Source organism: Gopherus evgoodei, chromosome 11, assembly GCF_007399415.2.
Source record: "Gopherus evgoodei ecotype Sinaloan lineage chromosome 11, rGopEvg1_v1.p, whole genome shotgun sequence".
Lineage (NCBI taxonomy): Eukaryota > Metazoa > Chordata > Testudines > Testudinidae > Gopherus > Gopherus evgoodei.
This window is the reverse complement of record NC_044332.1, coordinates 79,921,866-79,991,613: the sequence shown is the minus strand read 5'-3', so window position 1 is coordinate 79,991,613 and position 69,748 is coordinate 79,921,866. Positions and strand designations below refer to the sequence as shown.

Sequence of the window (69,748 nt, the reverse complement as noted above, 5' to 3'; positions counted from 1 at the left end):
ACCCTGGCCAGCCTCCGGCACTGGGGCGGTGATGAGGGGCAAGGGGTCCCTGCTAGAACCCGCTCTGCAGCCGGGGGGGAGGGCACTGCCAGTGTCAACCAATATCAGGCAGCCCAGGACCACCCTCCCCATGCACCTGGGCAGTGCCAGCACGACGGGTTCCAGGCGTCACCACCACAAAACACAGCCCCTCGCCAGGGGCCTGCCCAGCTCCCGAGGGGCTGAGCACCCCCAGCCCCCATCACTCCCTGCTTCTGCCTAGGTGGGAGGCTCTGTGACCCTTAGGGGCACTGCAGAAGCCCTCACAGCTGGACGGGGTCGTTGAGGGGGCAGTGGGGGGACAGCGAGCAGGGGCCAGAGACCAGAGAGTCTCACCCTGGGACAGATGGGGCCGGGCCCGGCTCCCGGCCCCTCCCTAGTCAGTCAGTCAGTATTGAGGAGCTTAGCAGCTACTATAAACACCTAATCCCGTAACAAGGGAGGAGTAAGAATAGCTCTGCCACCCGTGCTGGGGTCGAGGGCAGCGGAGGGCACCCGGCTGCTGGGAAAATCGGGTCATTGTTTGCATGGGGGCCCTGGCCTCCTCCTGGCCGCCCGCCGCACATCCCAGAATCCATTCGACCTGCAGCTGCTGAGATCGTGGCCCCAGCCTCCGAATCCCTCCACTGTCTCCCCATTTCAGCCACATTACGTCCAGGTGCCTCCTCCTCGCCTTCAGCCCCTCGGCCTTCCCGCAGACCCACTCCCACCTCGGCTCACACAGCCCCGCACCGCCACCATCCCACTACCCCCTGCTCCCGGCGCACTGACTCTGTCCCCCAGCCCCACCCTGCTTGCTGCCCTTCCCTGGGCCCCTCCCATTTCAGTGACCACAGGCCCCCAAAGCGGACGGCAGGGTGGGGCAGACGCCCGCTGCCCCATACAATGCCCTCCTTCTGTTTCCTTCATCCGTGGACCCTCCCTTCCCCTGCACATTCAGCACGGGCCTTAAACTAATTCACTCTCCCCTCCCCTCCCTCCCTGTCAGCAGTTCCCAGGGTGGGTGGGGCCCCAGCTCGGTTCTGTTGGTAAATAAGGGATTTTGCAAACCCAGCATTTAATTTTGTGCCTTAAAAACAAAACGTCAATTCTCACTTTTCCTGAGGTGCCCGGGGGGCTCTGAGCCCGGCCCAACGGCGGTGCAGGCAGAGATGCAGAGCGACCCCGAGAGGGGCAAACACCCAGGGCAAGGGAGACCAGCCGGCCTGGCCTTGTGCTCAGATCCCTGCTCCCCAGTGAGCAGCCTCACACCTGCTCCGCGTCCCTCGCGCCTGGCCCGGGGTTTGAAGCTGGGTGCCGAGCCAGGTGCCCTGCTGCCCACCCAGGGAGCTCAGCTCTGGCCAGACGCCGGACCCGCCCCCGGTCTGTTCCCATCGGCTGCCTGGCAGCGATTTCAGCAGGCGCTGGAACTGACTGGAACTTTCTCAACCTCCCTCGGGCAGCCTCTTCCCTTCGCCACCAAGACAAGGCAGCTCCAGAACATGGATGCCAGGCCCCAGCCCAGTGCCAGAGGACCTGCCGCAGGGCCCGCAGGTGTCGGCAGCGCCAGGCTCCATGGGCACCGGCTGGCAGCCCCTCCTCGGCACAGAGCAGCCGGGCACGTAGGGGGAACCAGCTGGCAGCCCCTCCTCGGCACAGAGCGGCCAGGCACGGAGCGGGCACCGGCTGGCAGCCCCTCCTCAGCACAGAGCGGCCAGGCACGGAGTGGGCACCGGCTGGCAGCCCCTCCTCGGCACAGAGCAGCCGGGCACGGAGCGGGCACCGGCTGGCAGTCCCTCCTCGGCACAGAGCGACCAGGCACGGAGGGGGAACCGGCTGGCAGCCCCTCCTCGGCACAGAGCGACCAGGCACGGAGGGGGAACCGGCTGGCGTCCCCTCCTCGGCACAGAGCGACCGGGCACGGAGCGGGCACCGGCTGGCGTCCCCTCCTCGGCACAGAGCGACCGGGCACGGAGTGGGCACCGGCTGGCAGCCCCTCCTCGGCACAGAGCAGCCGGGCACGGAGCGGGCACCGGCTGGCAGCCCCTCCTCGGCACAGAGCGACCAGGCACGGAGGGGGAACCGGCTGGCGTCCCCTCCTCGGCACAGAGCGACCGGGCACGGAGCAGGCACCGGCTAGCAGCCCCTCCTCAGCACAGAGCGTCCGGGCATGGAGTGGGCACTGGCTGGCGTCCCCTCCTCGGCACAGAGCAGCCAGGCACGGAGCGGGCACCGGCTGACGTCCCCTCCTCGGCACAGACCGGGCACAGAGCGGGCACCGCTGGCGTCCCCTCCTCGGCACAGAGCGGCCGGGCACAGAGCGGGCACCGGCTGGCGTCCCCTCCTCGGCACAGAGCGGCCGGGCACGGAGCGGGAACCGGCTTGACATCTCCTCCTCGGCACAGAGCGGGCCGGGCACGGAGCGGCACCGGCTGGCGGCCCTCCTCGGCACAGAGCGGCCGGGCACGGAGCGGGCACCGGCTGGCGGCCCCGTCCTCGCACAGAGCGGCCGGGGCACGGAGCGGGCACCGGCTGGCGGCCCCTCCTCGGCACAGAGCGGCCGGGCACGGAGCGGGCACCGGCTGGCGGCCCCCTCCTCGGCACAGAGCGGCCGGGCACGGAGCGGGCACCGGCTGGCGGCCCCTCCTCGGCACAGAGCGGCCGGGCACGGAGCGGGCACCGGCTGGCGGCCCTCCTCGGCACAGAGCGGCCGGGCACGGAGCGGGCACCGGCTGGCGGCCCTCCTCGGCACAGAGCGGCCGGGCACGGAGCGGGCACCGGCTGAGCGGCCCCTCCTGGCACAGAGCGGCCGGGCACGGAGCGGGCACCGGCTGGCGGCCCCTCCTCGGCACAGAGCGGCCGGGCACGGAGCGGGCACCGGCTGGCGGCCCCTCCTCGGCACAGAGCGGCCGGGCACGGAGCGGGCACCGGCTGGCGGCCCCTCCTCGGCACAGAGCGGCCGGGCACGGAGCGGGCACCGGCTGGCGGCCCCATCCTCGGCACAGAGCGGCCGGGCACGGAGCGGGCACCGGCTGGCGGCCCCTCCTCGGCACAGAGCGGCCGGGCACGGAGCGGGCACCGGCTGGCGGCCCCTCCTCGGCACAGAGCGGCCGGGCACGGAGCGGGCACCGGCTGGCAGCCCCTCCTCGGCACAGAGCGGCCGGGCCCGGAGCGGGCACCGGCTGGCAGCCCCTCCTCGGCACAGAGCGACCGGGCACGGAGCGGGCACCGGCTGACATCTCCTCCTCGGCACAGACCGGGCACAGAGCGGGCACCGGCTGGCGTCCCCTCCTCGGCACAGAGCGGCCGGGCACGGAGCGGGCACCGGCTGGCGTCCCCTCCTCGGCACAGAGCGGCCGGGCACGGAGCGGGCACCGGCTGGCGGCCCCTCCTCGGCACAGAGCGGCCGGGCACGGAGCGGGCACCGGCTGGCGTCCCCTCCTCGGCACAGAGCGGCCGGGCACGGAGCGGGCACCGGCTGGCGTCCCCTCCTCGGCACAGAGCGGCCGGGCACGGAGCGGGCACCGGCTGGCGTCCCCCTCCTCGGCACAGAGCGGCCGGGCACGGAGCGGGCACCGGCTGGCGTCCCCTCCTCGGCACAGAGCGGCCGGGCACGGAGCGGGCACCGGCTGGCGGCCCCTCCTCGGCACAGAGCTGGCCGGGCACGGAGCGGGCACCGGCTGGCGGCCCCTCCTCGGCACAGAGCGGCCGGGCACGGAGCGGGCACCGGCTGGCGGCCCCTCCTCGGCACAGAGCGGCCGGGCACGGAGCGGGCACCGGCTGGCGGCCCCTCCTCGGCACAGAGCGACCGGGCACGGAGCGGGCACCGGCTGACATCTCCTCCTCGGCACAGAGCGACCGGGCACGGAGCGGGCACCGGCTGGCGGCCCCTCCTCGGCACAGAGCGGCCGGGCACGGAGCGGGCACCGGCTGGCGGCCCCTCCTCGGCACAGAGCGGCCGGGCACGGAGCGGGCACCGGCTGGCGGCCCCTCCTCGGCACAGAGCGGCCGGGCACGGAGCGGGCACCGGCTGGCAGCCCCTCCTCGGCACAGAGCGGCCGGGCACGGAGCGGGCACCGGCTGGCAGCCCCTCCTCGGCACAGAGCGGCCGGGCACGGAGCGGGCACCGGCTGGCAGCCCCTCCTCGGCACAGAGCGACCGGGCACGGAGCGGGCACCGGCTGGCAGCCCCTCCTCGGCACAGAGCGGCCAGGCATGGAGCGGGCACCGGCTGGCAGCCCCTCCTCGGCACAGAGCGGCCAGGCACGGAGCGGGCACCGGCTGGCAGCCCCTCCTCGGCACAGAGTGGGCACCGGGCAGGCTGGGCACTCAGACACCAGCCACCAGCGCCACCACCGCGCCCATCTTTGGCCACAAAGCACAACGGCCCACCGGCAGCCAGGCGTGGGGGGCGGGGGTCCGATCCCTGCAACAGCCGCTCCACAACCTCCTGACCCCAGGAGTCTCCCCAGGCCCGGCACCCCCGCAGGAACAGCCGGGGACTCCCCAACCCCACCCCCCGTGCCAGGGTCAGCTAGTTACAGGCGCTGCCCCAACCTCTCATTTCAATTCCTTGGGAAAACACCGGGAGCAGCACCAGGGCCCCCTGCCCCACTGCCCCCCGGGGACCCCCAGCACCCCCCCACTGTCCCCCCGCGGGCACTGCCCACCTCTGCACCCCCCACCCCACTGCCCCCCGGGGACCCCCAGCCCCCCCCGCGGGCACTGCCCACCTCTGCACCCTCCCCACTGACCCCCCCGCCCCCCTGCACCCCGGGGACCCCCAGCACCCCCCCACTGTCCCCCCACGGGCACTGCCCCCCTCTGCACCCCCCACACACTGAGCCCCCGCCCCACTGCCCCCCGGGGACCCCCAGCAACCCCCCACAGCTCCCCCGGGAGCACTGCCCACCTCTGCAACCCCCCCACTGACCCCCCGCCCCACTGCCCCCCGGGGACCCCCAGCACCCCCCCACTGCCCCCCCGCCGGCACTGCCCCCCTCTGCACCCCCCATACACTGAGCCCCCGCCCCACTGCCCCCCGGGGACCCCCAGCACCCCCCCACTGCCCCCCCCGGGGCCCTGCCCAGCTCTGCACCCCCCCACTGTCCCCCGGGGACCCCCAGCACCCCCCCCACTGCCTCCCCCCCGGTACCTCCCCGCGGCGCAGCGGCCCCGGCTCCCCACGCTCCGAGTCCGGCCGCAGCTGCAGGCCTGGGGCGGGACATGAGCTCGGTGTGACGAGACAGCGCCTGCAGCCAATGGCGAGCCCGGGCCGATTGTGACGTCAGGGCTCTGCACTCTGAACTGATGAGATCATGAAAAACAAGCTCAGAGCCCCGCCCCCATTGGCCCCGCCCTCTGCACCCCCCCCCGGGGCTCCCCTCGCGTGAACAAGGCGCTGCGTGGGCCCGGGACTGCCAGGGCACTGCTGCGAGGAAGCTCACAGCGCTGGTGGGAGGAAGTGGGGGGTTTCCTTGGGGTTGTCTGTGTTTTCCAGGGTAGCATGCAGGGGGGGGGACTCAGTGTCCCCGGGTGTGACTGGTTTAACGAGGGGAGGGGAGAGGGAGTCTGTTGGGACACAGGACCGGAGAGGGAATCGGGACCCCGGCCGGTGGCCTGGAGGATGGAGACCCCAGCGACTGGTGACCTGGGGACCCGGAGACCCAGCTCAGGAGTCACAGCCGGGTCTGGCCAGTGGGGCAATGGGCTGCGGGGAGAGGACCCCAGTGCCCTGACCAGCCGGTTCCAGCCAGAGCGGGGCTGAGAGGAGAGGAGACCCAGGCCCCCCGTTTACAGCCCTGTTTCCCTGGAGAGAAGCCAATGGACAGAGGGGGCTTGGGGCCGGGGGTATCGGAGGCCCAGCTGGGAAGCAGGGGGGCTCGGGGCTGGAGAGGGGGAGCAGGCAGAGCCCCCCTGGCTGCAGGGGGACTGGGATGTGCTGGGCTGAGGGAGGCCAGGCCTGAGGCCAGAGAGTTTCCTGTGCTGGGTTCAACCCCCAATAAACCCTCCTGTGTTACGCTGGCTGAGAGTCGCTCCGGGCTAGAGACAGGGTGGGGGGGGGCATCATTTCCTCAGGGTGTGGAGGCCCCAGGAGCCCAGAGTGAGGGGTCTCCTGGAGGGGGCCCACAGCACAGACAGACGTGCTCAGGCTCAGAGAGGTGGGGCTCCAGGAGGTGGAGGTGTTTAACCCCCGAGAGAGAGTGAACCCCGAGAGGGGCTGGCACACTGAAGGAGGCTTCCCCCACAGACCGCACAGGGCCGAGGGTGGGCACGATCTGTGAGTCCGTGACAGCTGGGGTTCCAGCTGGAGGGCCCGGCTTGGAGGTGTGCACCTCGCCTCCCCCGTATGGCCAGGCCCAGGCACCCAAAGGTGAGGAGCCAGAGGGGGTTGCCAACTTTCTGACCAAACAAAAGTGAACACCCTTGCCCTGCCCCCTCCCTCCCTGGCTCTCTTCCACCCTCACTCCGCTCATTTTCACCTGGCTGGGGAGGGTCCCTTTTCAACAGTTGAAAACTGGACACCTGGCAATCCTCCGGGCCTTCCCACAGCCATTCTGGCTCACTCGGGTCCCCTTTTCCAGCCATTCTCCCCAACCCCAGGGCAAGGAATTGGCTGGTTTTTAAAGGAAAGCTGCAATTCCCACCTAATGCATCACCTGGCTCCAGCAGCTGGGGGCTTAGGAAAAACACCGTATTTCACGAGACTCCTTCTAAAACACTGGCTGGCAGCGTACCACATACCCGAGTCCCTGGGGCCATGGATTAGCAGGCAGGCCTGAGCCGAGGGCCCGGAGTATGGGTCATCGTGTGCCCTCTGGGCCAAGCCAGCAGCTGCTCCTCCCCCTAGAGCTGCTGGGAACGCGGGAGGAAGACTCCCCGGCCCCACCACTCCAGCCAGCCCGCCAGTCAGGCTCTCCAGGGCTGCCCAGAGAGGGGGGCAAACGGGGCAGTTTGCCTCGGGCCCCGCAGGGGCCCCACAAGAATATCAGAGGCTCCCCCCCACCTCCATCTTCCCCCATGCCCCAGCGCCTCAGCATGCCGCATCCCGGAGCCGCCCTGGGCAGAGCTAAAGCGGCCTGAGCTCCTCCCGCTCGGAGCCGCGTGGTAAGGGGGCAGGGCTGCGAGCTGCAGCCGAGCGGCGGGAGCTCAGGTCCCCCCAGAGCTACGCCGCTGCAGTGCTATCCAGGGCCACTCCTGAACGCAGTGCACTGAGGCTCCGGGAGAGGGGGGAGGTGGGGGTAAGCTGGCCAGGGGGGTTGGATAAGGGGCAGGGAGTCCCGAGGACAGTCAGGGGGCAGAGGTTCTTGGGGGCAGGGCGGTCAGGGGATGGGGAATGGGGGGTTGGATCGTGGGCATTCCGAGGGTCTGTCAGGACTTGGCTGGGGGGTCGGGGCAGTCAGGGGACAGGGAGCAGGGGGGGTTCATGGGGAGTGGGGTCCCAGGGTGGTGGTTGGGGGCCATCTCGGGGGGCGGTGAGGGGACAAGGAGCAGGATGGGTCGGAGATTCCGAGGGGGGACGGACAGCCGGGGGGCAGGAAGTGGGTGGGGGTCGATAGGGGGCAGGGCCAGGCTGTTTGGGAGGCACAGCCTTCCCTACCCTAAAGCTCATTCAGCAGTTTGAGGCTTGCAGAAGAGCCAAGCTGTTAGCTTTTCCATTAGGGCTCCCATCCTTTTCACTTCTCTAATGCCAAATCATAGTCTACATTTAATTTCAGTGCCCTAGGGAGATTCATGTCGGGGGAGGGTAGCTTCATTTCAAATTAGCCACTTTAGATTAACAGTAATAGTGCCAGGAGAGCCATGGGGGAGGGATCACATGAGAAGGGCAATATCATACACCACCTGCCTCCTTCCCAACCCTACCAAGGGAGACCCCCCCTCCCCTGCGTTCCCCGAGGCTTCAGAGGGGTTAATTCAGTGATTCTCAAACTTTTGTACTGGTGACCCCTTTCACGTAGCAAACCTCTGAGTGTGACCCCCCCATAAATTAAAACCACTTTTTTTATGTTTAACACTATTATAAATGCTGGAGGCAAAGCGGGGTTTGAGGTGGAGGCTGACAGCTCGCGACCCCCAGTAATAACCTTGTGACCCCCTGAGGGGTCCCGAGCCCCAGTTTGAGACCCTTGGGTTAATTTAATTTCAGCACCCTGTGTCCATTCACATGCAGGTGCTATTTTGAGCATTTCAGTTTTCACTACATAGGCTCATCCCAGATTCTGGAACAAGGTCAAATGCTCAGTTCGTGGAGTACGTACATAAGCTCTACTAAAGACAAACCCACAGTAACCGTCTCCAGTTTGTGAGGGACCCCATGGAGCCAGTCTCTAGGAAACAGATACATTCATGGAGGTTAAGTCCATTAATGGCTATTAGTCAGGATGGGTGAGGAATGGTGTCCCTAGCCTCTGTCCATCAGAGCGTGGAGATGGATGGCAGGGCAGAGATCACTTGATCATTACCTGTTGGGTTCTCTCCCTCTGGGGCACCTGGCATTGGCCACTGTCGGTAGACAGGATACTGGGCTGGATGGACCTTTGGTTTGACCCAGCATGGCCATTCTTATGTTCTAACCTAAATGAACCCAAAGTTATGGAGACAGATACGAGTCAAGGAAACCAGCAGAGTTTCAGAAACCTGGAAAAATCTCTGACTGGATGGGCTCAGGCGTTTGGTCACAAGCTGAGGTGGTTCAAAAGTTTTGGATTTTTTTAAGCAGAATTTTTGTATTGGTTCTTTAAACAATCAAACGCAGCAAGCAGCAAATATTTGACCACACACTTCTGAACTCCCAAACCATGTTCAGGTTTTGGCAGGCTAATTTCAGCTTTTCAATTAAAAAAACCACAACAAATTTTGAAGGAAAGCAGACATTGTCTGTGATTTTTTCTGCTTTTTAAAACCCCTAGTTTTCAATCCAAAAAAAGTTTTTGATGGAAAATATGTGTCCAACCCTTTTAATGAGCTTTAGTGCCTTTTAGCACTAGCTGATGCTGAGAACCTGTGATACCTTGTAAAAGTGACTTGAAAAGAAGTTCTCAAACCTGGGTTTGTGCTGAGATGCGGAAGGTTTTTAAATGTTTATTTTTCCCAGGGCTGCACAGGGGGCAAGTGGGGGGGTCTCCACGAGAATACAGTATTCTATAGCATTGCAACTTTTTTTATGGAAGGGGCCCTGGAAATTGCTTTGCCCCAGATCCCCTAAATCCTCTGGGTGGCCCTGAGGCTCTCTGCATGCCACCCATGGATGGGGAGTGCCTGCCAGCCCACTGCAGCTGGGAGCTGCTGGGCCACTCAGCAGGCAGAGCTGGGCAAGGGACCGACCTTGGCAGCCATTGCTGGGTCTGGCAGCCAGGCTGCCACCAGCGTTGTTGGGTTGGGGAGAGGAAGCCACCCCCCGCATCCCACAGGGCAGGGAGGAGGGGCACCATGACCCACTCCCCCATCTGAGCTCTGCTGGGGCCGCCTCCTGCCAGGAGCCCCAGCCTGCCTGGGAAAGGCCACTGAGCCCACAGGAGGGGTCTAGCCAGCCCAAAGAGGAGCAGTGTGGGCTCTTCCCCAGCCCAGCCTGGCTCCTGGGGGAGGAAACCCTGCCCCCCGCCCAGGGAAGTAGGGGACATGCAGAAGGCTGCCTAGGGGCCAGGGCTGCCCTGATGCAGCACTGGGTTGAGTCCCAAGGGGCTGGGCTGGGCTGGGTGTCCCCTGCCCCCCCACCCCTAGTGCAGCTCAGATCACCTTATGGACCCCACCAAGGCTGATCCGGGCCCACGGAGCCCAAGACAGTTTGCTGCCTGTATGATCCTATCTGGTCTGGGACCACTCTGGCCCTTGGTGGGGAGCTGGGGTTGCTCCACGGCCACATTCCCAGCATCACATACCCAGGGGCAGGGAGGAGGTCGGAGGAGTGGCTCCTGTGTGAGGGCTGGGCCAGACCAGGAGGGCTTTACGCCGGCACAGCCCCACCGAGGGTAAAACCGCGAGGCAGGTGCTCCGGGTTGGGCCAGGCGCGAGATCCTCCCGGAGAAGTGAGCAGCCATGGTGATGAGAGGTCAGGAGAGCTCGTCTGTCCGGCCCTGAACAGGGTTTGCCTCTGCAGGGAGATCAGTAGATTCCAGCTCTGTGTCGCTTTCTTTTCCTCTCCCACCCAGAGGCAGCGTGGCATTTCCCGTGGCACTCAGAGCCTAAGAGCAGGCGCCTTGCACTCCAGATCTAGGGTGTGCATTCTATTGCCCTTCAGAGTCAGGGAGTGTGAGCTCTGCACTAGTGCAACGACGGGCAGGCATGTGAAGGCGGCACTAGTGCATCGAAGGGCCGGCGTGTGAACCCTGCACTAGTGCATCGAAGGGCTGGCGTGTGAACCCTGCACTAGTGCATCGAAGGGCTGGGCTGTGAACCCTGCACTAGTGCATCGAAGGGCCTGCGTGTGAACCCTGCTCTAGTGTATCGAAGGGCCAGCGTGTGAACCCTGCACTAATGCATCGAAGGGCTGGGGTGTGAACCCTGCACTAGTGCATCGAAGGGCCGGCGTGTGAACCCTGCACTAGTGCATCGAAGGGCCGGCGTGTGAACCCTGCACTAGTGCATCGAAGGGCCGGCGTGTGAACCCTGCACTAGTGCATCGAAGGGCTGGGCTGTGAACCCTGCACTAGTGCATCGAAGGGCCGGCGTGTGAACCCTGCACTCGTGCATCAAAGGGCGGCGTGTGAACCCTGCACTAGTGCATCGAAGGGCCGGCGTGTGAACCCTGCTCTAGTGTATCGAAGGGCCGGGGTGTGAACCCTGCACTAGTGCATCGAAGGGCCGGCGTGTGAACCCTGCTCTAGTGTATCGAAGGGCCGGCGTGTGAACTCTGCACTAGTGCATCGAAGGGCCGGGGTGTGAACCCTGCACTAGTGCATCGAAGGGCCGGCGTGTGAACCATGCTCTAGTGCATCGAAGGGCCTGCATGTGAACCCTGCTCTAGTGCATCGAAGGGCTGGCGTGTGAACCCTGCACTAGTGCATCGAAGGGCCAGCGTGTGAACCCTGCACTAGTGCATCGAAGGGCCAGCGTGTGAAGGCGGCACTAGTGCATCGAAGGGCCGGCGTGTGAACACAAGCCCTGTGCAGTTACTGCAGGGTGGATCCTGCAGCACTCAGGGCCTGGGAATTGTGGGAATCACAGTGGGGGGACCTTGATGCTAGGGAGCCCAGGGAGCCTGGGCTCTGAGACAGTGAGTCCTTGCACTGGTGGGCCAGGCCCAGGGCTCCCCAGCCCCAGTGGGTCGGTCTGTGTCCAGGGCTGAGAGCACCAGCGAGGGGAGTTGCAGAGTCAGCAGACCTGCCCCAGGAAATGCTAGAAACCGACTGTCAGGTGGCTGGAGGACCAGCTGCGCTGACTCCGCACTTTCCCACCAGGCTGTGGTTGGTAGCAGGGAGCCGTGGGGGGTGGAAATGAAGCAGGACCCAGAGGGACGAAGGGGGAGGGGAATAAGCCCAGCGCTGTGCTTGGCCCAGCTCCTGGGGTCCTGGCCAGTGGGGAGCAGGCCAGGCTTCCAGCCAGCTCCTCGGCTGGCCCCAGGCAGTGGGCAGGTGGGGTTGGAACAGAACCAGCCCAGGCCCAACCTCCAGCCTAGTGCCCTGTCTCTGACTGTGGCCAGGGCCAGGTGCTTCAGGGGCAATGAACAGAACAGGGCAATTATCATGTGATCCATCCCCTGTCCAGTCCCAGCGTCTGGCAGTCAGAGCTTAGGGACACCCAGAACGGGGGGTTGTGACCCTGCCCATCCTGGCTAACAGCCATTGCTGGACCATCCTCCAGAAACTTCTCTAGTTCTTCTTTGAACCCAGTTATAGTTTTCGCCTTCACAACTTCCTCTGGCAAGGAGTGTGGGGGAGTCAGGTCCTGCACCCTCTTCCTGGGATTCACCGGGACTCTCAGCCAGCCAGTAACACAGAAGGTTTATTGGACAGTAGGAACGCAGGCTACAGCAGAGCTTGTAGACAGAACCAGGACCTCTCAGTCAAGTCCTTTTAGGGGGCCAGGGATCTTAGACCCCAGTCTTGGGGTTCCTGTATTCCACCACCCAGCACAAAACTGAAACCAAAACCCCTCCAGCCGCTTTCCTCCTCTTCCCAGCTCCACCTCTCGCCTTTGTCCAATTTCTCAGACAAAGGTGTCACCTGGGCCCACCTCCTTCCTGGCTCAGGTTACAGGTTCAGGTATCGTCCCTCAAATAAAGTCATCCCCTGCTCTCCCATCCCCGATGCAGACAGTCTCAGTAAACTAGTCAACATTCACTTTACATTTATCAACATGGAATTTCAGTCATCCAGTCACCCAGTTTTGCGAGATCCTTTTGTAGCTCTTCACAGTCTGCCAAGGACTTAACTATCTTGAGCAGTTTTGTATCATCTGCAAATGTTGCGAGCTCCCTGTTTTACCTGTTTCCTATGTGGAATAGGACTGGGCCCAGTACAGACTATGTGGAATAGGATTGGGTCCAGTACAGATCCCTGGGGGACACCACTATTTCCCTCTCTCCAGTCTGAAAACTGACCAGTTATTCCTGCCCTTGTTTCCTGTCATTTACCAGTTACCAATCCCTGAGAGAACCTTCCCTCTTAGCCCATGACTGCTTAGTTTCCTTAAGAGCCATCAGGGACCTTGTCACAGGCTTTCTAAAAGTCCAAGTACCCTTTAGTCACTGGATCCCCCTTGTCCACATTTGTTGAGCCCTCAGAGAATTCGAAGGGCTCGCTAAGGCCTGATCTCCCTTCCAAACGCCGAGTTCATTCTGCCCCGAGGTATGTTTGGGGAGTGGGATGCTCCGCCCACGACCCGCGGCTAGAAGTGGGACCCCCAGTCAGCCAATGAGCGGCTCTACCTGCCTCTCCCTGGGGGATGGGAGGAGGTATTTGAAGCAGACCAGCTCTCCAGCCCCCAACAGAGTCCCCCTCCACGGGAGAGGTCTTCTTCTGCACACACACGGGCTTGCTTCAGCACCTCTTGTGCACAGGGGAGATGGGGCAGCAGGAAACCTTGCCAGGGACTGGCTGCAGCTCTGTGTGCTGCTGGCCAACTCGTGCTTGCAGTTGGATTCATCTCGCATGCAGCAGGTGGGGTCTCGGGCTTCCCGCCCCCCGGGGGAAAGGATCCCCCAGCCTGGTCCATCCGCCTGCCAAGCTGCTTTCCCTGATCTTCAGAAGGAACGTCTCCCTGCTCAGGTTCATGCTGCTACTCCCACTTAGTCCCCTTGTCCCGTGCTAACGCTAGTGGGGTGCAGCCAGCTCTCACCCCCCCCCCCCCCCGTGCTCCTCTGGCCAAGCTGCAGGCTTAGCTCCTTTCGTGTCGCCTCACAAGTCAATTGCTCCAGACCCTCGATCTGACCCCTGCCAGCTGCTCCCTGAGGGGCCCAGGACTAAGACACTGCTAGCCAGGGACCCCCAGCACGCCGTTATGACACTGGTTTCCAGGGAGTAGCTGAGAAAAGCCTCTCGCCTGGGCATGCCGATCACAGATGCCCCGAGCCCCCAGAGGGGACTAACCAGCGCGCCCTCCCCCGCCCCAGGACTATGGGCCTCCCAAAGTGCTGCACCTCCACCCTGGACATATGGTCCCAGAGAAGGAGACGGGGAGCACCAGGCAGCCCCCAGGGCCAGGGGGCCAAAGCCAGTCCTGGGGCGACAGGGCTGGAGGCCAGATAGACCCTGGCCTGGCAGGTTTTGTTCTCGCCTTTGACATTATTGATATAAGCTGGGACCATATAGAACATGGTTGCAATGAAGGTCCTGTAGTGGCACCAAATCCTTATGGAAAAGGGGGTCATATAAGGTGTCTAAGACCAGATTCTGGGTTGCTGGTTATGATTATGCTGTCTGTCTGTATCATTGTGTAGTTGAAGTTACGAGTATTGGCTCTAGACTGTCTGTATTTCAAATTTGTGCTGTGCTTCTGGGAAACATCCCAGACAAGTTGGGGTTAGCTCTGCCTAGCCTGCTTGATGGCCCATTAAGGACCATCAGCTACACAATTAACCCATGGAGAGAAGGCAGATACGCCTTGTGACTCAGCAAAGTGCAGGGACTTGCCCATGTGACTCCAGACTCCATTTTGCTGTAATTTTCCACAGTAAGAACAAAGAAGTGTTCTTACACCTGGAAAAAGCCTATGTAAGCAGAGTCAGGATGAGCTCTACCCTGACATCTGGTGGAAAGAATTTCAGAGAGTGTATTTGCATAGGCACGCCCACCCTATCCCAGACTGCCGAGCTGTGGGACTGCTTGGTGACAGAAATGACTCACCCTCAGTTGGGCGGTACTGGCTAGACAGGGACATGGGTTCCAAAACCCAGTAGAATTGAGAGAGGCTGGGGACAGGTATCTGTGCCTGGTGGGGCAGTTGCCTTGTGGAGCCAGAAGCACCGGTTGCACCCCCTCCTCTCTCCATTGTGGAATGTCAGAGTTGATTTTTTATTCCCTCAAGAATTTAAATACAGGTGACTGAGCTGAGCTCACTTTGGGCTAATGGTGCACTAGCACTGGGGCTCCCCCACTAAGACCTGAGATCACTAAGAGTTGAACTCACTAAAGAGCTGAAATCACTGAGCTGAGAGCACTGAGTATGGTGCTAGCTAGTGGGGGAGCCTGAAGCTACACTGTGGAACAGAGCTGCTGGCGGAGTGGAGCAGTTTCTGAGGATGGCTGGAGGAGCAGAGTGGAGCGGCTGGTAGAGCAGAGCAGTTCGTGGAGAAGGTGGAAGCAGAACCCACGGAGAGGCAGGGCAGTTGGCCCCGGACCACGTAAGGTGCCCCTTTCTACCCAGGCTGGGGGGAGGGACCTCTACAGATAAACTCTTGAACTCTGGGGTGGCATTGACCAGAGACTTTTGGGTTGTTGGACTTTAGGGTGATTGGACTTAAAACCCTAAGGGGAAAAGGAAATTGCCAAACATACCTGGGAGTGGGGTTTTTTTTTTGTTTATGGTTTGTGTTATAACCCTGTTTGTGGTGTTTCTCCCATGGGATGCCGCATTGATTCCTTCCTTTATTAAAAAGATTTTGCTGCACTCAGACTCCATACTTGCGAGAGGGGAAGTATTGCCTCCTAGAGGCGCCCAGGGGGGTGTGGTATGTGAGTGTCCCAGGTCACTGGGTGGGGGCTCGAGCCGGTTATGCATTGTGTTACTGAAACGGAACCCCTGGATACTGAACCCGGCCCTTGTGCTGCCAGCTCAGAGGGCAGAAGGGTTACACCTATATAAGGCAAATGCCTCATCTCCTTCTTGCCTTCAGTCCTGCTTTTTACCTCTGGAGGGACTTTGCTACAAACTGAAGCTCTGCACAAAGGACTGATGACCCATCCCAGCGGGGGATGTTCTCCAGAGACTTGATTTGAACCTGCAGTTTACTCCATCCCTGCTACAAGCCTGAACTAAGAACTTTGCCATCACTGTATGGAATTGATTCCATTTAACCAATTCTAGCTCCCATCTCTATCTTTTTCCTTTTATGAATAAACCTTTAGATTTTAGATTCTAAAGGGCTGGCAACAGTGCGATTTGTAAGATCTGATGTGTATATTGACCTGGCTCTGGGGCTTGGTCCTCTGGGATCGAGAGAACCGTTTTCTTTTACCGGGGTGTTGGTTTTCATAACCATTCATCCCCAGGACAAGTGGCACTGGTAGTGATATTGGGAGAGTGGAGTGTCTAAGGAAATTGCTTGTATGACTTGTGGTTAGCCAGTGGGGTGAAACCAAAGTCCTCTTTGTCTGGCTGGTTTGGTTTGCCTTAGAGGTGGAGAAACCCCAGCCTAGGGCTGTAACTGCCCTGTTTGAGCAATTGGTCCAGAATGGGCACTTTCAGTTGGGCCCCGCCAGAACCACATTGTCACACTGCCCTGCCTGAGTGGCTCCTCACCCAGTGAATGATAAAGACGCAGGCTCGGAGCGCTGACTCTGACCTTTACTAGCCACTGCCTGCCACAGGCCTGGCGGATCCCAGCTTGCTGAGGGCTCCCAGTGGCCACCATCACAGGAGGACACACACGACCGACTCCATCTCGTCAGGAGCAGACTCGATCTCAGCAAGCGCTGACTTGAGGTCGCTGAGCGTGAACTCGCTCTCGTCCGGCACCAACCCGCCCCCCGCAGCTCCAGGATTGCCCCCCATCTTCTGTACCTCGGCCATCCTCTCCTCTCCCTCCTTCGCGTTGTCTCCCCCGCCAGGGCTCTCTGCTCCCTTCGCTCTGCTCTGAGGCGCCAGGGCAGCGCCTGCCTCCTCACTGGCCCCGTTGCGGGCCCTCCGCGCGCTGCCCCGTCTCTTCTTGGAGCCGCGGGCGTCCACTCGGTGCTGCCCCACGTCCTCCAGCTCCGACAGGCTGTAGGCCATGGCCCGGTGCAGATCTTTGTCTTCCTCTTCGGGGAGCACGTAGGAGGAGGCCGTGCTCTGGGGGCGCTGCGGGGTGGGGGAGTCAGATGCAGAGCTCAGGATGTCGTGCTGTTCCTGGCGGTGCAGCCCCACCTGAGGCTCCACGTTTTTGGCTACATCTGTAAGAAAAGCACCCCGAACCAGAGTCATGGGAGAGGGACCCAGCTGGAGCGTCCCTGGGACCCTGGGCCAGCCCCCCAGCCAGGGAAGCAGGGGCCCAGGTTCAGTCTCCAGACGGGCCTCAGCTCCTTGCCCCAGGGTGGCGTTGCAGAGTGTGGTTGGAGGGATCCACAGCCCCGGAGAATGAATTTCTCTGTGCTCAGATGGGCACAGCGTGGGCAAGCAGAGCTCCCCACACACAGCCCCCGCCCAGCACCGCCCACCCACCCTCCAGCTGGGGCTATTCCTTGAGGCCCCTCTGCTGACACTGCCGCTAAGGGCCAGTTAGCCCCAGGAGCGAGGGACCCTGTCCCCCAGGGCCTGACCTGCGGCCCCAGCTCAGCCAGCAGCCGAGGGGAGATTGCCTGTCTGTCAGCATCAGAGTGGGGAGGCAGCGTCAGGGACCGTGTCCCAGGAGTTCTGTCTCTGCGACGGGCTCTCTCCTCTCCCCCAGATGCTCGCAACGCCCGTCTGCTCACCCAGCACTGGGGGGCCAGCCCGGGCTACTTACTGAACTGCTCTGGGTCCCAGTTTTCTGCACCATGCAGTGTCTCCGTTCCAGGCAGACTTCCCCCCAGTCTACCTGGTAATTGCACCGGCTAGGGCAGGCACACAGCGTGGCCTCACAACCTTTACCGGCCCTGCAAACCCCCAGCCAGAGGCCCAGCAGCTCTGCTCCTCACCATTCACCTCTGTCGCTTTCAGCTCTCCATCCTCCTCGATTTCCACCCGCTCCTGGCCGTTCTCGACGACCCTGGGGAACAGAGCGGGGGCTGCTGTTCAAGAGGAGACGAGCATTTCTGTCACTGATATTACCACTGTGATGCAACCGCAACAACTCGCACAAAGTGTCTCATGGCCGGTGTCAATGGAAACGTTAGGATCTATCGAGTGCCATTATCCTGGTGAAATCCACGTATCAGCTTTGTGATGAAAACGGGCTGTGTCTTTGTGTCTCCAGCTGGTGTTCTGTTCCTGGGTGATGCCCCCAGATGGGTTTAGAGCAGGGCCAGACAGCTGTGTGTTCATGGCCCATCAAGGACACTCAGCTCACAACAGGCCATTGAAGAAACTCATCCCGCCCAGCAAGCCTCAGAGGGAAGATGGGCAGTGGTGGCCTCTGGGAGTCAGCAAGCCACGTAAGGGATGTGATCTGCTCATGTGACCCTGGACTCCATCTTGGGCCAGTAACTGGAGTTCTGGGCTTTGTTTGGGACAGTAACTTTCCACCCACACGGCAAAGGATATAAAAGACACCGGAGACATCTCCATGTTGCCTCTTTCCTGCCCATGTTCTCTGGACTGTGGATTTACAGCTCAAAGGAGCATCGTGAACGTGGACCGAGGACCTGCCAATCTTTGGGAAGGTGCCAGAGAGCCTTTGCAGGCCAGCCGTCTGCTCCATCCCTGCTACAGCCTGTCTAAGGACTTTGTCATCATGTGTCCGTATATGATCTATTACCCACTTGTAACTCTCTGCTTTTCTTTCACGACTAAACCGTTTGCTAGCTCCCTAAGGATGGGCTGGCAGGGTGATACGTGGGTAAAAGCGGAGATTCATACTGGCCTGGGGGTAAGTGGCTAGAACCTAATGGGGGAAATGGGTTTTCAGTCACCCCTCAGTGCACGAGACCGGGTTGTCTGGCTGGGGGCCGAGGGCTGGAGTGCCTCGAGGGAACTAGGTCTGGCTTCGGCTGACCAGTGTGGGGCAGCCGAGGCCTTTCCGTTCTGGCCTGGTGCATCTAGTTATAGAGCAAACCACCAGCTCTGGGGAGTGCTTTGTGCAGCCTGCCCTGAGCGTGGCATTGTCAGTGTGGTGCGTCCCACGCACCCGGGCACAGAGTGTTTGGGTCCAGGAGAGAGGAAACTCACTCCTTCTCCCCATTTCCCACACACATGCACCCCCCCCACATGGCCCCTGTGACGTTATTGATATAAACTGAGACCATGTAGAACATGGTTGCAACCAGGGTCCTGTAGTGGCACCAAATCTTATATAAAGGGGGTCATATAAGATGTTTAAGACCAGGTTATGGGTTGCTGGTTATGATTATGCTGTCTGTATTTCAAATTTGTGCTGTGTTTCTGAGAAACATCCCAGACAAGTTGGTGTTAGCTCTGCCTGGCCTGCTTGATGGCCCATTAAGGACCATTAGCTACACAACTGACCCACTGAGAGAAGGCAGATACACCTTATAACTCAGGCCATGTCTACATCTACAATTTTGCAGCGCTGGTTGTTACAGCTGTATTAGTACAGCTGTATAGGGCCAGCGCTGCAGAGTGGCCACACTTACAGCAACCAGCGCTGCAAGTGGTGTTAGATGTGGCCACACTGCAGCGCTGTTGGGCGGCTTCAAGGGGGGTTCAGGGAACGCGAGAGCAAACCGGGAAAGGAGACCAGCTTCGCCGCGGTTTGCTCTCGCGTTCCCGGAACCACCCAGCAAACCTCAGGGAAGGAGACCTGCTTGTTCGGGGAACGCGAGAGCAAACCGGGAAAGGAGACCAGCTTCGCTGCGGTTTGCTCTCGCGTTCCCCGAACCACCCTGCAAACCGCAGGGAAGGAGACCTGCTTGCTCGGGGGTTCGGGGAACAAGAGAGCAAACCGGGAAAGGAGACCAGCTTCGCCGCGAACAAGAGAGCAAACCGGGAAAGGAGACCAGCTTTGCCGCGGTTTGCTCTCGCGTTCCCCGAACCACCCTGCAAACCTCAGGGAAGGAGACCTGCTTGCTCGGGGTTCGGGGAACGCGAGAGCAAGCCGGGGAAGGAGACCAGCTTCGCCGCGGTTTGCTCTCGCGTTCCCCGAACCACCCTGCAAACCTCAGGGAAGGAGACCTGCTTGCTCGGGGTTCAGGGAACGCGAGAGCAAGCCGGGGAAGGAGACCAGCTTGATTACCAGAGGCTTCCTCAGGTATGCTGGGATACCTGCTTATTCCACGGAGGTCAAGAAAAGCGCTGGTAAGTGTCTATACTTGATTACCAGCGCTGGTGATCCAGCGCTGGATCCTCTACACCCGAGACAAAACGGGAGTACGGCCAGCGCTGCAAACAGGGAGTTGCAGCGCTGGTGGTGCCCTGCAGATGTGTACACCTCCTAAGTTGCAGCGCTGTAACTCCCTCACCAGCGCTGCAACTTTGTGATGTAGACAAGCCCTCAGCAAAGTATGCAAGGACTTGCCCATGTGACTCCAGACTCCATTTTGCTGTAACTTTCCACAGTAAGAACAAAGAGGTTCTTACATCTGGAAGAGCCTATATAACGCTGATGCCTCATCTCCATCTTGTCTTCAATCCTGCTTCTTACCTCTGGAGGGACTTTGCTACAAACTGAAGCTCTGAACAAAGGACTGAATGACCCATCCCAGCGGGGGATGTTCTCCAGAGACTTGATTTGAACCTGCAGTTTATTCCATCACTGCTACAAGCCTGAACTAAGAACTTTGCCATCACTGTATGGAATTGATTCCATTTAACCAATTCTAGCTCTCATCTCTACCTTTTTCCCTTTATGAATAAACTTTTAGATTTTAGATTCTAAAGGATTGGCAACAGCGAGATTTGTGGGTAAGATCAGATGTGCATATTGACCTGGGTCTGGGGCTTGATTCTTTGGGATTGAGAGAACCGTTTTCTTTTACCGAGGTGTTGGTTTTCATAACCATTCATCCCCAGGACGGGCGGCACTGGTGGTGATACTGGGAGACTGGAGTGTCTAAGGAAATTGCTTGTGTGATTTGTGATTAACCAGTGAGGTGATACCGAAGTCCTTTTTGTCTGGCTGGTTTGGTTTGCCTTAGAGGTGGAAAAACCCCAGCCTAGGGCTGTAACTGCCCTGTTTAAGCAATTGGTCCTGAATTGGCACCTCAGTTGGGTCCCGCCAGAACTGCATCATCACGGCCCTCATTCCGCTCTAAGAGACCCCACGCACCCCCTCCCCTGCCCTGCACACCGTTCACTTGTACCTTGCCACAGGCCCCTGGGATCCCAGCTTCTCTGAGCAAGTTAGCACATTGCTTGGAAGGCTCCCCCGTGCCACAGGCAGTGGGAATCCCAAGGAAAGGAAAACCAGCCATCCCTGCCCACACATTCAGCATGCAGGGATGCTGCTGCCACCCGGGCACCCAGCACTGCCTCCCACCTCCCAGAGTGTGCAGCTGTGAGCAGCCAGTGCCCCATGCCCCAGGGCAGGTCACACGTTCCTTCCCTTCCCCAGCCCTGCTAAGCGTGAGACAATGGCACTGGGAATGGATCCAGAGTTGGGGTCATTTGTGTGACTCCAGGGATTGCTGGGCTCACCCTCGGCCCGCAGGAGCTCAGCTCAGGTGCACTCCTGAGAGGGGGCAGGGAGCCCCTGCTGAAAGCAGGACACCAGTCTGGCTGGCCCCATGGAGGGCTCTGGCATGGGCGGGGAGACACAGGTCTGGCTGGCCCCATGGAGTCAGGCGGGTGGGAGGGACACCAAACTCAGGGGGGCATGAAGGGCTCTGGCATGGCAGGAGGTGGGGCACCCGCCTGGCTTGCCCCATGATATGGTCCCCTGGAGCAGCTGCTGTGTTGCTGGGAGACAGGCTGGTTTGGCCATTGGCCAGTCCACAATGGCCCATCCCTACCTCTTCGTGGTGATGCGTTTGCCATTGACGAAGGTGGTGGAGGTGGAAACCGAGCGGAAGCCGATTCCGGGGCTGGTGCCGGGGCTGAAGGACGAGGAGAAGAAATCTGAAAAACAAGGTGACAACCTCACAGCAGGAGCCCCCAGCCTGGGCCAGGCCCTGGGGAGCCCTGGGGGATCGCAGGGGGTCCCTTGGCCAGGCGTGAGAGGGTGACGGGGCAGTGATGGGGCAGCCAGAGGATACACTGCAGGGCGGGTGTGAAACTCGGATAGGAAATGTCTGTCCAGGATTCGCAGGGCGGGACTGTCCCTGAGTCGCCGGAGTCCAGGGGAGGAGGTTTGGGCCAGGCCGGGCAGGGGAGCCGGAGCCGAGGGGAGGAGGTTTGGGCCGGGCAGGGGAGATGGAGCCGAGGGGAGGAGGTTTGGGCCGGGCCGGACAGGGGAGCTGGAGCCGAGGGGAGGAGGTTTGGGCCGGACAGGGGAGCTGGAGCCGAGGGGAGGAGGTTTGGGCCAAGCCGGGCAGGGGAGATGGAGCCGAGAGGAGGAGGTTTGGGCCGGGCCGGGCAGGGGAGATGGAGCCGAGGGGAGGAGGTTTGGGCCGGGCAGGGGAGCTGGAGCCGAGGGGAGGAGGTTTGGGCCAAGCCGGGCAGGGGAGATGGAGCCGAGAGGAGGAGGTTTGGGCCGGGCCGGGCAGGGGAGATGGAGCCGAGGGGAGGAGGTTTGGGCCGGGCAGGGGAGCTGGAGCTGAGGGGAGGAGGTTTGGGCCAAACCGGGCAGGGGAGCCAGAGCTGGGGCCGAGGGGAGGAGGTTTGGGCTGGGCCGGGCAGGGGAGATGGAGCTGACAGGAGGAGGTTTGGTCCAGGCCGGGCAGGGGAGATGGAGCCGAGGGGAGGAGGTTTGGGCTGGGCCGGGCAGGGGAGATGGAGCTGACAGGAGGAGGTTTGGGCTGGGCCGGGCAAAGGAGATGGAGCTGAGAGGAGGAGGTTTGGGCTGGGCCGGGCAGGGGAGATGGAGCCGAGGGGAGGAGGTTTGGGCCGGGCCGGGCAGGGGAGATGGAGCTGACGGGAGGAGGTTTGGGCCGGGCCGGGCAGGGGAGATGGAGCCGAGGGGAGGAGGTTTGGTCCGGGCCGGGCAGGGGAGATGGAGCCGAGGGGAGGAGGTTTGGGCTGGGCCGGGCAGGGGAGATGGAGCCGAGGGGAGGAGGTTTGGGCTGGGCCGGGCCGGGCAGGGGAGATGGAGCTGACAGGAGGAGGTTTGGGCTGGGCCGGGCAGGGGAGATGGAGCCGAGGGGAGGAGGTTTGGGCTGGGCCGGGCAGGGGAGATGGAGCCGAGGGGAGGAGGTTTGGGCCGGGCCGGGCAGGGGAGATGGAGCCGAGGGGAGGAGGTTTGGGCTGGGCCGGGCAGGGGAGATGGAGCCGAGGGGAGGAGGTTTGGGCTGGGCTGGGCAGGGGAGCTGAAGCCAAGGGGAGGAGGTTTGGGCTGGGCCGGGCAGGGGAGATGGAGCTGACGGGAGGAGGTTTGGGCCGGGCCGGGCAGGGGAGATGGAGCCGAGGGGAGGAGGTTTGGTCCGGGCCGGGCAGGGGAGATGGAGCCGAGGGGAGGAGGTTTGGTCCGGGCCGGGCAGGGGAGATGGAGCCGAGGGGAGAAGGTTTGGGCTGGGCCGGGCAGGGGAGATGGAGCCGAGGGTAGGAGGTTTGGGCTGGGCCGGGCAGGGGAATGGCGCTAGATGTGCAGCGCCCAGACAGGGCCAGGGCTCAGGGGAAGGACGGGGGGAGAAATGGGTGCGACTAGGGACAATGGGGCTGGGTACAATTTGGAGCCAGAGGAAGAATCTGTGGCGACCAGGAGCCCGAAGCTGGTCTGCCGGCAGCCCCCGCACTTACCTGACTGCTCTGGGAAGGCGTAGGAGCAGAAGGAGTAGGCAACAGAGGGGCCCCCCTGCCCGTGGCCCCGCGGGCCTCCAGCGTGCAGATCTGAGAACAGGCCCACGTCATCTGGAAAGCAGGACGTGGGTGGGTAAGTGCAGCCCGGTAGGTAATGGGAAGGGCAGCGGGAGGGGTCACCACCACTTGGGGGCTCTCCGGGGGGGCTGTGATGGGAGCACAGCCTGGAACTCAGCCCCCACCCTGCCAAGGACAGACGCTACAGAGCCACCCAAACCCGTAGCATGCAGCTGCTGGGCCGCCTGCTGCAGGCCACCCGCCAGCCCTGGGGTTCCTGTCCCCCGTCCATGGAGAGCCCAGGCTTTGTGGGGCAGGGGCCTTGCCCCTGCACTCTTGAAGATTTGGGGCTGTATCAGCACTAGCATCACCCTGCAGCAGGGCATGAGCCAGGCAGGGCCGGGAGGTGGCAGCAATGGGGTGAGCGGAGCAGGCTGGTGCAGGGGGTCATTTCATTCTGGGATTGCAAGGCCAGAGGGACCGTCGCCCAACCCCCTGCATAGCCCAGAGATGCCTGTGTCCCACCCACTGCTCCTCACGGGTTACAGCGTCTCCTGGATTGAAGACACTGAGCCAGGCCCCTGGGTGAGCTGGGCCCAGAGCTAATTCCCTGCATGGTTTGCACCTTCCTTGCTAGTCTGAATCTGGCTCGCTTCACCCCCAGCCAGGGGATCTCTCTCTGCCTTCGTGGGCAGGACCACAGCAGCCTCTGATAGCCAGGGTGACCAGATGTCCCGATTTTATAGGGACAGTTCCAATATTTGGGGCTTTTCCTTATATAGGCACCAATTACCCCCTGTCCTGATTCTTCACACTGCTGTCCGGTCACCCTACGATAGCGCAGCTCTTGGTCCCATGTAGGTACTTCTCTTCCAGCCACTCGAGGGGCTGTTCAGAGTCACTGATGGCGTGAAAACTAAGGTCCATTCTGGTCTCCAGGACCATCAGATCTTCTGTCTGGTGCTAATTCACAGGGGAGCTGGGCTCTTCTCCCCTGCCCCCCAGAATCCAAGCCAGCTGGGAGCTGGGTCTGTCAGAGCCCTCCCTGCTCAGCTCCAAGCCCCGCTTGTCCTGCAGCTCTCTGGTCTGTACCGTTCAGGGCTGGCTTGCAGCCACACGGTGTGCCAGCGGGGGCCTGCAGCCCAGAGATAGCCCTCAGCAAGAGGGACTGGTAAGGCAGATGGAGACACACCCTGCACTGTGGGGCCAGGGGCTGATACTGACACTGGCTGAGAGAGAGGGTAAAGCAGCCCTGCCAGGCACAGCCCACACGCACAAGGCTGCGAATGGCTCTGACGCTGCACAGGGCCCCTGGGTTACGTCCTGGAGCCCTTGGCGAGGTTATTCCATGGACGTTCTGAGGGCAGGAGCGGGTACGAAGCTGAGCCTGCTCCAGGAGGACTCTGGGCACAAGGCATGGGCTGAGAACTGGATGCCAAAGCCGTGTTTGTCTGCGTCTCTGGGACGTGGCTGAGGGGCAGGTTCGGGGAGTGCCGAGAGGCGTTACTGCTGGCTTGGGGTGGGGAGAAGGGGCCTGCTCCTGAGAAGGGAATGGGGCAGGGGAAGGAGATGGCCATGGATTGATTTAGTTGGGAATTGGTCCTGCTTTGAGCAGTGGGTTGGACTAGATACCTCCTGAGTCCCTTCTAACCCTGAGATTCTATGATTCTGTGATGTCTCCAGGGTGGGGGGGCGTGTTTAGGAGGGGGCAGGATCTGGCTGCCTGAAATCTCTCAGCTCACAATGATTTGCTGGCTAATTACTTCCCAGCGTGGTGGCATTTATCTAGGATGACGTACAGAACAGCACAGACAGGAACAAAGCAAGGGCCCTGCCTGGAGGCGCTTCTAATGTGATCTGCACAAGGAGGAAAGAGCATCGGCTCAGAGGGGGGACGGGTGGAGGGACCACACTGGGAAGGGGTGAAACAAGGGGAAGTGCTGAATGTTTGTATGGGGCTTTGGGGGGCGATCAGAGGCTGCAAGCATCCCACTGGGGCTACAGGGAACGTACGAGCCCCAGACTGAGCTGTGACCGGGGTCCGGGGCTCTGCGGTGGAGCATGAGCCCTGTCTCCTGTCTCTCTGTACCGGAGCCCGATCTCGCCAATGACCGACAGCAATGGTCCCTGGGGGGCTCTGACACAGGCCCTCAGCACCGAGGGGCGGGAGAGTTCCTGAGCCAGGCCTTTCTGCCTGGTTTGGTGCTGGACCGAAGCCATGAGTCACCGGGAGCCTGGCAGGGTGAAATCTCAGGTGGGAGGGTGTCAAACCCACTTCTGTGGAGAGTCCAGTCACCCCCGGCTCGCCCAAGGGGGCGTGACGCTCGCGGCCGGCCCAAGGCGAGATCCCATCGGGGTGAAGGGAAGAGCTCCCCCTCTTGCTGCTCCAGTCGTGCTCCCAGACCAGGTTGTATTGCAGCTGACTGGACCTGCACAGGCAGGGTGTCAGGCCCCGGCTCACTCTCCCAGGGCCATGGGTCATGGGGACGGCTTGGCCCACCTCACCTCAGGAGGATGCCAGACTGGGCTAATGCTCACCAAAGAAGTCAGCGAAAGGATCTCGTCCCCCAAAGAACTCTCTGAAGACCTCATCTGCGCCGCGGAAGGTGAAGGTGAAGCCCGGAGCTCCGGCACCACCCCGGGGATCCCCAGTCCCTGGGGAAAAAGCAGACGCTGGCCACTACAAACCTGCCTTCCCAGGGAAGGAGAACAGGAGGTCATTGGGGATGGGCAAGGCTGGGATCCCCAGAGCTCTGTAGCCAGAAGGTGTAGCCTAAAGGATTAACCTGCTTGCTTGCATATATAGACCCTTTCTTATCACTTAAGTGTTTGATTTACTGTAATAGGTTTATAGATTTATGTTGAAAATAAGCTTGGCTGTAATGTGAGGGACCTACAGGCCAAACCCTGTATGTTAAGCTAAGGGAAGGTTAGTATATCTGTATCTAGGGCCTCTCCTATCCTGCCTGGCCCCTGAGCTCACGGCTTGCCCCTGCCTTGCTGTCCCCCCTCCCACGCAGCCTCACCTCTCTGCGCCGCCAGCATTCTGGCCCGCCACTGCTGCCGGGCAGCGCAGCAGCGTGGCTGGCTCTGGCATAGTAAGGGGGCAGGGAGCAGGGGTCCCGGGGGGGGCAGTCAGGGGACAGAGAGCAGAGAGGGTGAATAGGCGTAGGAACCCCAGGGGACCTGTCAGGGGGCAGGGATGTGGATAGGGGTCGGGGCAGTCAGGGAGCAGGGGGGTTGGATAGGGGTGGGGTCCCAGAGGGGGCCGTTAGGGGCGAGGGGTCCTGGGAGGAGGCAGTCAGGGGATGAGGAGCAGGGGGGGTGGATGGGTCAGGGGTTCTGAGGGGGGCAGTCAGGGGGCTGGGAGGGGGCAGATAGGGGGCAGGGGCCAGACTTCTCTACCCGGCCCTCCATACAGTTTTGAAACCCTGATGTGACCCTCAGGCCAAAAAGTTTGCCCACCCCTGGTCTAAGACCTTTTATCTAGACAAAAAGACAATGGAAGAATAGGATAGGGTTGCGTTTTTGTTTTCAGTTTTGTACCCACAGACTTAACAGGTGCACCACAAGGAAAGAACCGAAATGACTAAAGAACCAAAATAAACTTGCGTGTGTATGTCCATGTCATCAATGAGCACAAGCTCACTAGTCTGTGGGGTGAGTGTACCCTAACATTTCTGTGGGTGAGAAATGACATTTGGGCAGAGGAGGAAGGATTTCCGGCACTTGTGCCCTATAAAAGAGGTGACCCGTCTCGCTAGAATCTGTCTGTCTATCCCCACACACACCCTCTATCTATCTATCTATCTATCTATCTATCTATCCCCACACACCCCCTCTATCTATCTATCTATCTATCTATCTATCTATCCATCTATCCTCAGACACCCCCTCTATCTATCTATCTATCCATCCTCAGACACCCCCTCTATCTATCTATCTATCTATCTATCCTCAGACACCCCCTCTATCTATCTATCTATCTATCCATCTATCCTCAGACACCCCCTCTATCTATCTATCTATCTATCTATCTATCCCTACACACCCTATCTATCTATCTATCTATCTATCTATCTATCTATCCTCAGACACCCCCTCTATCTATCTATCTATCTATCTATCCTCAGACACCCCCTCTATCTATCTATCTATCTATCCTCAGACACCCCCTCTATCTATCTATCTATCTATCTATCCTCAGACACCCCCTCTATCTATCTATCCCCACACACACCCTCTATCTATCTATCCCTATCCCTCCCATCTATCTATCTCCACACACACCCTCTATCTATCTATCTATCCTCAAGGACTACTAACTACGAGAAGGCCGTACTCATTTTCTTTTCAAACTTTAAGTTCCAAGGGGACTACGCTAAGCTTGGTTTCTCTAAACTTTTTAGTTTTGTATATTAAGTTTTAAGTTTAAGTTAGTTAAGTAAACTGTAAGTTCGCTCCGATAGCTCTTAGCTCCAGTTTCTTCTAAGCTCTGCACCTCTCACTCAAGAACTGAGAAACCTGAGCCACCAGAGGCGAGGCCCTGTGTCTTTCTCCACCAGGTTATCAAGAAAGGGCGTGAGTATATTAACCGGAGCTTTGTAGCACACAATACTGTATTACCATATGTATCTTTTGAACAGCAGTAATGCAATTGTAACTTTGTAACTCTGATTATTTTACCATTTAATTACTATTTCATTGATTTTAATAAAAAGTCTCTACGGCTCTATCTGTCTCAGTGTGAGCTTCCTGGCACACCCCCGAGGGTCTTTTGTAAATTCTGTGGATCCCGATTCGGGACAAGAACTTTTATCTTCTGATCAAACAAATTGGTGAGCCTAGAACCCACACTATCCAAATTAATATTATTAACACCCTAAATCAGGCAACAAAGGAAAGACCTTCACGCGGCACTGTGGCCTCTGGACACTATGGATCTCAGGATGCAATGCATGGGATCCTTCAGTGAGGCGGTTCCCATGGGGATCTCTGGTTGAGAGAGCTTCCCTGACCATAGTTAGGGTCAGCGCAGCCCTTAACGCCCTTGGGGAGAATCCCCCAGGGAGTTTGGAGCCACCCACCCCCACACTCCTCTGTCTGAGCACCAGTGTCTCTGAGGAGGCTGGTGGGGCTGGGCCCAGCTCCAGGAGGAATTAGGTGACTCCTCTAAAGTCGCACCAGGTAAGGGAGAGCTCAGATTTTTTGGGTGTGTCCCACTAAAATGGTCATAGGACCATGCTGTACCTCGGGAGACCTTTTCGGTGGAATGGCTGGGGCAGGGCGTGATGTTACTGACATAACCTGTGACCGTATAGATCATAGTGGCAACCACTGTTATATATTTGCAGCAAATATTGTACAAAGGTTGTCAAGTGAGATGTCTGTGGAAAGGTTATGATCTGCTGATCATGATTATGCTCTCTGTATGTGTGTATCATTTTGTAGCTGAAGTTATTAATATTGGCTATCTACTTATAGCTTAATACACCTGTATCTACCCTGATATAACGTGACCCGATATAACACAGATTCGGATATAACGCGGTAAAGCAGTGCTCGGGGGGTGGGGGGCTGCACGCTCCAGCAGATCAAAGCAAGTTCAATATAACGCGGTTTCACCTATAACATGGTAAGATTTTTTGGCTCCCGAGGACAGTGTTATATTGGGGTAGAGGTGTATGTTTTGATTCTAAGTAGTCTCAGCGAAGCATTTGGTCAGCTTCTTGAGACAGGACTATTCTCAGTAAATGCCCAATCAGGAAACACTTAACGGACTATAAACTTTGGGAGACGCCAGTCCACATCTGAGCTTTCCTGGGAACATTCAAACTAACATGTAAACAATGGTGATGGCCTGTGCAGAACTGAGTCATGCAGGGACATGCGACTTGCCCATGTGACTCCAAACTCCATCTTGTTGCTGTGATTTTCCACAGTAAGAACAAACAGGTGTCCTAACACCTGGAAGAGACTATAAAAGGAAGCTGCCTCATCTCCATCTGGACTTCAATCCTGCTTCTTGCCTCTGGAGGGACTTTGCTGCAAACAAGCTCCGAACAAAGGACTGAATGACCCATCCCAGCAGGGGATGTTCCAGAGACTTGATTTGAACCTGCAGTTTATTCTATCACTGCTACAAGCCTGAACCAAGAACTTTGCCATCACTGTATGGAATTGATTCCATTTAACCAATTCCAGCTCTCATCTAGATCTTTTTCCTTTTATGAATAAATCTTTAGATTCTAAAGGATTGGCAACACAGTGATTTGTGGGTAAGATCTGACTTGTATATTGACCTGGGTCTGGGGCTTGGTCCTTTGGGATCGGGAGAGCCTTTTCTTTTACTGGGGTGTTGGTTTTCATAACCATTCATCCCCACAAGGAGTGGCACTGGTGGTGATACTGGGAGACTGGAGTGTCTAAGGGAATTGCTTGTGTGACTTGTGGTTAGCCAGTGGGGTGAGACCGAAGTCCTCTCCGTTTGGCTGGTTTGGTTTACCTCAGTAGTGAAGGACCCCCAGCCTTGGGCTGTGACTGCCCTGCTCTAAGCAATTTGTCCTGAATTGATACTCTCAGTTCGGTCCCACCAAAGCCAGCATTGTTACACAGGGCACCAAGGGTGCTTCACGCCCAGCTGGGAAGGAGGTCCCCTGGGCCAGGGTGTGCATCCAGACCGGTCCTTGCGAAAGGCCACTTCCCCTGGTGGGTCACTCACCTGCCCCCGTGAGCCCGTCCTTGCCGTAGCAGTCGTAGAGGTCGCGCTTGCTCTCTGGAAGGGAGAAGGAGCGAGAGGTCACCCAGCCCATCTTCAGCTGAGTCTGGGTCTGGTTGCAGACACAGTGGCCCTTTCACCAGGCTGACCCCCACCCCAGTACTGAGCCAGAGGGGGCCTGCCTGCAAATGGGGATGCAGCCGGAGGAACAGACATGGGATTGTCACAGGCTGGCCTATGCCAGGCTCCCTGGCCATCTAGTAAGGGAGAGCAGGTTTCCAGAGGATCCCCAGGGGGCTGCAGAAGCAGTGACCAGTTCTCGACTTCACCCGGGGAGGGCCTGCTCCTCTGACCTGTGTGACCCCAGAGTCTGCGGCTTGGTGGAGCGAGGCAACCTTGGTGTCAACGGAGACATGCAGGCCTGTGAGCCGGCGAGCGCGCCGGGCAGCACCCAGGGCGGCAGCGGAGGGAGCCGGTGAGCACCCCGGGAAGCACCCAGGGAGGCGGCAGATGGAGCCGGTGAGCGCCCCGGGCAGCACTCAGGGTGGCAGCAGAGGGAGCTGGTGAGCACCCCGGGCAGCACCCAGGGCGGTGGCAGATGGAGCCAGCGAGCGACCCGGGCAGCACCCAGGGCGGCAGAGGAAGCCAGCGAGCGCCCCGGGCAGCACCCAGGGTGGCAGAGGGAGCTGGCGAGCGCCCCAGGCAGCACTCAGGGCGGCAGAGGGAGCCAGTGAACGCCCCGGGCAGCACTCAGGGCAGCAGAGGGAGCCAGCGAGCGCCCCGGGCAGCACCCAGGGCAGCAGAAGGAGCCAGTGAGCACGCCGGGCAGCACCCAGAGCAGCGGCGGAGGGAGCCAGCCAGCGCGCCGGGCAGCACCCAGGGCGGTGGCAGATGGAGCCAGCGAGCGACCCGGGCAGCACCCAGGGCGGCAGAGGAAGCCAGTGAGCGCCCTGGGCAGCACTCAGGGCAGCAGAGGGAGCCAGCGAGCACCCCGGGCAGCACTCAGGGCGGCAGAGGGAGCCAGTGAACGCCCCGGGCAGCACTCAGGGCAGCAGAGGGAGCCAGCGAGCGCCCCGGGCAGCACCCAGGGCAGCAGAAGGAGCCAGTGAGCACGCCGGGCAGCACCCAGAGCAGCGGCGGAGGGAGCCAGCCAGCGCGCCGGGCAGCACCCAGGGCGGTGGCAGATGGAGCCGGCGAGCGCCCCGGGCAGCATCCAGGATGGCGGTGGATGGAGCCGGTGAGCGCTCTGGGCAGCACCCTGGGCGGCAGCAGAGGGAGCCGGCGAGAGCCCCGGGCAGCATCCAGGGCGGTGGCGGAGAGAGCCAGCCAGCATGCTGGGCTGCACCCAGGGCGGCGGAGGAGGGAGCCGGTGAGCGCACCAGGCAGCACCCAGGGCAACGGAGGAGGGAGCCGGTGAGCGCGCCGGGCAGCACCCAGGGCGGCGGAGGAGGGACCTGGTGAGCGCGCCAGGCAGCACCCAGGGCAGCGGAGGAGAGAGCCAGCCAGCACACTGGGCAGCACCCAGGGCAGCAGCAGAGGGAGCTGACAGGTTGTTTGGCGAGCAAAAGGCTGGAGAATTTGGGTGGTACCAGGTGCCAGCCAGGGACAAGGCTGGGCTGTGGAGCAGAGAGGCTGGTGATGCTGAGGGAAGATGGCAGCACACACAGGCATGACCAACACAGGGGAAAACACCCACAGGTACACGCTGCCACACTGCAGGACTGGAGGAGAACGAGACCAGCGTCCTGGTCCCAGTGCTCGGTGCATGTGGGCAGTTAAATATCCCGACCTCTGCCGGGGAACAAAATCACCAAACAGCCAAATGATGCCAGTGTTCCTGTGCTTTGGAGACCACCTCCTGGCCTGGAACATGGCAACTGCCACCCGGGCTGTTTTGGCGAGATCCAGGACAATCCCCAGGGGTCTCGGAGTTGTGCGATAGGAACCATTCGGGGACTGGGCTCTGTCTGCACTTAAACCGCTCCAGCGGCACATCTGTCCCATGTCAGCGCAGACACGGGGTGTGAGGGGTCTTCCATCGCCGTCACTAACCCATCGCCCCGGAGGCGGCAGCAAGAACTTCCTTCGGCCTAGTGCTGGCTACCCGGGGGATGAGCTCAGCAGTGACGTCTCTCCGGGAGGTGGATTTTTCACATGCCGACCTCAGTTTTCAGCGGAGATGAGCCCGGGGCTTCTGAAGAAGGGTTAACGGGGCTTCATCCTAGCACAGCCCAAAGACAAGTAACCAGGGACTTGCCCAAAGCTGGCAGCTCTGGAGAGGGTGCGGCTGCTGGGAAGGGACAGGGATTCAGGCTGTGCCAGGGCTGTGAAGAGGAGGAACAAGGGGAGAAGATGGAGGCCGACTATCCGTCCAGAAGGAGCTCTGTCTGAGGGAGGCGCTGGGCTCTGGGACTGTCCCCAGGGTGAGGGGTGGGAGCCCCCACCTTTGGGGCATTACACGTGAGTATGTTCCGAGGGGAGCAGTCCTGCACCTCATGGGTTGTCACAGGGCTCCAGGCTCAGCATGGGATCGGGGCACCACAGGAGCCAGACAGGGGTGCTGATGCACTGAAGGATTCCTGCATGGGACCCTTGTGCCAGGAGCAGAGAGGAGGCAGGAGGTATTGCTCCAGCAGGCTTCCCTTCCACCATCCCAGCCTGGCAAACGGCACCTTGCCACCACATCCTAGAGGCGGCAGCTACGCAGGAGAGGCGATAGCAGAGGGAGAGCCACGAACGGGCTGAGGAGACGCCCTAGAGCCCAGCTGGAGCAGCGGGCGACGGTAGATTATGGAGTCTGTTTAGTGCCTGTATTGAAACATGGGCAGCGTGGCCTCAGGAGCTTGGCCGGCCCAGGGCAGCCCATTGTGCTTCATTCCAGGCAGCTGCCCCACCGGGGCCAGGCAGCGGACACCTTGCTGAAGGACCATCTCAGACAGCCGTCGAGCTGCCATCGACTCTGACTGACTGGTCCACACCCACAGCCTGGGTCGGCCCAGCGAGTCTCAGCCCCAGCGTAGACACTGCTAGGTCAACGGCAGAATGATTCCATTGAGCCAGCTCCTGCCCCTCGGCGGATGGAGGTGGATTTACACAGCGATGAGAAACCCCCTTCTGTGACGGTAGCAAGTGTCCACACTACAGCCACGTTGCGCAGCATTTATAGGGGGACCTGGCCGAACCCCCCAGGACAATGGCCTTTCGATGCAGGCGCCTGGTGGAGTTGGAACTTCGCAGCCTGAGCACATGGTGCAGAGCCCCAGGCCCGTTGTGGCTGCAGGGTCCGGCTCCGTGCAGGGGGTTCACGCCAGCAGCAAAGGGCTTGGAGAGAGAGGGGAGGGGGCACGCTGTCCAGCCGGAACCGCTGATGCACATCATATTAGCTCAGCCCAGGGCAGCGGGTGTCTCACAGCTTTTGTAGTTTTCAGGGATCTGTGACTCTTTAAGACTGAGGTCACTGGGGTTAGGAAAGTCACCTGCACCACCTGGGTTCTTTGCTTTCCTGCCACGTTGTCCCCAAAGAGGCTGAATGGGATGGCCCGAGTGCCCGCAGCCCATGGAGCTCAGCGGGAGGGTGGGTGAGCACTGGGGGGCCCATACATGGGTTCTGAGGTCTGGGACGGCTGGACAGTGGTGGGAAGAAGCCAGGCGAGGGGTCTGGGCCCTGAAGTGTGCCCCATAGACTCACAGCTAGAACTGGTGACTAGACTCTCCCAGGCCCTGCAGGCTGGGAAGTACCTGGCAGCCAGCGACTGGGGTGGCTGGTGAGCGGACAGCGGCACACTGGGCCAGTGAGTGTAACACTCGTCCCGCTGGGAGCAACCCAGCAGGCAACTAGGAGAGCAAACCCCTCTTCCAAGCACAGCAAGAGGACCTGAGAGCCTGCTCTGACCCATGGCCACCTCACCCTGTGCAGGGAGTGTGCCCCCACTGCCAGGACCCACCCTGAGCCTGGAGGGACAGGAGACGCCGGCCCCCACTGCCGGGACCCACACCAAGCCCAGAGGGACAGGAGACGCTGGCCCCTTACTGTCCGACAGCACTTCATAGGCCTCCGCGATTTCTTTGAACTTCCGCTCAGCATGTTCCTTGTTCTCCGGGTTCTTATCCGGGTGCCATTTCAGCGCTGCCCTCCTGTACCTGGACAGTGTCAAGAGAGACAGCAGTAAGCAGCGATCCCTGAGTGTGCCTGTCACCAGGGACTGTGCCCAGTCGAATCATCCCCTTGTCCCCTCATTCCCCAAAGCTCTGCTTCACCAGGAAGCAGGGCTGGATCTTCCTAGAGGTTGGGCTTTGGAGATGCCCCGGCAAGCACAGCAGCACCCCAGTCCCTTAGGCTGTCCCACGTCTCCGGTCAGGGCTTGACCAGTCTGATTCGTGTGTCCAGATCAACTCCATGGACGTCACCTCTGCTACATTGGACATGGGAGCCTGTCTTCCAGCTGTGACCCCTCACGGGATCCAGAGTAGCTCCCCCTTCCCTGCTCAGTGATTATTGCTAGAGTTGCCAATTTTGAAATCACACAAAACTGAACACCCTTGCCCCACCCCTGCCCCGAGGCCCCGCCTCTGCCCTGCCTCTTCCCTGAGGGCTCGCCTCCTGCTCACACCATCCACCTCCCTCAGTCGCTCGCTCTCCCCCACCCTCAACCACTTTCACTGGGCTGGGGCAGGGCTGGGATGTGGGAGGAGGTGAGGACTCCGCCTGGGGGTGCAGGCTCCAGGGTGGGGCCAGGGATGAGGGGTTCAGGCTGTGTGAGGGGAATCCGGACTGGGGCACAGGGTTGGGGTGCGAGCTCTGGGAGGGAGTTTGTGTGTGGGATGGGGCTCAGGGCTGGGGTAGGGGGTTAGGAGTGCAGGCTCTGGTTGGGCAGCGCTTACTTCAGGCGGCTCCCAGAAGCGGCTGACATATCCAGTTCCTAGGTGTAGGGGCGGCCAGGGGGCTCTGTGTGCTTCCCACGCCCGCGGGCATTACCCCCGCAGCTGCCATTGGCCACTGTTCCCAGCCAATGGGAGCTGCAGAGCCGGCGCTCAGGGCTGGGGCAGCGCACAAAGCCTCCCTGGCCACCCCTGCACCTAGGGGCCGCAGGGACATGCCACTGCTTCCAGGAGCTGCATGGAGCCAAGGCAGGCAGGGAGCTGCACCACCGACCGGACTTTTAGCAGCCCAATCAGCAGTGCCGATCAGAGATGCCAGGATCCCTTTTTAACTGGGCATTTCAGTCGAAAACTGGATGCCTGGCAACCCTAGTTATTACCATGGACGAATGCAATTCCATCCCTAGGCAATGACAGACTCTGGGCCCAGGCTGCAGCCTGCATGGGGCACTTCCTGGCTCAGGAGCAGCAGCATCTCCTGGCTATAACTTCCTGCTCTGGGCATGTTTCCTGCCCTGGGGTTTATTGGACAAGTTGCCCTTTGATGGTGGTCGTGGGGTTTTCCCCGAAGTGCCAGGAGGGGCACAAGCACCCTTTAAGGCAGCGGTTCTCAAACTTCTTTGATTGCACCCCCCCTTAGCATCATAGAATATCAGGGTTGGAAGGGACCTCAGGAGGGATCTAGTCCCACCTCCTGCTCGAAGCAGGACCAATCCCCAACTAAATCATCCCAGCCAGGGCTGTGTCAAGCCTGAACTTAAACACTTCTAAGGAAGGAGATTCCACCACCTCCCTAGGGAACCCATTCCAGTGCTTCACCACCCTCCTGGTGAAATAGTGTTTCCTAATATCCAACCTAGACCTCCCCCACTGCAACTTGAGACCATTACTCCTTGTTCTGTCATCTGGTACCACTGAGAACAGTCTAGATCCATCCTCTTTGGAACCCCCTTCAGGTAGTTGAAAGCAGCTATCAAATCCCCCCTCATCTTCTCTTCTGCAAACTAAACAATCCCCGTTCCCTCAGCCTCTCCTTGTAAGTCATGTGCTCCAGCCCCCTAACCATTTTCGTTGCCCTCCGCTGGACTCTCTCCAATTTTTCCACATCCTCCTTGTAGTGCAGGAAATACGCTGCTGGCTTATTGGCGTGCGTGGCGTGTTTGGGCTGCAGATGCCTCTGCAGCTTTACGGGTTTTAAGCTCTCTTGTGCAAACCCTTCTGAGCACAGGACACACTGTGGGTGCGCCACATTTCCAATCAACAAGTAAGTGAAGCCGTATTATGTGTATTCCTCTTGGTATTTCCTCCGTTTGACTTTATGCCATGGGTAGTGGGGCAAATTGGCCACTCACAGACCCGGAGGGGCAGGGGCCCCTCACCGAGCCCTGGTGGGGGAAGCCACATGTTGCTCACCCCACCCGCCAGAAGTCAGTGGGCAGGGCAGGAAGTATAAAAGCTGGGCTGGAGACCTCAGTTGGGAGGCAGCTTCCAGAGGACTGAGAGGCCTCCTGCGAGCTCCCGAGCTGGGAGGCTGCTGCAGACCCCAAGGAAGCTGAGGACTGGCCAGGGCTGTTTACGGACCCGAGCCTGGAGGAGCTGCAAGCACTGACAGAGGCCGTCTTCCCTGGTGACCAGGATGACCCTCTCCCAAGGCAGATATGCCCGAAGGGAGAGCTGGGAAATGGCCCAGGGGTAGCCAACCCCGGTCTGGCTGCAACGATGCCAGCGAGTGAGTCAGCGTGTTGCGGTCAGGACCCTGCTGACCCAGTAGCAGACCGCTCTGCCACTGCTAGGGCCCTGGGCCGGGATGCAGTGGAGTGGGTGGCCCTGGTCCCCACTGCCACTCCAAGCCATGAGTGGCAGCCTCCCCCTCACTTAGGCAAGACGCCTGTTCTTGTCGGCCCTCCGCCAGAGCTAGGAGGCTGTGACGTTATTGATATAATCTGGGACCATATAGAACATGGTTGCAACCAAGGTCCTGTAGAGGCACCAAATCTTATGTAAAGGGGGTCATATAAGGTGTCTAAGACCAGGTTATGGGTTGCTGGTTATGATTATGCTGTCTGTATGCATATGTCATTTTGTAGTTGAAGTTATGAGTATTGGATCTATACTCTGTATTTCAAATTTGTGCTATGTTTCTGGGAAACATCCCAGACAAGTAGGTGTTAGCTCTGCCTAGCCTGCTTGATGGCCCATTAAGGACCATCAGCTACACAATTGACCCATGGAGAGAAGGCAGATACGCCTTGTAACTCAGCAAAGTGCAGGGACTTGCCCATGTGACTCCAGACTCCATTTTGCTGTAAAGCCTATAAAAGGCTGATGCCTCATCTCCATCTTGTCTTCAATCCTGCTTCTTACCTCTGGAGGGACTTTGCTACAAACTGAAGCTCTGAACAAAGGACTGTTGACCCATCCCAGCAGGGGATGTTTTCCAGAGACTTGATTTGAACCTGCAGTTTACTCCATCACTGCTACAAGCCTGAACTAAGAACTTTGCCATTACTGTATGTAATTGATTCCATTTAACCAATTCTAGCTCTCATCTCTACCTTCTTCCCTTTATGAATAAACCTTTAGATTTTAAATTCTAAAGGATTGGCAACAGGGAGATTTGTGGGTAAGATCTGATGTGTATATTGACCTGGGTCTAGGGCTTGATCCTTTGGGATCGAGAGAACCGTTTTCTTTTACCGAGGTGTTGGTTTTCATAACCATTCATCCCCAGGACGAGTGGGACTGGTGGTGATACTGGGAGACTGGAGCGTCTAAGGAAATTGCTTGTGTGACTTGTGGTTAGCCAGTGGGATAAAATCGAAGTCCTCTTTCTCTGGCTGGTTTGGTTTGCCTTAGAGGTGGAAAAACCCCAGCCTTGGGCTGTAACTGCCCTGTTTAAGCAATTGGTCCTGAATTGGCACTCTCAGTTGGGTCCTGCCAGAACCGCATCGTCACAGAGGCCTGACTGTTTGCTGCCCAGCCTGAGGGCAGGCCTGAGCCCTCAAACTCTCTACTGCCCCGCCCCAACCAGGGGCTGGGCCTCCATAACTATTTGTCCTTCAGCCCTGATCACAGACCCGTGCTAACGTCTCCCATGGCCCCGCTGATTCTCCATGCCAGGCAATTCCCGGAGACGTGGTGGGGTGGATTGGCCACCCACAGACCCGAAGGGGGAGGGGCCACTCCCCCCAACAGACTACACAGGTCACAGCCTTATCTGTAGCACTCTTCACTATTTGTGTGGCTTGCTTCTCAATATCTCCACCACGGCAGAGCTTCACTTGGATCTGTTTTCGCTGCTTTATTTTTCACTGGAGTTGGATTTTTTGTTTTGTTATTTTTTGTTGCACGAATGAGCCAACGATCCATTGTAGTAACAGCACAAGTAAAACTGTGCTTGTGGTCCATGCTTACAATTAAACGTGCACACCGCCTCGTAGCAAACAGAATAACATACATATAATGCTATGCAAGCTTAACCAGAGATCCACCAAAGTGAGCAGCTTTTCTCAACCCGGGGGTCCCGACTCAAAAGGGGTCGCAACATAATTGTAGGGAAGTTGTGGTATTGCCACCCTTATTTCTGTGCTGCCTTCAGAGTTGAGCGGCGGGAGAGCGGCGACTGCTGGCCAGGCACTCAGCTCTGAAGGCAGCACTGCCGCCAGCAGCAGCACAGAAGTAAGGGTGACATGGAACATACAACTGTATGAACACATTATGCCCCGAGCAATCTGCAAAAACTGTGTGATTTCTCTGTGATTTAAGTAGACACTTGTTAATTGCTGTGGGCAAAATGTGCACAGTAAGGGGCTTCATTTTTTCCCTAAAGCTTCTCACACAACCCCAGAAAACAGCCCCCCAGTTTGAGAACTTCTGCTTTAAGGAATGACAATAACTTTGCTATGCTATGGCATTCCAGCAGGGACCAGGGATGGTTTGTGCTGGACACCATGGCAGGATCTACCCAGGAAGGAGGGTCCTCTTGCTTTAAATGTGTGTCGGTCCCCTCACCTCCCCCCATGTGGCTTTCTACAACCGCCAGGCCGCGGTAATGGTGGGATCTTAGGGCCCAGCATGGCTGTGAGCAAATGGTGGCTAGGTGGAACCACAGCCCTGCTGCAAACCCTGATTTCAGGAGCAGCAGGCTTGGGGTCAAAGGCAGGGCTCCTAGGGTAACTCCAACTACAGTAGGTCTGGTCACCTTTGCCCTCCCATCGCCCCCCGGTCTCTATCACAACTCAGTGGGTAAAGGGCAGCCCCGAACAGGATACCTATGCACAGCACAGGGTACTATGGGAAGCCAGGTCCCGGCCACCACCCCGCACGTGCCCCAGCTCACACCACAGGCTAGCTCCTGGCAGACAGCCCTTCTCCACCTCCACTGCCCTCCTGGCCCTGCAGCCACCTCAGCATCCATTCCTAGATTCCAAGGCCCATTGGGACCATCTAGGTTGAGCCCTGCAGAGCACAGGCCAAGAATGGCTCCCTTTCCTGAGAGGGCAGCATGGTCCTTGCAGCGAAGAGCGTTTGTCCAAAGTCCTGTTACATGACGGTGGGGACTCAGCGCTGCCTTCTTCCCTTGTGGGCCACAGAGATCGCTAGATGGCCCGTGTCCAGAGCCCCTGGGGGACAGTGCTGGCATGCCCAGAGGGATGGTGTCGTCGGGATGCCTGGGGATGGGGCTGCGGCTGCTCCAAGGGAGCGTGACTTACGCCTTTTTTATGTCGTCAGAGGAGGCGCTGCGGGGAATGCCCAGGGCTTCATAGTACTCCACCATGGCGGGTGTGGGTCCTGTGCCGAGGCCAGCAGGGACTCTAGGGGGGAAAGGCAGTGAACGGCATTGAGGAGAGCGGCCAACCTGCAGGTCCCAGAGGGAGGCACCCCTCACTCACTCCAGCTGCAGCCCATACCTCACTTTGAGCAGACAACCTCAGCCAGATCCCTCTGGCCTCTCTTACCTGCACCAATTACCATCCAAACAGAGCCTGCATGGTCCATCTGTCCAGCTCACACAGGTTCTGACCTCAACCCAACCACTGATCAGAAATCCACCCCGTTTCTCTCACCCCCCTGCCACTCTGTGCAGCCCCCAAATGGCATATCTCACTGATACGCCCCAGCCCGCCCCTCTGCACTGTTCTCGTCCCTCTGCAGCATTATTATAGTATGTTAGAGCAAACCACAGTGTCCTAGACACTGCTACATAAACCCCAGCCACGCTGGCAGTGAGAGGGTTAAAGGGAAAGTCCAATTAGCCCTTAATTATGGGTTTGATCCAGCCTGGGAGAACCAGCCTGACTGGTTCCTATAAAGGAAGGACTGAGGGCTATGGGGGTGGGGAGTCCTAGTTCTTTCTGGGACAGGAATCCAAAGGGGGTGTTTGGGAAAGTGGCTGCACACTAGGACTGTCTCTGCAGGGAGAAGGAGAATCCTGAAGCAGGAGAAAAGACTGTGGGAGAGAAGCCCAAAGTGTCAGTGGCTTGGGAGGTGCTGGGGAGAGAGCTGTGGAGGGCAGGGCTGGGCTGGGTAACAGAGTGAGAAGAAAGTTTGTGGAGCCCAGGAGAGGGTTGGAGGGCTGAGCCCCGGAAGGGAGGAAGTGTTTTCATTCCTTGGTGTTGGGATGTTGTCACCTCAGATGGGCAGGACTCTGAGGGCAGATCTGCACTGCAGCTGGGCCTGGGCTTCCCAGCCTGAGCTAGCATGCTATAAACAGCAGTGTCCTGGGGCAATCCACTGTGGACAAAGTGACATGGACACCCTGGGCATGTATGCAGACAGCTAGCTTGTGCTGCCCCTGGCTAGGCTGCTAGTGTCTGCCTGGGCTGGGATGCACTCCCCCAGCTGCAGTGTCAGCATACCCTGGAGCGGAAATCACTGCAGAGCTGGGAGGAAGAGGCAGAGGGACTGTGATGCTGGCTCTCACCACAAGGAGCTGCTCTACTATGGTGAGTCTATGACCAGTGCCTTACTGGGGATGCAGGCAGCTGTGGATCCTGCCCAAAGGATGGGGGTGCTGAGGGCTGGGGACAAGGACTGATGGGGTTACAGTACTGTAGTCATATGACCACTCTGTTTAGGCATTGGTACAGCTAATAATGCCAACTTGTACCAATGTACCAGTGGCTACTGACCCCTCCTGCAAGCAGCATTAAGGATGCCAGCCTGAAGGAGGGAGCTGGATGAGGAGGCAGGTGGCTTTGGGCCCAGAGCTGGGAGGTCCCTGCCCCAGTTGTGGAGGGAGGCCAGGGAAAGTGGCAGTGACTGTTGTGGATACAGACACACTGCCCCTAAGTTGTCATAAGAATGGCCAGACTGGGTCAGACCAAGGGGCTATCCAGCCTAGTGTCCTGTCTTCTGACAGTGGCCAACGGCAGGTGCCCCAGAAGGAATGAACAGAACAGGGAATCATAAAGTGATCCATCCCCTGTTGGCCATTCCCTGGCAAACACAGGCTAGAGACACCATCCCTGCCCATCCTGGCTAATAGCCACTGATGGATCGATCCTCCATGAATTTATCTAGTTCTTTTTGAACGCTGTTATAGTCTTGGCCTTCACAACATCCTCTGGCAAGGAGTTCCACAGGTTGACTGTGTTGTACTGCCTTTTGTTTGTTTTAAACCTGCTGCCTCTTAATTTCATTTGGTGACCCCTAGTTCTTGTGTTATGAAAAGGAGTAAATAACACTTCCATATCTACTTTCTCCACACCAGTTACACTTTTATAGACCTCTAGCATATCCCCCTTAGTCATCTCATTTCCAGGCTGAACAGTCCCAGTCTTATCAATCTCTCCTCATACAGCAGCCGTTCCACACCCCTAATCGTTTTGGTTGCCCTTTTTTTAACCTTTTTCAAATTCTAATATATCTTTTTTGAGATGGGGTGACCACATCTATATGCAGTGTTCAAGATGTGGGTGTACCATGGATTTATATAGAAGCAATATGATATTTTCTGTCTTATCTACCCCTTCCTCAATGATTTGGGGAAGGGATAGCTCAGTGGTTTGAGCATTGGCCTCCTAAACCCAGGGTTGTGAGTTCAATCCTTGAGGGAACTATCTGGGGCAAAAATCAGTACTTGGTCCTGCTAGTGAAGGAAGGGGGCTGGCCTCAATGACCTTTCAAGGTCCCTTCCAGTTCTAGGAGATTGGTATATCTCCTATTTTTTTATTCCCAAAATTCTGGTCACTTTTTTGACTGACACTGCACATTGAGTGGATGTTTTCAGAGAACTATCCACACTGACTCCAAGATCTTTCTGGAGTGGTAACAGCTCATTTAGACCCATCATGTATATGTAGAGTTGGGATTGTTTTCCAATGTGCATCACTTTGCATTTATCAACATGGAATTTCATCTGCCATTTTGTTGCCCAGTCACCCAGTTCTGTGAGATATGTTTGTAGCTCTTCAGTCTGCCTGGGTGTAGTGGGGCCACTGCCCCACTTCCTGTGCGTGTGGGCTGCAGCAGGTCAGGGTGCCTGCAGACAGGGAGCTAATTAAAGAAGGGCTTATTGTGAGCCAGTCAGGGCCAGTCTCAGCCCTATAAAAAGGCTGCCCAGGAAGGGAGCAGTCAGTCTGTCCCAGGCCTTTGAGAGGGGGTGGTCAGTCTCCAAGGGTGGGAGACTAGCACTGCGGACAGTACAGTGCTGGCCAGGCTCAGGGAGCGAAAGGGAGCTTGAGCCCATAGCTGCCAGGCTGCAGGCCCTGAAGGGAAGGGCCTAGCGGGTGCAAGGGGCCGTAAGGGAAGCAGCCCAGGGAAGCAGACAGACAAGGGGAGACAAGGACAGCAAGGCTGCTGCCAGAGGGTCCCTGGGCTGGGACCCAGAGTAGAGGGCAGGCCTGGGTCGTCGTCTCCCCCCGCCCCCCCCCCCCGCAGTACTTCCAGCCATTGGCTGTAGGGAGTGGCCCGTTATAGACTATGCCAGATCCCTGACAAGAGGGACTAGACCCAGAGGGTGTGGTTGGACATGGTGGCTGGGGTGTAAGACTGCTTATCACCCCCCCAACCCTCAGAAGGGGGTGCAGATGTACTAAGGGGCACTGCCGGAGGGCAGTGGCCTTGAAGAGGATGCCACCGAGCAGGGAGCAATGCTGGTCCAGAGACAGCAACTGAGGGCGGAACGATGGACGGGACACCACCAGGAGGGGGCCCTCCACTCGACAGAGCTAATTCCCAGAGTCACTAGTGGGAGGCACCAGGTGGTGAGTCTCAACCTGTTACAATGGGATTTAACTATCTTGAGTAGTTTTGCAGCATCTGCAAACTTTGCCACCTCACTGTTTATCCCTTTTTCCAGATTATTTATGACTGTGTGGAATAGGACCAGTCCCAGTACAAACCCCTGGGGGTCACCACTATTTACCCCTCTCCATTGAAAACTTTCCATTTATTCCTACCCTTTGTTTCCACTGGATCCCCCTTGTCCACATGATTGTTGACCCCACTCAAAGAATTCTAGTAGATTTGTGAGGCATGATTTCCCTTTACAAAAACCACGTTGACGATTCCCCAACACTCTGTTCATCTATGTTTCGGACAATTTTGTTCTTTACTATAGTTTCAACTAGTTTGCCCAGTACAGAAGTCAGGCTTACCAGCCAATAACTGCTCACCTCTGGAGCTGCTTTTATTCTCCAAGCATTTGCTACAGAAGCTGATGTAAACAAGTTACAGACAACAGCTAGCAGTCCTACAACTTCACATTTGAGTTCCTTCAGAACTCTTGGGTGATACCATCTGGTTCTGGTGACTTATTACTGTTTAGTTTATCAATTTGTTCCAAAACCCCCTCTAATGACACCTCAGTCTAGGACAGTTCCCAAACTAGAGCCATTCTTTTTAGGAATCTGAGGAATTTCCCTCACATCCTCAACTGCAAAGACCAATGCAGAGTATTCATTTAGTTTCTCTGCAATGGTCTTAGTCCTTGAATGATTGTCCAGTGGCCCCACTTATTGTTTAGCAGCTTCCTGCGTCAGATGTACTTAAAATGTTTTTTGCTATTACTTTTTGAGTCTTCGGCCAGCTGTTCTTCAAATTCTTTCTTGGCCTTCCTAATGATATTTTCACACTTCATTTGCCAGGGTTTATGCTCTTTTCTATTTTCCTCATTAGGATTTAACTTCCACTTTTTAAAGGAGGCCTTTTTGCCTCTCACTGCTTCTTTGACTGTTCAGCCACAGTGGCTCATTTTTGGTTCTCTTACTATGTTTTTTAATGTGGGGGATACATTTAAGTTGAGCCTCTATTATGGTCTCTTTACAAAATTTTCCATGCAGCTTGCAAGGATTTTACTTTAGGTGCTGTACCTCTTAACTAACCTAATTTTTGTGGGTTTTTTCTTTTCCCCCAGCAGTGAGGTTGCAAGTGACCATCACAGCCAGATACAGAAGCTGTATGGTCTATCTCTGCTGTTCATTTCCCTTCCCTCTTATGTGTGTGTTGCCTTCTAGGAAACCAAATCAGATTTTAACAGCAGCCCCAGCTGATGCTCATCTCAGGGCTTGTCTACATCAGAAAGTTGCAGCGCTGGTGAGGGAGTTACAGCGCTGCAACTTTGAAGGTGTACACATCTGCAGGGCACCACCAGCGCTGCAACTCCCTGTTTGCAGCGCTGGCTGTACTCCCGTTTTGTCTCGGGTGTAGAGGTGATCCAGCGCTGGTGATCCAATGTAGACACTTACCAGTGCTTTTCTTGACCTCCGTGGAAGGAGGAAGCCTCTGGTAATCAAGCTGGTCTCCTTTCCCGGTTTGCTCTCTCGTTCCCGGAACCCCGAGCAAGCAGGTCTCCTTCCCTGCGGTTTGCTGGGTGGCTCCGGGAACGCGAGAGCAAACCGCGGCGAAGCTGGTCTCCTTTCCCGGTTTGCTCTCGCGTTCCCGGAACCCCGAGCAAGCAGGTCTCCTTCCCTGCGGTTTGCTGGGTGGCTCCGGGAACGCGAGAGCAAACCGCGGCGAAGCTGGTCTCCTTTCCCGGTTTGCTCTCGCGTTCCCGGAACCCCCCTTGAAGCCGCCCAACAGCGCTGCAGTGTGGCCACATCTAACACCACTTGCAGCGCTGGTTGCTGTAAGTGTGGCCACTCTGCAGCGCTGGCCCTATACAGCTGTACTAATACAGCTGTAACAACCAGCGCTGCAAAATTTTAGATGTAGACATGGCCTCAGTGAGCTTCTCCTGCCCAAAGAAGAGTTATTGCTGTCTTTGGTACCATCTAAAAGACAGGCCCCTGTGTTTGACATTCCTCCTACCACCTCTCCCCAGCTATGGGGAAAGAGGGAGGGTGTGAAATAAGGCTTTAATTTTAACATTTGAAATGCTGTTTTTTCTGGATCTTTAATAAAAGGCTCAAGGGATCTTTAGGGATGTGTTGGCCATAGTACTGAGCAGGCTGAAGTCTCTGCATAGAAACCCTGCACCTTACTCGATGGTGGACAGTGACTGGGTAATGTTAACCCCTTTAGCCCATATGTTCCATCTACACTGCTACAACAGTCCCCTTCTCAGCCCTGGAGCTATTGCAGGGCTGCTGCTGAGCACTGAGCTCCTCTGAGGGCCTGTGACATTATGAGTATAATATAACAACTCATTGAAAGATGACAGGGCCAGAGTTAATTAACTCATCTCACCGACTGACCTGACCCGTGGGTGAACCTTAAGGACTGGTTAGGAAGATATCTAAATGAATACAGCTTTGAAATGCAAGTCTGCATTGTTACAGGTGGAAGCACAGATGTTTGCTCAGGTCTTGTGATGTAAGCAAACAAGTCTTGTCTATTGCTATAGCTTTAATTCAAAGATCAGAAAAGGAATATTAACACTTATGATGATACTTGAGGGAAATAGTATTGTCTGTGTCTCTCTGAAGGTTGTGGTAACCTGTATCTAAACTGTTTAATGGATAAATTACTCTGTGCTAATTGCCAGGATGTTTGGAAGAAGAATTAAGCCTATTGTTTTCTCAGGCTAAAGGCTGCTGGAAATGTATAAGAACCCTGGGACACGATCCTAGTTCATCTCAGATCTGCTTTGGGTTTCAAGAAGGGGAAACCTTGAGCCATAAGGATTGAGATCCCCAGTCACTGACTGGAGTCACTCTGAATAAGGACATTGGACTGTAACCTGTGGACTATTTCTGAAAGGACTTTTGGCAACTACAAACTCATCTCTGCTGTGTATCTGAACCTCAAGAATTGAATTCAAGCCTGTATGTATATATCTTTTAACCAACACTCTCTCTCTTTCTTTTCAATAAATTTTAGCTTAGTTAATAAGAATTGACTATAGCGTATTTTGGGTAAGATCTAAGTTATAATTGGACCTGGGTGTGTGGCTGATCCTTGGGATTGGAAGAACCTTTTCTTTTATATGATGAAGTAAAATCTTCAGGCATCATCATCATCATATCTGACAGGTGTGCCTGGACGGAGGCCTGAGGCTGGGCACTTTAAGGGAATTGTGGTGTTTGGACTTCTAAGTAACCAGGGAGGTACTACAGAAGCTGTTTTGTGCTGGTTGGTAAATCTAAGTATTGGAATAACCACCAGCTTCTGGGGTTTGTTTGCCCCGTTTAGTTTGCAGTTCACCCTGATTGAGTGACCTCAGCTGGCCCCCACAGGCAGCACCATCACAGGGCCCCACAAGCTGAGGGGCCCTAGTTCAGCTGTATTGCTTGAGCAGCATGTGCACCTGTGATAGATGAAGGAACCTAACCATGAGTGTCCTTCTGCTTGCTCTAAGCAAGGGTCTCTCCATGGGGCGGCTCTGCACGCGCCCCAGCTCCCGGAGCTCTGCCCCACTAATAAAGCTTCGGCCGTACCTTATCGCTGCAGGAGAGACGGCCCCACCTGCACCATGGTCTCAGCATCCAATAGCTCCTCCTTCACTTCACACCTGCAGTGCCTGCTGCTGGCTGGGGGAAGGAGGGTGGGGCAAGAGCTCATCAGCAGCCCATCACATTCCTCCACTGCTGATGAACAGCTACTGCAGCCAATGGGAAGCTCAGGCTGATTGTGATGTCAAGGTTCTGTATTTATGAGGCCGCACACCCCAGCCTCAGCCCAACAGCAGTCTGGGCTGTGGTCCTCAGGGATATTAACCTAATCTAATTAACCTAACCTAAACCAACTTGAAGGGTGGCATTGAGGAGAAGGAAGTTACTCCTTCTCATGCTTTTTTAGCCTCTCTGCCCCTAGTAGAACGTCGGGCTCTGTGCAGCAGCAGATTCGCCACCTTCCTGTCTCTGCTAGCTGCCCCGAGTGGTCTGAGCAGCATGCTCCCCAGCTGTGGTTACGGCTCTTCCATCTATGGCACCCCCTCAGCTGTAGTATGCTTCTTTCCTCAGCGGATGCTTGTGATCTCCACCCATTACCATTTGTCAGGTCATGGCACCCAAGAGCGAAGGGGCCATGTCCTAGACCAGCCAGGTCCCTGAACAAAGACCTTCTATTACTAGCAAACGGGGTGGAATTGGGGTGAGAGTGAGGGCAACTATACACCACAGGGCTGGATGAATCCCTCAAAAGTTCATGTCAGACTTCTTAATACCGGGGGCTCTTCCCTTAAAAATTCTACCCCATCAGGAAAGTCATATTCAGAGGGGTATTGGCCAGACCCCACTGAAACTCTTTTGACATTAATACTTTAAAAGAAAAGAGTCCAGGGATTTTGCTGTTCTTTGCCTTTTTACTGAGTGCCACGTGTTTGTGCCCCCAAAGGAGAAAATCTCTGTTCCTGCAGACCTCATGAGGCGTCCCAAAGCCAGATCACATTCTGCAGCTCTTGTCAAGCTCATAAAACAGAGCTGAGAGGAGGAGCCTGCTCTTTTCCACATGGAAAATGTAATAACGACCCAGGCTGGGAGCTGCTCTCACCACTAGGTAACACTTTCTCAGATGGAGCCCAAGCAAGTCTGGGCAGAGAATGTGAAATGCTCGAAAGCAGTACAGGGGTGGGCTTCAGCTCGGCCTCTCTTCTGAGCTTTCACATACAGGGACTCAGGCAAGAACAAAATGCAAGGAGGGTCCTAGGCCACAGTGGGGCTGCTCTCTGGCAATACAAATAAATAATCGGAAGCCCAGGGCTACTTCGCACAGCTTGGGCACCTTAAAGATTGGAAAAAAAAAAAAGCTGAAGAAGGGGAAGAATCCTGCTGTCTTTTGCTGCTTGATTCCCCATCCTACAGTCTGAGCTGCCCCACTTGGGAGCAGCGCACAGAGTCTAGGCAGCATAACCAGAAGTGACACCAAGGAGCTTTTTCTGTTTGAAAATGTGGAAGTGACATCTCTACACCTCTGCATGTGATTTAGCCCTGGGCCAGCAGGTCCCTCTTGTCTGAGCTGGCAATGAGTGACTCCTGTTTACCGTGGCAGGGGCCTAGAGACAGGAATCTCCAGCTGTGGGAGGGTCGCAAAGGGGGGTGGGATCAGGAGGGAATGATATCACCCTGCCCTATCCATATTGCTAAATAGGAATGGGATCTTGTGGGTCCCAAATGGAAAAGCTTGAGATTCACTGCTCTTGAAAAATCTATCTAGGTATTTCTACAGCCCCCACTAATGCAGTATCTGAACCTCACAGTTGGGTCCATTCTGGTGTCAACACTTAAAAGGTTGTTGAAAAGGGGGGAAAGGGTTCAGAAAGAGCCCGAAGAACGAGCTGAGATCTGGGGAACCAACTTTCTAGGGAGAGACTAAAGAACTCAATCATTTTGATCAGCCACTCAACTTTTTTTGGCTTGATACTAGTCTATAGATAACCATACAGGGAGAAGGCCTCTGCTGTAGAGGTCTGCTACACTGCTGAAGAGCCAACAGCAGAACCAGATCTCATGGCTTAAAACTGAAGCTAGGTAAATTCCAGCTGCAAATGAGATGCACATGTTTTAAGACAATGATCTCAAACTGGGGGTTGGGACCCCTCTGGGGTTTGTGAGGATATTACATGGGGGGTCACAAGCCGTCCGCTTCCACCTCAAACCCTGCTTTGCCTCCAGCATTTATAATGGTTTTAAATATATACAAGTGTTTTTAAAGTATAAGGGGTGGTCGCACTCAGAGGCTTGCTGTGTGAAAGGGGTCACCAGTAAGACAGTTTGAGAGCCACTGTTTTAAGGAGAGGGATTACCTATGGGCCCAGCTTCCCAAGTAACGGGGCTGGTGGATTCTCTGCACCTGCGATGCAATTTGCAGTAAGGCAGAGTGCACGTTTAAAGCCCAACACCAGTGCGGGAATAGCTCCCTGCGGACGCTCTGTCCTTGCGGCACCAGCAGCGGGCAGAGAGCTGCCCGGGGTCAGGCAGGGACAAAGGACCCTGGAGTCCTGCATGGTGGCAGCTGTGTGACCCTATGGCCCTGCCCCTGCCCCCCATGGGAAGTTTGCCTTAGACTGTCTGACCCACAGGCCTGACTCTGCCCCACCTAGCAACCGCCCCTCCTAGCAACCAGCCGGAGCATAGAGACCCTGCCTAGAGCGCCATCTCCACCCCTCCCATGACCATAGAGATGTGGGTAGAGCGCCACCTGGCCTAGCACTGCCCCTCCCGTCGCTCCCTGGAGCCGCGGCCTGGCGGAGCGGCGCCCCCTGCAGCGGGGGCAGCGGTGCTGCTGCAGCCCTGGTCTGCTGGGGGGACACTGCCCCTCCCCACACACAGTGCTTCTGTGGGGGACCCAAGGGGGCTTTGGAGAGGGGCCTGGCCAGGCCCACAGGATGGGGGCGGGGGGCCCAGGGAGAGCCTGAGGAGAGGTGGGGTGGGAGGGGCTGAGGGAGGGGGCAGTGGGGGAGGGGTATGGCAGGGGAGCGAGGGGGTGGGGGCTGGGTGGAGCAGGCAAGGGGAGAGTCTGAGGAGAGGTGGGGTGGGAGGGGCTGAGGGAGGGGGCAGTGGGGGAGGGGTATGGCAGGGGAGTGAGGGGGTGGGGGCTGGGGGGGGCAGGCAAGGGGAGAGTCTGAGGACAGGTGGGGCGGCAGGGCCTGGGGGAGGGGTATGGCAGGGGAGTGAGGGGGTGGGGCAGGCAAGGGGAGAGCCTGAGGAGAGGTGGGGTGGGAGGGGCTGAGGGAGGGGGCAGTGCGGAGGGGTATGGCAGGGGAGTGAGGGGGTGGGGGCTGGGTGGGGCAGGCAAGGGGAGAGTCTGAGGACAGGTGGGGCGGCAGGGCCTGGGGGAGGGGTATGGTAGGGGAGCGAGGGGGTGGGGGCTGGGTGGAGCAGGCAAGGGGAGATGTGTGTATGGGAGCCGGGGCCCAGGCTTTGCCTCCACCGTCTGAGAGGGTGTGTGTGTTCTCCAGTGAGATAACAACCCCTGGAGGTAGCTAGGCGAGGCCAGCACTCTGCCCCGGCCTGGGGCTGGTTTGCTGCACCGCGTCTCCACTGTGGTTTTACTGCAGGATAACTAAGACCACACGTGTTAGCACTCCCACCGCAAACCAAACCATGTTAGTGACCCTGCAGTAAACCCACACCGCTCTGTCAGCAAAGCCAAGCCCAGAGTGTGGGGGGAGTGGTGGTGCCTGTGTGTACCGAGGGAGCGCGACCGAGGGAGCGCGACAGTGGGTGGGTAGATGCAGTCAGCGGTGGGTGTGAATGGAGGGGGCAGCGAGTAAGTGTGGATACAGCAGAGGGTGGGTTAGGCAGGTGGTGAGGGCTTGGGTCGCTGGGTGTGTTAGTGTGGAACAGGCAGTGGAAAAAGGAGGGGGGAACAAAAGGGGGAGGAGGAAGAGATGGGTGGGGGGGATCGGGGATGATTTTAAAAAAAGACAAGGTGAATTCAGCCTGGGGGAGGGGAAGGAAGTGGCAAAGCTGAGAGAAGAAAGTAGGTATTGAAGGTATCCAGAGTGGGAGAAAACAACACGCAGAAAGAAAGGACTAAGGGGAGAGTGAGAAAGTGTGTTTGTATGTGTGTGTGTCGAAGTTCTGATAAATCACTAAAAGTAATTGCAAATGGGAGATCACCCTATAGTGGATATGTTTCTAAGGGGAATTTTCAGTGACTGGTTCTTGGCCCAGTGCTCTTCAGCATCAGTGATCTGGCAGAAAATATTAAGTCACTGCTGGTAAAATTTGAAGATAGTACAACAATTAGTGGAGTGGTGAATAATTATGGGGACAGGTCAACTATGCAGACTGATCTGGATTGTTTAATAAGGTAGGTTCATTTGAACAAAGTGTACTTCAACACAGAATGTAGGTCGGACTTACAGAGTCATAGGACTGGAAGGGACCTCGTGAGGTCTCTAGTCCAGTCCCTGCACTCGTGGCAGGACTAAGTATTATCTAGACCATTCCTGACAGGTGTTGTCTAACCGGCTCTTAAAAATCTCCAGCGATGGAGATTCCACAACCTCCCTAGGCAATTTATTCCAGTGCTTAACCATTGCGACAGGAAGTTATAAGATGGGAGACAATATCTTGGAAGGCATTGACTGAAAAGGATTTACAGGTCAGTGGTTTGAGCATTGGCCTGCTAAACCCAAGTGAGTTCAATCTTTGAGGGGGCCATTTAGGGATTTGGGGCAAAAATCTATCTGGGGATTGGTCCTGCCTTGAGCAGGGGGTTGGACTAGATGACCTCCTGAGGTCCCTTCCAATCCTGATATTCTATGATAACCAACTGAACATGAGTGCCAGTGCAAGTCTGTAGCTAAGAGGGAATATGTGATCCTTGGATGTGTAAACCGGAGCCCATCCCCACGTAGGAGCAGGGAGATGGTAGTAAGTCTATCTACAGCATTAGTGAGACTGTTACCAGATACTGTATTTGGTTCTGGTGTCTACGCTTCACAAAGGTTGTTGACAAATTAGAAAGTTTGGAAAAGAGCTACAGGAATGATCTGTCTGAAGAACGTGCCTTGCAGTGAAAGAGACTAACTAAACTTATTTACTTTATCCAAGAGACGGTTCAGAGCTGAATTGAACATGGCCTATAAGCAACCTACCTGGGGAGAGATTTCGTACAGTAATTGGCTCTTTAATCTAGCAGCAAAGATCCAGTGCTTCGATGCTGAAGCTAGAACAATGTAAACTAGAAGGTGAACATGTTTAATACTGAGGGTTATTAAGCTTTAGAATAATCTGCTTAGGGACATGGTGGATTCTTCATCCCCAGAAGTCTTTAAATAAAGACTAGAGATCTGCTAAGGCTCACCAAGAAGTTAAAGGGCTCGATGCAGAAATTGCAGGAGAGACTCTCTGGCCTGTGTTATGCAGGATTTCAGACTGGATGATCATGATGGTCCTTTCTCTCCTTAACACCTCCAAATAAGTTATAGGAAGTAGAGTTTGAATTTTGCGGGCCGCTCACAAGTCATTGCAAGAGCTACTTTGATCACCCAGGCCTAGGCTCCTGGGGAGGTATTGGAGCTGGAGGAACCCTTCCTTCCTTCCTCAGGTGAGTGCAGAAGAGTCTGTTCAGTCCTGACTGTGGTGCAGACTGAGGGAGCGGCTGCATGTTCTCACTGGGACTGGCCTACAACTCCAGCTGTCTCAGCTCTGTGCTTCCTGCCCATCCAGCTGCCTTTCTGCCCATTCCAGCCTTTCCACATGACTGGCACACTGGGCCCTACTATGGGGACCCCGAGTTCACTTCCCCACTGGGCCCATATCCTTACATTCACCTTGAAGTGAGACTTCAGGGGACGCACTTTCTTTTAGGGGAAATTATATGTGCAATTGCAAATTGGACTTTAGGGAAATCTGATGTTTACTTAATATATTGGGTGTCTATCCAGATTCCAGCGTGAAGGGTACATTAGAAATGCATGTCATAAACTAGTACATATTCTTAGATAATAAACATGCATCTCTGGCAAGATCTACCTTGCTCAGCTTCTGCTTCCTCAATAGTAAATTGCCATGGCCATAAAAGATGACAGTCAAAAATAAAAACCACAACTGTCTTCTGCCCAACTAACCTCACTGCCACAACAAAGGCTTAAGTAGGATTCAAAAAGGATTAGACATTTATCTGGATAATGAGAACATCAATGGCTACATGCAGATAGGGTTAAAACAAGAGTGATATCAACTGCCCTGCATCAGAACATAAGCCAAGCACCAAGTGATGGGTGGGGTCAGGCAGAAACTTCCTCTATGTGGGTGTAGTAAGATGAGGCCCTGAAACATAAACCCTTATATCAAAGACCCGGTATTAGACCTAAAGCCTGAACTAAAGTCATGATCAAGACTTTGCTAACATAAAGCAAAGTGAAGCTGTGAGCCAGAGGCAGGCCCTGCTCACAGAAGCTGGTAAGGAAAGGGCTGATGTTGCAAAACTACACATACCTAAGAGGTACTGGTCACTAGAGATATAAACATGTGCCAGCATGGCACCAAGAACACTCTGATACTGGCACATTCCACACATAACAAGGAACAGGCTGACCCATCCTAAAGACAGGCAAAAGGGTAATAGGGTGGCTAGAGCTGTTTTGTTCAAACCAGTATGTACAAGGTGAGAGGCGGCACCTTACTGCATGGAGGGGCTGCACCTCAACACGTCAGGAGTAACGTGTAACTTGTTTGTACTCGTGTATAAGAATGCGTCCCTGAGTGGATGTCTTTGTCTGGCCTAGGAGGCAGTGGTAAATCCTGCCACTGACTGAGTCAGTCCATTGCCAGGGAGCATGTATGTACTAGCAGAACTGTAGACATCTGATCCGGGGAGCTAGAGACTGTGTTTCGTTTGGCAATAAACCTGGCCGGGTGCCTTCGTACCTTATTGGAGTCTGTGGTCATTGGGCGGCTCCCTCGAGATCTGCTGTGCCAGCGATCTGCAGAACTGGGGCAGCACACAGAGAGAACCACACGCACGCAGCCGACTGTTATCAGCATTGAACAGAGCAGAACACCGCACCGGTGACATCTGATGACAGTGGGCATCTTGTACCACAACTGGCCATTAGGTGTCTCTGAAGCAGCTGGTATTAGCCACTGTCCGAGACAGGACTTGGAGCCTGGACTGCATAGATCTGGCTGGCACAGCGGTTCCTGTCCTCCTCCTCTTCATATCAGTGCCCTCGCGGCCCTCCAAAGACCTCCCCTTTTCCCAAGCTCCTCCATCCACCACCTCCTTCGTGCCCTTCCACTGTAACATTCACCCGCCTTTCTCCCCCCCCCTCGCCCCATCTTCCACCAGGCACCCTACTGATGCCACTCGTTCCCGGCCCCTCTGCCGGCTCCTCTCTTCGATCCTTGGATTGAGCCAGAGTGTGTTGGTACAACACAGCAGCACCTCTCTCAGACTTGGCTCCAGAACCTGACTGGTCTTTGACAAGAATTAAGTCTCTAGTGATGGCTGTGATGAAAACTTTAAAATTGTGACCTGTGTGTACACAATGCAGAGATGAGCCGGCAACAATAGCTGAGACGTGTCAACGGCAGGGGAGTGCGAGCTCGGAGGCCCAGGTGTGATGATATAAGTGTCACTGTGAATTATTTCCTCACAGGTCACTGGGAGTGACCTCTCACTTGACTGTCACATGAACAGATGTTGGGCAGGTGCCTCCACTTTCTCTTCCCCCTAGTCAAGAAAAAGACTAGCGGAGTCTGCGGACGTATTCAAACCCCTCCATGGGGAGCTGGGGCAAAGAGCCCCCTGGGCCTCAGACAGGCACAGTCATAGTCTGAGCAGCTGTGCTCTCCACGTCTCATTCAGGTACCTGAGGGGGGCAGAGCGTGAGAGCACTGCCACTGTCCCCTCCTCCAGAGTGACCCCTGCTGCCTCACTACCCTTGGGGCCTGCTGGCACCATGGTCACTGTCCTTCCTTTATTCCTCCTCCGACCCCCTCAAATCTGCCATTGTCCAGCCTCTTTTAGAGATGCCTCCCCATGGCCCTCCACACCTCTAGCCTCCCCCTACTTCTGCCCTTCCCTTCCTTGGAAAGTAGATCTCCCTCCTCTTTGCAGTCACCTCTCTGGCTGGCCTGTTCTCAGTCTGCACTTTGTTCAGTGCATAGCACAGAGCCAGCTTCTGTCCCATACTTAGCAACCTGTCTCTTCCTGCTGAAGAAGGCTTCTGCCTCCTCTTTCTCTGCTCCCAGTGCAAAACTTCAGCCAGCCGGGCCTGCTAACCGCAGCACCTCTGTAGTGAATAACGAACCCCAGCTTGCCTTTCCCCCGAGATTCCTTGTCACGGGGTGCACCAGACCTTCATGCTGGGAGCCCTGTGGTCCCACCACACTGCGCCCCAGGATGGAGTAGCAGAGGAGGTCCTCCAGGCCTGCCTAGAGAGGCTGCCTAGAAGCAGCTAATCAGAGCCCAACAGGCTCAGATAAAAGGCACTGCAGGGGTGAGGTGCTCAGTTTCTGGCTGGGGGTATGTTCTGGCTACAGGAGCATCATAGTCTGCATTAGCTAAACCTCAGCTCAGAGCTAGAGCTCTAGCCGTAAGATAGGTAGAGAGACCAGGTGGGACAAGGCCCAGGAAATGTGGCAGCAACTATTAAAGGCAGCAGCATGTGGCTGCTGCTTACAGGGTTCCTGTGTTGGGACCTGGAGAAGTGGGTGGGCCTGGGACCCCCTCACTAGCCGGTGGGGAAGTGGCCTCAGTCCTGAAAAGGGGACAAGACTCTCTACTAAAAGACTGAGAAAGGGGCTGGAATTCAAGCCGGCCCAGAGATTGGGCTGAAGTCTCTGGTGAGAGCCAACCTTTTGTTGAGCTTTGTCACCCCAGAAAGGGTTCGTTCATTCGTCTATTGACTGCGTGACCTAGCTGGAAGGCTGAGCCACTGAAGACCCACCGCATAAGGCCAACAATGTACAGGGGACGCCAGGAGCCAGGAAAAGGGGGTTGCTGAGTCATACTTTGTCAGTGCCTCCTTTCAGCTGGGTGAGTGCCCCGTCACACTCCCCCTCCGTGGGGTGCACCACACAGCTCAGTTCTTTCCCCCTTCTCTCTGCTCTGCCTGTTGCTAACTCTTACACGGATTATACTCAGCTGTACAGACTGTCCAATGCCTTGAATGCCACATCCTTAGCTGCCATTACTGTCTAGATCGACCAGGTCAACAGAGCTACAGCTCATTGTTCTTCAGATAAATGCTGACATTTCCTGGTGCTTAGCTAACAGCTGTGAAGCCCCCTAGAAATATGACAGATGTGTCTTGCTGATAGAAACGCTTATTTTGGGTGGGAGGAACATGCTTAGACACAACTTCCTCTGCCCTGCTTCATTCCTTGGCTCAGACAATCCATTGGCTTCCAGCATCCATAACCTTTGCGTCTCCCTGGAACATTTCCTCCCCTCCACCCTCATCTCAGATCTGTCAGTCACCCCATCACCTGCACTTTGCCCTGTGGCCCCTGCTTCAGTGCCTCCTCCCCTAAGATCCCCATGGAGGCTTTCAGCCCAGCTCATCTTGACCTGCCTCTTGGCTGTTTACTTATACAAAGAACACACAAAACACCAGTCTGATCTGCAGAGAACTCCTTCACCTCCCCAGTCATTTCAGGATTCAGTTCTTATTGCCTTCCTCAGATTTATAACCCAGGACAGAGACACCCAGGAAAGGAACCAGCCTCCTCTCCTGTCCAGTGCCCTCAGATCCACTGTTTCCTGAAGAGTTTCCCACAGAATGTCCCCACACTGATGCTCACACCAGCCAACTTGGCATTCAGGTCATACCCTATGCCAAAGGAAGCTGTGTGCCCTCTTTATCCCCAAAGCCTGCCAGGCCAGAAGCCACCTGCCTGTGGCTATTTAAAGGCAGTGGGTGTGGGGAGCAGGGGAGCGTGTACAGAGCTTCAGGGCTAATCCATCTAGAACCAGTTCTCATCAACAGTAGAACCTCAGAGTTAGGAACCCCAGAGTTACAAACTGGCCAAGCACACTCCTCATTTGGAACCGGAAGAACGGGCTCGGGTGGCAGCAGAGACACACACAAAAAAGGCAAATACAGTACAGTGCTGTGTTAAATGTATACAACTAAAAAAATGAAGGATCCGTTAAAAAGAGATTTGACAAGGTAAGGAAACTGTTTCTGTGCTTGTTTCATTTAAAATAAGATGGTTCAAAGCAGCATTTTTCATCTGCACAGTAAAGTTTCAAAGCTGTATTAAGTCAGTTTTCAGTTGTAAACTTTGGAAAGAACAGCCCTGACTTTTTGTTCAGAGTTAGGAACAACCTCTACTCCCGAAGTGTTCGTAACACTGAGTTTTACTGTAATCGTGGCTCAAAGTAATGTCTCCCTCTCTCCTTCCCCGGCTGCCTTGTGCACGCGCCTCCCTTTCTCTTCCCTGGGCACCCCTCAAAGAGAGCCAAACCAGAGCCCTGAGCCACAGCAGTGGGGGCTGCAACCTCCTGACAGCACCAGAGGAGCCAGGGGCTCTCTGGGCTCTTATACGCCCCTGTCACCTTAGTGTGTGAGCAGCGAGCAGGACCACATCCTCCTGTCTGTAGTGTCCACAACAGGTGCATGGTATGAATATGCAGCTGAACCATGTGCCAGTGCCTAAGCATGCTAATGCCCAGGACATCACTGGGCCTCTGGAGGCCAGAAAGGCCCTGGGAACTCTGCTCCTGTCCCTGCCTAAGCAGCTCCTCAGCGCCTGACTTCTCAGTGAATGATAAAGACAGACGGAGAGCCCTGGTCCTGTCCTTTATTGAACAGCGGCTTGCCCACAGGCCAATGCCCCTAGGAAACCTCTTTCCCAGTGGGTCCCAGCATTCACAGCATTCTCCCTTCCCTGGGGTGAAGCTGGTTATGGGAACAGCTGGAATCAGAGGACGAAACATCAGGACTGCTTCTGTCTGGGAGCTGGCTTGTTCCACCCCGGGACTGACTGATTATATCTGGGAGTGGACTCATTTTGCAGGGCAGCTGATTCACCCCACTCTGGAGCTGACTGATTGCATCCAAGAGCTGGCTTGTTCCACTGGGCAACTTATTCATCCCATCCCATATCCATCTCGTTCCACCCTGGAGCCAGCTGCTTTTGCCCAAGGGTGGAGTTGTATGACACTGGAGCTGGCCTGCCTGACCCTGGAGCTGGCCTGGCCTGCCCAGGGGTTGGCTTGGCCACCTAGGCAAATGTATGGTTTCCCCCAGGACTTGTCTCTTTCCATCTAGCAGATGATTTGTTCCTCTTGGGAATGTCCTTGTTACACTTGGCAGTGGACTATCTCCCACCAGAAGCGTCATGCGCGTTAGACATGCTGTCCCAAAGTATTGGTCCTGCAACCTCTTCTCCGTCCCAGCCGGGACCTGACTTGTATCTGGCTGCCAATTCATTCCACCCAGTAGCAACCATCGTCCACTTTGTGGGAGACTCTTCCAATCATCAGGTAGTTCATTCCACCCGGGATCCAGCTCCACACACCCAGCAGCCGACTCTAGCCGCCCGACCTCTGCTCTGTGGCATCTGTCATGCGACTGGTTCCTCCCATCTGGTAACCCCTTGTATCTGGGAGCTAACTGGAGTTTGGCACGCAACTCTTTCCTCCCAGCATGCAATTCACTCCTTCCGGCATGCATCTCAGCTCCCAGATATGGCTCATACCTGCTCTCTCTGGCCTGCGGAGCACTCTCCCCAGTCCTCAGTGTGCTCCTTTCAGCCTGTGATTTGCTCTCCCTGGCCGGTGCTGCGGTTCCCTTGGCTGGTGGTATGCTGCTTCCCTCCTGTGGTAAGCTTCGCCTGGCTTGTGACCTGCTTTTCCCAGCCAGCAGCTTGTCACCAGAGGCTGACTTGTATCTGGTTCTGGGGTGTGGCTTCTTTTGCCTCTGACGAGATGTGTGAGGCCCAGGGCGAGGGTCCCTAGGCCCAGCATGAGATTCAGTGCCTGCTGCTCTTTTGTATGTCTTGTCAACAGCCACCCCTGCAAGAATTGACCCTCATCAGTATTCACAGAAGAGACAACTCAGGCACCTCTCCTGCTATAGATCAGCAGCCATGAGCCTGGGCTCAGCCCCCCACAAGAAAAGTGTCTAGCACAGTAACCAGAGGCCCAGCTTGAAATGCCCCATCCCCAGGACTGCCAACCACCAGAGATCCAAATCACGAGTCAGGCCCCCAAAATCATGAGATTGGGCCCCCAAAGCTGGTTCTGTTTTTAAAAGATGATATTGTTTTTTAGTCTGTCCGTTGAACTCCCCCTGGCCAGCCCCAACGTGCAGGCTTATGGTTACTGTTAACCACTCTCCCAAATGGATGGCACCCATCACATCTCACCCCCACAGCTGCCTGTCCCCTGTCCCGCAATTAATTCTGCCCCCAACATCCAAACAATTCTCCCCCCAGTCCCTGCATCAGTTCTGCCCCCATGTAAGTTCTGCCTGTCCCCTAGCCCCCACCCTCCCCATCTGTTCTGCAGCTCCCTCAGTTCAGCCCTCCAACCTCACCTCTGCTGCTCCTCTGGTTCTTCACCTCCCCAGCCCCAGGCATGGAGGCTGCCACAGGGTCTCCCAAGTTGGGGCAGTCCCGGGGTCTCATCACCCCTTCCCAGGCCAAGTGTGGAGGGGAGGAGGGAGCAGAGGCGCATCCCGTCCCTGTTGCTCACAGGAGGGGAGGAGGGAGTGGAGCTGCTCCCCTCTTCTCACCACGAGAAAGCCCTTGGGTTACTGAAGGGAGAGGGCTGGGGGAGAGAGAGCTCTTCCTGGAGCAGCTGTCATTGGCTGCTTTGCTCCAGGAGGCTGCTGGTGGGGCAGGCAGCTAACAAGAGGGCTATTTGCCAGAGGGCTGGCACATCTTGTGCCATCGCAAGATTGGGCTCAAGGCCAAATCCTGCCACTTGGCGGGCCGGGGGGAGGCGGGGTGGGAATTGCGAGCAGTGGCACCACTGCATCCTCTGCTGGGAACCACCCAGCACCCAGGCTCGCCGCACAGCTGGGCCTTCGCTCAGCAGCAGTGACCTTATGGCAGTGTGTGCAGAGTCTGGGTCCAAGAGACTCAGTGAGCAGTGGCTGAATGCACGGGCCCTTTGGCACTGGCAGCTGGGTTCGAGGGCTCAGCTCTAGAGCTGAGGACACTACAGCCTAGGATACAGGCTGGAGTGATTTCAGTCATTGACTTCAATCACATGATTTAAAAACCTCGCACTGTCCCTCCTGGTAGTGTGACAGGCTGTTCACCCCACACTTGCCCTGAAGGGGTTAGCAGAGGACGGATGGACCAATTCACCTATTAGGCCAGTGGTCCCCAACGCGGTGCCCACCGGGGCACCTATGTGCGCCCGCATACTGGCCGGCGGACGAGCATCCGCCGAAATGCCACCGACAAGCGGCGTCATTCAGCAGCGACGCCTCTGGATGACACTGCTTGTCGGCAGCGTTTCGGCGTCGATGCCTATTGACATTGCTGCTTCTCGGTGGCATTTCGGTGGATGCTCATCTGCCGGCCACAGTCTGCGGTGGCTCGTCATCTGGCGCCTGCCAGACGAAAAAGATTAGGGACCACTGTCTTAGGTTGAAGGCTGGGAGAATTAAACTGAGAGGGAAGCCCTAATTGGGGGAAGCTCTTCTGTGTGGAAACAGGCAGGGCGTCTATAAAGCCAGGGAGCTGAGAGCAGAGTGGGGTGCAGTCGCTCCCTGGGGGAAGGGAGGTGCGCTTATACTCTGGTATTACCATATCCCATCGATTAGCCTCATTCCACCAGGTTTCTGCAATGCCTATCACATCAATATCATGTAGTGCTAGGCTCTCTAGCTCACCCATCTTAGTATGCAGACTTCTAGCATTTGTATATAAGCACTTAGACGCCTTGTCAATATTTAGTTGCTTGCCTTCATGTGTTGTATTTAAATGGGACTCTTCTACATTTGACTGTTCCCCTGCCTGCACATTACCAACTTCTTTCCTCTCCTGTGTATTAGGATATAGAGTCCTGCCTTTAATACATTCATCCCTAAGGGATGTGTCTATGGTTTTCTGCACCTGTCGCCTTTCCCCCAGCCCTTAATTTAAAAAATCCTCTACAATCTTTTAAATTTTATGCACCAGCAGTCTGCTTCCATTTTGGTTCTAGGGGAGCTCATCCCTCGTGTATAGGCCACTTCTCCCACCAAAGGTTTCCCTCTTCCTAATAAACCCAGACCTACACCACTGTCTCATCCACGCACTTCGAGTGTTTGAGTTGTGCTACTCTCAAAGTGCAGATGTTGAGACCCTGGCCCTGTCATTTCTTGCATAGATGAGGACTTCAGGTGTGAACTTCTTAGTAGAAAAAAATTTCTGTGGAAAAATCTAAAACCCTAGTAACAATTAGGAAACTAATTAAAGAGCCAGTCCAAAACATCCACTTAGCAATCTCAGACTATGAAACAGGAAGAAAGTAATGTCCTAGCAACATGTGAACAGAACAGCTGAGTGAAATTGTTTTTTAAAAAATCATGACTTAAATTGGAAAGAAGAATATATTTTAATCATGTTTTTTATCTACTGTGTTCGGAGGTCTGAGCCCTGCCCTCCTTGGGAAAGGAGACACCCATCCAGGAAGCATTCAGGCAGATAGACTCAGAATGTGCTGCTTACACACCCCGTCAGCCAGCTTGGCTCCCCTTCTATGTGTTTATTTGTACACAAGGAAACAAAGTAGCATGCAACAAACTAGCATTGCTGCACAGCTAGAACTGAGAACTCAGCCCTGGGAATTCAGGGAGGGCAGAGATAAGGTGAAAGCTCAGCCTCAGCTCTTCTCATTCTTAAGTGCTAACATAAATATTTTTTATTGGAAACCTATGTTAAATCGTGCCATGCTACAGAAAATCTGGACATGCAGGGTGAAGGCTCCCAAACCACTTTAACTCTGCCCTTACAAGCCCAGCCCTCTCCATGACAGCCATAGGCCTGCACACTGTACATCTTCATCAACAGAATCAGCCACCTCCCATACTACACAGTCCCATATGCCACATACTGTCATGTTCCTTCCTACCCACCCACCACTCTGTATGTGCCGTCTACTTGACCAGAGACCAGCCACTAATTGTCCTTCTTTAGCAAGGCAACAACGCCACCATCTCCTGCCTTACACTTTGTAATACACCAGGTATTCTTGACTTACATCACAGAGTATCCGGGGTTTAATATGGTCCTTACCCGTGATAAAGAAATAGTGTGTCCTGGTTGACACATCTGCTTTACTCTGAGGGAGTGGAGCAGACAGAAGGTGGGAGGATGGGGGCAGAGTCAAGGTTAATTCCATATTTTAACTGCACTTTCACCCTTTCCAATATTTGGGTTTTCTTAAGTGTAACTAACTTTGAATTTCCTGCTGGAATGTTTTTTATTTTTTGTTTTTGTTTTTCAAATATTTCCCCTGTGACATGGAGCACTGTGGGTAACCTTTCCTCTTGCCTGAATCCTCTTTTACTTCTATACAATGTTCATAGAGAAGATCTGAATGGTTGGCCTTTTGGGTTGTTGGGTTTGTTTTAGCGTTGTGAGGCTTGATTTTGTTTGTTTGCTTTTTACTTTAGAAGTATCAGGATTGTGAAACCAGGTCTTCTATGCGTGTGTGCCTGATGACTTCCAGGAGGTCTTTTTGTCATCTCTCATACTAAACAGCCCTACAAGCCTTAGCCGAGAGTTTCAAACAAGGCTAGTGATTTTTAGAAACCTAAGTTCTTGGGTGCCCAACTTGAGACCCCTTCAAGGGTCCCTGATTTCCATGGAATAGGGGTTCAGCGCTCTTTTTGACAATCAGCTCCCTTTCAACTGTCTCAAGTTTGGCACCCAACAACCAAGGTTCCCAAAATGACCCGTCGCTTTTGAAAACCTTGGCCTTTGCTCCTTACCATTAACACAAACAGATTTCAGCTTCCCGTCTCCTTCAACATCTGCCCACTCCTGCCTATTCGCCATGGTCCTGGGAAACAGACAGCAGAGTTACCCAGGCAAAAGAGGGGCAGCACCCGTTAGGATACACATTTCCCCCCAAACACACACCCACAATTGGCAGATGTTATCTTTACAAAGCAAGTCAGTGCACATGGCTCAGTTCAATAAACAGTCCTAGTGCCTCATGGTGCAGAGAATTCTTGCCACTTGAGACCCGATCTTGCCCCTGCAAGTTTGTTCAAAATGCTGCTTCCACGAACCTCATACTGTTCTGATGCTGTGTCCTCCCAGCTCGCTGCATCCATTGGCCCCCCCATCTGGCACAGCCCGAAACACAAATTACTAGCAATTGCCTGGCCCATCACACTGACCACTGCCGCCACCTCGTCCTTTTCCAGAAGCCGGCAGACGAATTCATTTTTCTACAACATCAATTTCAGGCTGCTTGGCCTTGCCTGAGGCCTTTCAAAGCTTCGCCCTGCCCTATCTGTCAACTCTTGCACATTATTGACATATTGACCCCCACCTCGCTCTCTCTACTAGTCCAGATGTCCCTCAAGCACCTCCAGGTCTTCTCTCATTCTGCCCTTTTATGCATGACCGCTTCCCATGAAGATTTATCAGGCCGTTGCATTGCACTTCTTCTTCAAATCCCCCCGTAAACTCTCCTCCGCTGGGGGGCTTGCAAAGGGCTTGGGCAGTTGGTGTGCTCGACTGCTGTTCATTATATCAAACTGTTCTCTCTCCTCCTTCCTGTTTGTTCATCTTCTCTGCTGTCTCTCCTCCTGTGCTTACCTTGGACAGCTTTTTTCCTGTCACGTGCATGCGGAGTCTAGCGCGATGGTGCTATAATGTGTGTTGTCACAGGATAAACAATCAACAACAATAATAGCAGGAACTGTAGACTCCGTGCTGAAGAGGTGTCCACGAATGGAAGCTGATGGCCCCGCCTTACCTTTTTGTTGTGATGCATTTGCCATTGATGAACTTGGCAGAGGTGGAAGAGACGCAGAAGCCTTCTCCCAAGTTGAGGGATACAACTGAAAAACAGGATGGCAAACTAACTGCAGGGAGCTTCCAGTCAGGGCCAGGCCCCGAATGGCCCAGCTGGATCCCAGGAGGTTCCCTTAGCCAGGAGCATAAGGGGAGGGAACAGGTCAGCAAGGGGATGAGCTACAAGGCAGGAGTGAAAGAAAAATGTTCTTCCAGGATCCAGAGGGAGAATGTCCTTATGAGACATCAGAGCTGATCCAAGCAGCGAAGAGACATGGGCTACACAGAGAGCAGGACTGGGTCGGACTGGGGGGAGGACTGACTGTGGAGGAAAAGTGCGGAGAGCTGGGCTGAAGAGAGGAGAGAGCCTGGATGGACGGGAGAGGAGATCAGGTCTGGACAGGGGAGACTCCAGAGAGCAGATTTAGCAAGGTGGGTGTGTCTGAGAGAAGATTGCAGCGGCTCAGGTGAGGAGCAGGGAGGACGGAGAGCAAGAGGGCAGGAACGGTGCTCTGGAGGAGTGGAGCCGATTGACAAGGAGGGGTCAGGTGCCCGGTGGTGAATGGTATGATGAGATCAGGTAGGGCACATCCTTCCCTTTGGACAGAGAAGGAATCGTCTGCACACTTGGGTGTGGCCAATGAACAGTTCAGTAATCCATCCCTCCTGCCTCGTGCTCAGGCCAGACAGGCCCAGCTACAGTGTCAGCCAGACACCCTCTCCCCTTTCCTACTGTCCCTCATCTCCATGGCAGTGTTTCCAGCTGGCCTTATCTCTCTGCCCCCTATTGTTCCTCAGGCCTGGGCATCTCCTGCCCCACACCCATTAGCTTTTCAGTATGATTTTTAGTGTGCCCTGTCACACCCTAGGGAGCAGTCCTGGGTGGCTAGTATTCCGGATGCTGCTAAAGTCCAGGGACAGTTCCTGCATTGAGCCCAGTAACTTCCTGCGGAATGTCAGCACATCCAGTCCTGGGTTCAAGCCCCCCCATGAGGGAATATTTCCCACGCCCCTTGGCAAGCTGCTCCAGTGACTGACTACCTTCGCTGGCCAACATTTTGCTCTTAAATCTGAATGTAGCTAACTGAACTCCAAGCCACTGGATTTTGTTATGCCTCTTCCTGCTACAGGAACGAGCCCTGAAGTATCACGTATGATTTTCTTGTGGACGTATTTATATACCGCGATCAGGTCACCTCTCAACCTCGCCTTCAGTGAGCTGAATAGACTGGGCCCTTTGTCTCACTGTAAGGTGTGGTTTCCAGACCACAGATCATCCTTGGAGCACTTTTCTGAGCCCTCGCCTCATTTTCAACATTATTTTTATTTCAACAGCCTTGTTTAAAGACGTGGTTCTCAACCAGGGTACGTGTTCCCCAGGGAGTACTCAAAGGTCTAGGGAGCACAGCAACTCATTTAGATATTGGCCCTAGTTTTACAACAGACTATGTAAAAAGCACTAGCAAAGTCAGCACAAACCAGCATTTCATACAATGACTTGTTTATGCTGCTCTATATACCATACACTGAAATGTAAGTACAAGAGTTACATTCCAACTGATTTATTTTAGAACTATATGGTAAAAATGAGAAAGCCAGCATTTTTCAGTGATAGTGCGCTGTGACACTTCTGTATTTTTATGTCTGATTTTCTAAGCAAGTTGTTTTTAAGTGAGGTAAAACTTGGGGGTGCACAAGACAAATCAGCCCCCTGAAAGGGGGACAGTCGTCTGGAATTTGGAGAGCCGCTGGTTTAAAGTATTGACACTAGTTCTAGTTTTGCAGCAGGTGTTTCATACTGTATGTCTCTAATAGCAAATCCTGGACAGCTGATGGCATAACGGGACATTACAATTACCTCTTCTCCTTACCCATCAGCACTTTCATGGTTACAGGGCTACCTGTGCCTTTTACCGCTTTTCTGGTGTCCCTGAATGCACCCTCACAATTGTTGGGCCTTGTGCCCTTCCTTTTGCTGGGGTGGAAGCCCATGATTCTCCCACTCGTCCGCTGTGACCTGGGCTACAACACCCTGTGCGTCAACCATGCAGACCCCCACAGGCTGGGCTACGGTACCTGCAGTTCTGTCAGTGTGAATTTGTCTAGTTTTAGCTTCCAGTCGTTGGATTGTTAGAGAGCTCGGTAATGTATTGTGCTAGTCAAATATATGTACTAAGTAATGTTAGAGAAATGAATTTCACAAAGAGCATTGTAAGAAAATATAAAGGGATCTTTGCTTTCGGTATTTGTCTGTGCTAACGCAGCATTTCAGAACATAGCTGAAAGAGCTTCAGGGTTATATAAACCAGGAAACTGGTTATTGTGTCTTTAGCTGTAAAATGCATGGCCTATGCAAACAGCAGGGTGAAGCAGAGTGTCGAGATGGAATTGTTAACTCCAGGGGTGTCCCTCATCCTCCGCCTCCTGCCCCCACAAGCTAACAAGTAAAAATCCAAGGCCACAAAAACAGATCAGTCAGAAGAATTACAACTACTATATGATTTTAAAACAAAAAACTGGATGGAACCAGTAGGGATGACGGAAATAGACAGCTAGAAGTAAGTTTTAGCAGGATAAGCCAAAATGTATTTGTTTAGGTTAGTTATTGTGACATATGCATGAGAATGTCTTACTGAGGGGGTTAGAATAGATCGGTACATAGCTAAGGTAAGTTGGTAAAAGGAGACTGTGCAAAGTTATGGAAGAGGGGATGAAAGATGGGTGATTAAAAACGAGAGAGTGGTGAGGACACAGGAATAAACATAGCAGGGATCAGAGATTTAAAGAATTTGCCTTCCTTGAGAACAGGGTGTGTGATCACTTACTTTTCTTTCCGTATCTACTTTTGCCTGTATATGTAATTCATAGGTAGGGCCCCACCAAATTCACGGCTCTGAAAAACACATCACGGACCATGAAATCTCCTCTCCCCCGTGAAATCTGGTTATTGTAGGGGTGTCATGGTATTGCCACCCTTACCCCTGCGCTGCCTTCTGAGCTGGGAGGCCAGAAAGCAGTGGCTCCTGGCCGGGCATCCAACTCTGAATGCAGTGCTGCTGCCAGCTGCAGTGCAGAAGTGAGGGTGGCATGGTATGCGGGGGTGTCACTTTGGGGAGGGCAGGGCCAGCCTTACGGGTGGGCGACACAGGTGACCAATCAGGGTGCCATGGTCGGGAGGCTCTCTGGTCTCCCTCCCACCCCCACAATGACAGCCCAAGGCCCCTTTAACTCCAAGTGCTGGGGAGGAGCAGGGCTACGGGTGCCCTGGCTGGGGAATCCTACCCTGTGCCAGGCTCCAGCTGTAATCCCTGGCCAGGCTACAGAGGGACGGGACTTCCTCTTCCCCAGCATGGGCTGCTCCTGGGGCCGGGACAGACCCACATCTGGTGGTGGCACAGAAATAAGGGTGGCAATACCATACCATGCCACCCTTGCTTCTGCGTTGCTGCTGGCAGCGGTGCTGCCTTCACAGCTGGACTCTCAGCCAGCAGCTGCCACTCTCCAGCTGCCCAGCTCTGAAGGCAGCACCACTGCCGCCAGCAGCGCAGAAGTGAGGGGGGCCACACCACAAGCCCCTTACAATAACCTTGCACCATCCCCCACAACCCCTCTTTGGGTCAGGACCCCCAGTTACAACACCATGAAATTTCAGATTTAAATATCTGAAACCATGAAACAAGATATTTAAAATCCTATAACCGTGAAATTTACCAAAATGGACCATGAATTTGGTAGGGCCCTATTCATAGATAAGTGTTGTCTTAAAACATACAAATAAAAGCTAAAAGAAACTATTTAAGCCTGGTCAAAGTGGATATCATTTTTCACCCAACAGGATCTTGTTACACCTTCGTCTGCTAGAGTGAAGAACCTTCTGTTATCTCACTCCACACTGTAGGTACTTATAGACTGTGATCACTCACCCCTTAGCCTTCTCTTTGTTAATTTAAACAGATTGAACTCCCTGAGTCTCATGATCAGGCATGCTTATGTTGTGGAAAATCGACCACACTGTTGATTTTAGATCAGACAGCCCAAGGCTCTTTTACTGATTACAAGTGAGCACACAGGGAGAAACAGCGTTTGTCTGCACAGAGGGTTGGCAGCTCTACATATTACAAATTTTACCAAGCTTATAAAGGTTAAAACCACAAAACGTAGCACGCTGGTTATACATGTTATTTGCCTTATTTGGAATATAATGTTGATGATAAGCAAGCTGACCAATTAATTCTCCATCTATGGCTTTTCCTGTTATTGTCTTTGCCAGTCAAGTCTGCGGTTTGACCGTTCCAGCACCTTTTCTGTAGTCCTGACAGCAGGCTCAGCTGTTGTAACTTAACAGATATTCTGGTTCCCCTTTATCCAATTCTAGTTCCTCTTTTTGGGGCCCTGACCACATCTTTCTGCCTCAGCATGCCCTTTGTACAGAAAAACAAGTTTAGCAAAAGTTAAAACTCTTGCTCTTAGCTAAAGGCTTTTGGGCCTACTCTTACTCTATTCTCAGCAAAAAGCCTGGGGCCTTGGGTAAGGTAGGGTTTCCCTATTACTTGCCAATCCCTTATCATTTCCATAACTCTTCGTTGAACCCACTCCTATTTACCAACATCTGTCTTGAATTGTAGACCCCAGAACTGGATGCAGTATTCCAGTAGCAATCGCACCAGTGCTAGATAGAGAGGTAATATAACATCCCTACTGCTTAGATTCCCCTGTATATACATCCAAGGACCATAGCCCATTTGCCCACCTCATGCTGGGAGCTCATGTTCAGCTGATTAGCCACCAAGGCCCTCTAGTCCTATTCAGAGTCACTGCTTCCCAGATAGAGGCCCCCATCCGGTGAGTGTGGCCTTCACTCACTTCCTAGAGGTATGACTTTATATTTGGCCATGTTAAAACTCAGATTAGTTGCTTCCACCCATCTTACTAGGCAATCTCGATGGTCTCTGTCCTCTTCGTTATTTACTGCTCCCCTAATCTTCCTGTCGTCTGCAAACTTTAGCAGTGAGGAGTTTACCTTTTCTTCCCGGCCATTGAAAAATATGTTAAATAGCACAGGGCCAAGTACCGATCCACTGGAAACATGCCCTCTTCATGAAGATTCCCCTTTTACAAATTACATTTTGAAACCTATCTGTTAATCCGGTTCGACGTGTGCCATGTTGATGTTGCATCGTTCTGATTTCTTAATCAAAATGTCATCTAGTACCAAATCAAATGCCTTTCAGAAGTCTAAGTATATTACATCAACTCTGTTACTTCTATCAAACAAACTTATATTCTCATAAAAAAATCAAGTTACTTTGACAGGATCTATTTTCCATAAACGCATCTCAATTGGCATTAATTATATCACCTTCCTTTAATTCTTTACTGAATCCTGTATGAGCCATTCCATTATTTTTCCCAGGATTGATGTCAAGCTGACAGGCCTGTAATTACCCAGGCTGTCCTATTTACCCTTTTTAAAATATTGGCACCTTAGCTTCCTTCCAGTCTTCTGGAACTTCCCCACTGTTCTGAGACGTATTGGAAATTAGCTTTACCAGTCCGGAGAGCTCTTCCGCCAGTTCTTGTAAAATTCTTGGATGCAAGTTGTCCAGACCTGCTGATTTAAAAATGTCTATCTTCTAGCAACTGCTGTTTAACATCCTCCTGGGTTACTGTTGGAATGGAAAGTGTTCATCACCATCTGATATGACTACATCTGGCTTTTTCCCAACTACAGAACAGAAATACAGGGCTGTCGCATCTTATCTGCATTTAACATGCACGATTTCAGCTTTACGCGGTCGCCAAAAACAAAACAAAAAAAAAAGAGAAAAATAACAATTTTAATACTGTAACTGTAGTGCGGGCGATTCCGCCAGCCATTCAACTCAATGTAATTTTGATTATTTCGCTTTACGCGCTAACCGCGGAACGGAACCCCCACGTAAGATGAGACAGACCTGTATTTAATGAACACTTTTGCCTTTTCGGGATTATTAGTGACAATTGTATCATTTCTATCTAGTGACGACCCAACACCATTTTAGCACAAACATGTAGCATATTCACAGCTAATAGCTCAGGCTTTTTCTTAATGACCCCTGACCAGGGCCAGCTTTAAGCCAATTCCTCCAATTCCCCAGAATCGGGCCCTGCACCTTAGGAATCGTCTCCCCTCCCCCACCCCGGCGGCTGTGGGGAGTCCGCTCCGGGTCTTTGGCGGCATTTTGGCGGCGGCGGGGGCGGCACTCCGGAGCTTCGGCGGCATT

General features: G+C 55.6%; 2 protein-coding genes across 5 annotated transcripts in view; both read right to left on the bottom strand.

Moving 5' to 3' along the window:
- LOC115659870 (dnaJ homolog subfamily B member 2-like) overlaps nt 1–5,277 on the bottom strand; it is a 16,220-nt gene extending 10,943 nt beyond the window's left edge. For all 4 annotated transcript variants that reach the window (XM_030580597.1, XM_030580598.1, XM_030580599.1 and 1 more), the window contains exon 1: nt 5,173–5,277. The gene's annotated coding sequence lies outside the window, so the exon portion shown is untranslated. The remainder of the gene's footprint in view (nt 1–5,172) is intronic.
- Nucleotides 5,278–15,941: 10,664 nt separating this feature from the next.
- On the bottom strand, nt 15,942–63,555 carry LOC115659871 (dnaJ homolog subfamily B member 2-like). The gene is made up of 11 exons (XM_030580601.1): nt 62,605–63,555; nt 62,450–62,520; nt 58,218–58,533; nt 39,444–39,545; nt 33,884–33,993; nt 29,857–29,910; nt 25,674–25,790; nt 23,079–23,189; nt 21,197–21,302; nt 17,270–17,340; nt 15,942–16,546 (listed from the first exon to the last, which is right to left on the bottom strand). Exons 1-11 carry the CDS (start codon nt 62,643–62,645, stop codon nt 16,029–16,031), a joined length of 1,617 nt encoding a protein of 538 aa, XP_030436461.1. The 5' UTR covers nt 62,646–63,555; the 3' UTR covers nt 15,942–16,028.
- Between the last annotated feature and the right edge of the window lie 6,193 nt (nt 63,556–69,748).

Bases quoted from the DNA above. Each gene is read 5' to 3' on its own strand.
- LOC115659871 (XM_030580601.1), bottom strand. From the start codon at position 62,645: ATGTGCACTGACTTGCTTTGTAAAGATAACATCTGCCAATT. The intron at 39,546-58,217 runs GTATGAGCCATA...TTTCCCCCCTAG, and splicing joins CCGCAGGCCAGAGAGAGCAG to AGTCCCTGCTGGCCTCGGCA. The intron at 17,341-21,196 runs GTAGGGATGGGC...TCTGTTCCCCAG, and splicing joins AAACGCATCACCACGAAGAG to GGTCGTCGAGAACGGCCAGG.